At 43.9% G+C, this 72,089-nt stretch overlaps 1 pseudogene; it reads right to left on the bottom strand.

The window, feature by feature from the left end:
* Positions 1-35,554: 35,554 nt before the first annotated feature.
* LOC127310344 (uncharacterized) lies at positions 35,555-47,229 on the bottom strand (annotated as a pseudogene).
* Positions 47,230-72,089: the final 24,860 nt, after the last annotated feature.

Raw genomic sequence — 72,089 nt, forward strand, 5'->3', positions numbered from 1 at the left:
AAAAAATTGTGAATAAATTTGCTGGTGAATCTTATGAGTTTAATTTCTCTAAATTTGCCAAAACTCCTTATAAAGCTGAATTGCCTAATAATGATTTTAGAGTTGAACAATGTGCATCTATTGCTCTTGCTCCTAATAATCCTTTGCAGCAACATTTGGAGGATAGTGAGAGTGAAGTCTTTAGGGAAGAAAGGAATGAGCTTGATGAAATTTTCCTTCGTCAACCTATTCTTAAACATGACTTGCCGGTTGAAGATTTAGGTACAACACCACCACCAAAGGAAGATCCTGTTTTCGAATTGAAGCCACTGCCTGATAATCTTAAGTATGCTCATATTGATGATAAGAAAATATATCCTGTTATTATTAGTTCTAAGATTTCAGAATTTGAAGAAGAAAGGTTATTGGAATTATTGAAGAAACACCGAGGAGCAATTGGCTACACTCTTGATGACTTAAAGGGGATTTCTCCCTCTATTTGCCAACATGCTATCAATATGGAAGATGATGCGAAGCCTGTTGTTGAACATCAGCGCCGTCTAATTCTGAAAATGAAGGACGTGGTAAGGAATGAGGTATTAAAACTTCTTGAAGCTGGTATTATATATCCTATTGCTGATAGTAGATGGGTTAGTCCTGTGCATTGTGTTCCTAACAAAGGAGGAATGACTGTTGTGCCTAATGATAATGATGAGCTCATCCCTCAAAGAGTAGTTGTAGGGTATAGAATGTGCATTGATTATCAAAAAGTTAATAAGGTTACTAAGAAAGATCATTACCCTTTACCCTTTATTGATCAAATGTTAGAAAGGTTGTCTAAAAATATTCATTTTTGTTTTCTTGATGGTTATTCTGGGTTCTCACAAATTGCTGTTAAAACTAAAGATCAAGAGAAAACCACTTTCACTTGTCCCTATGGAACATATGCTTATAGACGTATGCCTTTTGGTTTATGTAATTCTCCTGCTACTTTTCAAAGATGCATGTCTGCTATTTTTCATGGCTTTTGTGAGAATATTGTAGAGGTATTCATGGATGATTTTTCTGTCTATGGGAATTCTTTTGATAATTGCTTGCGGAACCTTGATAAAGTTTTGCAGAGATGTGAAGAAACTAACCTTGTTCTTAATTGGGAGAAATGCCACTTTATGGTTAATGAAGGAATTGTATTGGGACATAAAATTTCCGAGAGAGGTATTGAAGTTGATAGAGCTAAAGTTGAAGCAATTGAGAAGATGCCCTATCCTAGGGATGTTAAAGGTATTCATAGTGTTCTTGGTCATGCTTGGTTTTATAGGAGATTTATTAAAGACTTTTCTAAGATTTCAAAGCCTCTTACTAATCTTCTTCAAAAAGATGTACCTTTTGTTTTTGATGATGATTGTCAGGAAGCTTTTGAAACTCTAAAGAAAGCCTTAACAACTGCTCCAGTAGTTGAACCTCCTGATTGGAATTTACCTTTTGAAATTATGTGTGATGCTAGTGATTTTGCTGTAGGCGCTGTTCTTGGACAGTGAGTAGATAAAAAATTAAATGTTATTCATTATGATAGCAAAACTCTTGATGCTGCTCAAAGAAATTATGCTACAACTGAAAAAGAATTATTAGCTGTAGTCTTTGCTTGTGACAAGTTTAGATCTTATATCGTTGATTCAAAAGTTACAATTCATACTGATCATGCTGCAATTAGATACCTTATGACGAAGAAAGATGCTAAGCCAAGGCTTATTAGATGGGTGCTTCTTTTGCAAGAATTTGATTTACAAATTATAGATAGGAAAGGTGTTGATAATCCTGTTGCTGATAATTTATCTAGATTGGAAAATATTGTTTATGATCCTATTCCTGTTAATGATAGTTTTCCAAATGAACAATTGGCTGTAATAAAGGTGAACTTGCGAGATAGTCCTTGGTATGCTGATTATGCTAACTTTATTGTATCCAAGTACTTGCCTCCAACCTTTTCAGCTCAGCAAAGGAGGAAATTCTTTTATGACTTGAGGCATTATTTTTGGGATGACCCACACTTATATAAAGAGGAGTGGATGGTATTATGCGAAGATGTGTTCCCGAATATGAACAACTAGAGATACTGAGTAAGTGTCATGGTAGTGCTTATGGAGGACATCACGTCGGAGATAGAACCGCGCAAAAGGTTCTACAATCAGGTTTTTATTGGCCAACTCTCTTCAAAGATGCAAGGAAGTTTATTTTATCTTGTGATGAATGTCAAAGGGTCGGTAATATCTCCAGACGCAATGAAATGCCTATGAATTATACTCTTGTTATTGAACCATTTGATTGTTGGGGATTTGACTTCATGGGTCCTTTCCCTTCTTCGGAAGGTAACACTCATATTCTTGTCGCTGTTGATTATGTTACTAAATGGGTGGAAGCTATACCCACAAAAAGTGCTGATGGTGAGACTTCTTTGAAAATGCTTTTAGATATTATTTTTCCTAGATTTGGAGTACCTAGATATATTATGACTGATGGAGGTTCTCATTTTATTCATGGTGGTTTTAGAAAAACTCTTGCTAAATATGGTATTAATCATAGGATTGCTTCCGCTTATCATCCTCAAACTAGTGGGCAAGTAGAATTATCAAATAGAGAGATTAAATCTATCTTGGGAAAGACTGTTAATAAATCTAGAAAGAACTGGGCTATTAAATTGAAGGAAGCACTATGGGCTTATAGAACTGCTTATAAAAATCCTATGGGTATGTCACCGTACAAAATGGTTTATGGGAAAGCTTGTCATTTACCTTTAGAACTAGAGCACAAAGCTTATTGGGCTGTAAGAGAACTAAATAAAGATCCTAAACTTGCCGGTAAGAAGAGATTGCTACAATTGAGTTCTTTAGATGAATGGAGAAGTGAAGCATATGAAAATGCTAAACTCTTTAAAGAGAAAGTTAAGAAATGGCATGATGAAAGAATTATCAAAAGAGAGTTTAATGTTGGAGATAAAGTCCTATTGTATCGGTCTCGTCTCAGAGTTTTTGCAGGGAAATTGCTCTCAAAATGGGAAGGACCATGTGTCATTGTGGAGGTGTATCATTCAGGGGCAATTAAAATTAGTTCTCTACAAGGTGGTGCCACACAAGTAGTGAATGGACAAAGGCTCAAGCATTATATCTCTGGAGATTCTTATAATGAAGTGTTGATGTTATCCAAGTGGTGACTCCGGAAGCTTTCATCAAAGGTCAAATTGACAGTTCTGCAGAGTTCGACTTTGAATAGGTAACAGTACTGGTAATAAAAAGTCCGCGTTTAACTTTCCGAACTATGTTTTTACTATTTTCGGAAAATATGAAAAATTACGAGATCAAAACGGAGTGGAGGAGATGCACGAGGGCGTGCCCCCATAGGCCGGCGCGGGCCCCAGCCTAGCTACGCCGCCCTATGAGGACATCGCCTCGTTGTCCCTCTCCGACTCTAGTTTGACCTGGTACTTTCCTTCTGTCGTGAAATTTTTTGCTATATAATCTCCCGGACCCATGAGAGGTCCGTATATCGTTTTCTCGTCGTGTTTTGTTTCGAGCTGTTTTCTGCCAGAATCTGCTTCAGATCTAGGGCCAGCATGTCTTCATCGGGAACTCCGAAGGACATCATATTTGAGGACGTCGTCAACCCGTACATGAATGAGCTGAAGATGCACCCCAAGGAGTTGCTGCTCGTAGATGGAGAGTTGCAGATTAAGGATGTCCAGGGTCCTAAAGGAGAAGGAAGCTTGGAAGACAGGGTGGAGAAACTAGAACAAGAGGTCTTCAACTACAAGAAGATGGCTGAGCATGAAGTGGACATCTTCCACAAGATTGTGTCTGAACTTATTGATGGACACAAGAATGAGACTGCAAAGTTGTGGGACGATATCTTCTCGCTTCACGACACTACCAACAAACTCCAAGATCAACTCTATGATGTTCAGAATCAAAACTGTGAGTATGAAAACATGTTTAAACACATAAGTTATGCTGCTAGTTTCAGGATTCCGGAGACCAAGATATCATTTGTTGATGGAGAGCCTCTTCCTTGGAAGTCTGATGATGGGAAGAATTCATCACCGAAGGAGTAATTCATCATCGGTATTGGCATCCCCTTGGTTTGTTCCAAGCTTGGGGGAGTGCCACGGTATCACATCATCACTACCTTTTTACCTTTTTATTATCAAGTAGTGTCATATCATGAGTAGGGAAGTTATCATATAAGATGTGTTGCGGTATGGAAGTATCTCTCTTTAGTTGGTTATCTATGTATCCCTTGGTGTGAGTTATCGTTATGGAATATTAATGAGAAGTTTTATCATTTACATATTGCACATCTTATTTTAGTTTGCAATCTCTATTATATGATTGATCTTGTTGTTGAGTATTGGTATCACTTTGGGAGCATTGATTAAATCTATTTGGTTTTGGCAAACTTAGCATTGGTCAATAGCAACAACACATTGAGTTTAAGTAGAGAAGAAGAAATACATGTAGATATGTTGTTTCATTATCTTTCTTTCCTGTTAGCTATGAGCTTAGTATTCTGAAGTTAAAATTATTCGTGCTTACAATAAAGATGCATGATTGTTTCTATCACATGTATATTTGTTTGTTTCCCTCAACTCTTATGCTTGCTAATCAACCTTGCTAGCCAAAGACCTGTACTGAGAGGGAATGCTTCTCGTGCATCCAAACCCTTAGACCAAACCTATGCCATCAGTGTTCACCATAACTGCCTATTATGTGGTATTTTACGCCATTCCAAGTAAATACTTCATGTGCTAGCTTTAAACAATTCAAAAGCTATTATCCCTTATTTGTGTCACTGTTTTATAGCTCATGAGGAAGTATGTGGTGTTTATCTTTCAATCTTGTTGGGCAGCTTTCACTAATGGACTAGTGGCTTCATCCACTTATCCTTTAATTTTGCAAAAAGAGCTGGCAACGGGGTTCCCAGCCCCAATTAATCAACTTTCATTAATAACTCTCTTCACATGTTTTGCTCTGATTCATCAGTAAGCAACTTAATTTTGCAATAGACACTCCTCCATGGTATGTGAAATGTTGGAAGGCACCCGAGGATTCGGTTAGCCATGGCTTGAGAAAGCAAAGGTTGGGAGGAGTGTCATCCTTAAATAAACTAAAGTACATGTGTAAACAAAAGAGAAGGGGGATGATCTACCTTGCTGGTAGAGATAACATCCTTCATGGGAGCCGCTCTTTGGAAGTCTGTTTGGCAAGGGGGTTAGAGTGCCCACTACCATTCGTTGACAACAACAAACACCTCTCAAAACTTTACTTTTATTCTCCCTATATGATTTCAAAACTTGAAAAGCTCTAGCACATGATTTAATCCGTGCTTCCCTCTGCGAAGGGCCTATCATTTATTTTCATGTTGAGTCAGTAAACCTATTTCCCTCTATCTTAAGCAAGCAATTGAGTTGTTGTGATCCAACCATCTATATTGTGATCTACTTAATCATGCCTTTTATTTCTTCCTTGTTTAGTACAAGTTTTATCTGAATGAATATAGCTTTGAAGATTATCAATGATTATGAGGAGATTATTATGATTGAATATGCAAGTTTTGCTATAAGCTTTAATATAAGAGCGCTGCTCGATAAATTAGTACAATCTGTTAAATGTTCTCTGACCAAGAACGAAGTTTGCCATCACCAATTATGATTTCCTATGCACCTTTACTTGTGATTTCCTTCTACTTGTTTCAAGTTGAATTATATGCGGAAGTTGTCTACTAGAATGTCTTGTGTAAATTAATATGATGCTTCTTGTCCGTATTTTATTTATCGACTCTTCACTCCATAAACATGTGGTCTTGTTTACTGAGTTCAGTTTCGCTTGGGGGCAAGCGAAGTCTAAGCTTGGGGGAGTTGATACGTCCATTTTGCATCACTATTTTATATCATAATTTACTATTATTCATTGATATATTTCATATTTAGAGATGATACTTATGTTATTTCATCTATTTTGCATGTTTCATGATTATTGGAGAATCGCGCACCGGAGTCAGGATTCTGCCGGAAAAAGCGCCGTCAGAATGCAATATTTCGGAAGATCAGCAATTGACGGGAATTATACTGAAAATCCTATTTCTCCAGAAGACGGAGGTAGCCAAAAGGAGGAGCCGAGGAGGGCCGCCATGAGCCCCCCTCATAGGCCGGCGCGGGCCCTGCCCTGGCCATGCCGCCTTGTGGGGAGGGGGCCCACGACCCCCTCTGGCCTCCTCTCCTTCGCGTACTTCTTCGTCCCGAAAACCTAAGCTCCAGAGGATAGTCGCGAAGAGTCACAGCCGCCTCTGCGGGGCGGAAAACACCAGAGAGAAAAGAGCTCTTCGGCAGGCTAAAATCCGCCGGGGAAATTCGATCCCGGAGGGGGAAATCGACGCCATCGTCATCGTCATCAAGCTGGACATCATCTCCATCATCATCACCATCATCTCCATCATCATCACCGCCGTCTCCACCGCTGCACCTCGTCACCGCTGTAACAATTAGGGTTGGATCTTGATTGTTTGGTAGGGGAAACTCTCCCGGTATTGATTTCTACTTGTTATTGATGCTATTGAGTGAAACCATTGAACCAAGGTTTATGTTCAGATTGTTATTCATCATCATATCACCTCTGATCATGTTCCATATGATGTCTCGTGAGTAGTTCGTTTAGTTCTTGAGGACATGGGTGAAGTCTAAATGTTAGTAGTGAATTATGTTGGTTAGTATTCAATGTTATGATATTTAAGTTGTGGTGTTATTCTTCTAGTGGTGTCATGTGAACGTCGACTACATGATACTTCACCATTTATGGGCCTAGGGGAATACATCTTGTATTCGTTTGCTAATTGCGGGGTTGCTGGAGTGACAGAAACCTAAACCCCCGTTGGTATATCGATGCAGGAGGGATAGCAGGATCTCAGAGTTTAAGGCTGTGGTTAGATTTATCTTAATTACTTTCTTGTATTTGCGGATGCTTGCAAGGGGTATAATCACAAGTATGTATTAGTCCTAGGAAGGGCGGTGCATTAGCATAGGTTCACCCACACAACACTTATCAAAACAATGAAGATTAATCAGCTATATGATGCGAAAGCACTAGACTAAATTCCCGTGTGTCCTCAAGAACGTTTGGTCATTATAACTAAACAAACCGGCTTGTCCTTTGTGCTAAAAAGGATTGGGCCACTCACTGCAATTATTTCTCTCGCATTTTACTTACTCGTACTTTATTTGCCTGCTATATCAAAACCCCCTGAATACTTGTCTGTGAGCATTTACAGAGAATCCTTCATCGAAACTGCTTGTCAACACCTTCTGCTCGTCGTTGGGTTTGACACTCTTATTTATCGAAAGTACTACGATACACCCCCTATACTTGTGGGTCATCATGGCTCTCGGTACAGAGGGTTTCGCGACGAAGGCTTTAAGTAGGCGGAAGGGCGGAGTCGCAGGAGTCACGGGGGCCCCACACGCTAGGGCCGCGCGCGCCCCGTGGCCCCACTTCATTTCTCCCTCGGTCTTCTGGAAGCTTCGTGGAAAAATAAACCTCTGGGCGTTGATTTCGTCCAATTCCGAGAATATTTCCTTACTAGGATTTCTGAAACCAAAAACAGCAGAAAACAACAACTGGCTCTTCGGCATCTCGTCAATAGGTTAGTGCCGAAAAATACATAATAATGACATATAATGTGTATAAAACATGTGGGTATCATCATAAAAGTAGCATGAAACATAAGAAATTATGGATACGTTTGAGACGTATCATTTACTTGGAGCGTCTGTTTGTTTTTATTTTTGTTTTGTTTGAATAAAATCGGATCCTAGCATTCTTTGTGTGGGAGAGAGACACGCTCCGCTATTGCATATGAACACATGTGTTCTTAGCTTTATTCTTAATATTCATTGCGAAGATTGAACTACTTCGTTCATTGATATATGGTTGGAAACGGAAAATGCTTCATGTGGTAAATGGTATAATGTCTTGAATAATTTGATACTTGGCAATTGTTGTGCTCATATAGATCATGTTTAAGCTCTTGCATCATATACTTTGTACCTATTAATGAAGAACTACATAGAGCTTGTTAAAATTTGGTTTGCATGATTGGTCTCTAGAGTCTAGATATTTTCTGGTTAAGGTGTTTGAACAACAAGGAGACGATGTAAAGTCTTATAATGCTTACAATATGTTCATATGTGAGTCTTGCTGCACCATTTTATACTTGAGTTTGCTTCAAACAACCTTGCTAGCCTAGCCTTGTATTGAGAGGGATTCTTCTCGTGCATCCAAATCCTTGAGCCAAAAACTATGCCATTTGTGTCCACCATACCTACCTACCACATGGTATTTCTCTGCCATTCCAAAGTACATTACTTGAGTGCTACCTTTAAACTTCTATTCTTTGCCTTTACAATACATAGCTCATGGAAAATAGCCTTAAAAACTATTGTGGTGAAGAATATGTTGCTATGTGTCTTATTTCTTAATAAGTTGCTTGTTTAGCGGTAACCATGTTTCTGGGGACGCCATCAACTTTTACCTTTGTTGAATATCATGTGAGTTGCTATGCATGTTCGTCTTGTCTGAAGTAAGGGTGATTTTCATGATCAAATGGTTTGAGTATGCATATTGTTAGAGAAGAACATTGGGCCGCTAACTAAAGCCACGAATCATGGTGGAAGTTTCAGTTTGGACACAAATCCTCAATCTCTTATGAGAATTTTATCTGTTGTTAAATGCTTATGCATTAAAGAGGAGTCCATTATCTGTTGTCTATGTTGTCCCGGTATGGATGTCTAAGTTGAGAATAATCAAAAGCGAGAAATCTAATGCGAACTTTCTCCTTAGACCTCTGTACAGGCGGCATAGAGGTACCCCTTTGTGACACTTGGTTGAAACATATGTTATGCAATGATAATCCATGTTAATCCAAGATAATTAGGACAAGGTGCGAGCACTATTGGTATACTATGCATGAGGCTTGCAACTTATAGGATGTCTTATACATAACACATATGATTTATTACTACCGTTGACAAAATTGTTTCTATGTTTTTAAAATGAAAAGCTCTAGCACAAAAATAGTAATCCATGCTTCCCTCTGCGAAGGGCCATTCTTCTACTTTATTGTTGAGTCAGTTTACCTATTCTTTCTATCCCAGAAGCAAACACTTGTGTCAACTATGTGCATTGGTTCTTACATGTTTACCTATTGCACTTGTTATATTACTTTGTGTTGACAATTATCCATGAGATATATATGTTGAAGTTGAAAGCAACCGCTGAAACTTATATCTTCCTTTGTGTTGTTTCAAAGCTTTCTACTAAGAATTTATTTCTTTATGAGTAACTCTTATGCAAGTCTTATTGATGCTTGTCTTGAAAGTATTATTCATGAAAAGTCTTTGCTATATGATTCAGTTGTTTACTTATTGTCTTCATCATTGCCTCGAATCGTTGCATTCATCTCATATGCTTTACAATAGTATTGATCAAGATTATGATAGCATGTCACTTCAGAAATTATCCTTGTTATCGTTTACCTACTCGAGGGCGAGTAGGAACTAAGCTTGGGGATGGTTGATACGTCTCAAACGTATCCATAATTTCTTATGTTCCATGCTACTTTTATGATGATACTCACATGTTTTATACACATTATATGTCATTATTATGCATTTTCTGGCACTAACCTATTGACGAGATGCCGAAGAGCCAGTTGCTGTTTTCTGCTGTTTTTGGTTTCAGAAATCCTACAAAGGAAATATTCTCAGAATTGGACGAAATCAACGCCGAGGGTCTTATTTTTCCACGAAGCTTCCAGAAAACTGAGGGAGAAACAAAGTGGGGCCACGGGGCGCTGCCACACTAGGGCGGCGCGGCCTAGGGGGGGCCCGCGCGGCCCTAGCGTGTGGGGCCCCCGTGACTCCTCTGACTCCGCCCTTCCGCCTACTTAAAGCCTTCGTCGCGAAACCCTCTGTACCGAGAGCCACGATACGGAAAACCTTCCAGAGACGCTGCCGCCGCCAATCCCATCTCGGGGGATTCAGGAGATCGCCTCCGGTACTCTGCCGGAGAGGGGAATCATCTCCCGGAGGGCTCTTCATCGCCATGATCGCCTCCAGATCGATGTGTGAGTAGTTCACCCCTGGACTATGGGTCCATAGCAGTAGCTAGATGGTTGTCTTCTCCTCATTGTGCTATCATGTTAGATCTTGTGAGCTGCCTATCATGATCAAGATCATCTATTTGTAATGCTACAGGTTGTGTTCGTTGGGATCCGATGAATATTGAATACTATGTCAAGTTGATTATCAATCTATCATATATGTTGTTTATGTTCTTGCATGCTCTCCGTTGCTAGTAGAGGCTCTGGCCAAGTTGATACTTGTAACTCCAAGAGGGAGTATTCATGCTCGATAGTGGGTTCATGCCTCCATTGAATCTGGGACAGTGACAGAAAGTTCTAAGGTTGTGGATGTGCTGTTGCCACTTGGGATAAAACATCGATGCTTTGTCTAAGGATATTTGTGTTGATTACATTACGCACCATACTTAATGCAATTTTCTGTTGTTTGCAACTTAATACCGGAAGGGGTTCGGATGATAACCTGAAAGTGGACTTTTTAGGCATAGATGCATGCTGGATAGCGGTCTATGTACTTTGTCGTAATGCCCTGATTAAATCTCATAGTACTCATCATGATATATGTATGTGCATTGTTATGCCTTCTTTATTTGTCAATTGCCCAACTGTAATTTGTTCACCCAACATGCTATTTATCTTATGGGAGAGACACCACTAGTGCACTGTGGACCCCGGTCCATTCTTTACATCTGAAATACAATCTACTGCAATTGTTCTTTACTGTTCTTTGCAACCAAACATCATCTTCCACACTATACGGTTACTCCTTTGTTTACAGCAAGCCGATGAGATTGACAACCTCACTGTTACGTTGGGGCAAAGTACTTTGATTGTGTTGTGCAGGTTAGACGTTGGCGCCGGAATCCCTGGTGTTGCGCCGCACTACACTCCGTCACCAACGACCTTCACGTGATCCTTGACCCCTACTGGTTCGATAAACCTTGGTTTCTTACTGAGGGAAACTTGCTGCTACACGCATCACACCTTCCACTTGGGGTTTCCAACGGGCGTGTGCTTTACGCGTATCAATATTATACCTCTATTTTATTCTAAATTCTATCCTCCAAGTGAAATTCACAAAGACCGAAACCACATATATAATTTCTGGCCTCATGATGGAGAGAGTATTGCCCAAGCATGGGGAGATTGAAGTCTTTAATGCTCAAATGCCCCATTCATGAGCTTCCTGGTAATATCATCATTGATAATTTCTATGCAAGACTTTCTTTTCAAGATAAAACCTTGCTGGATACTACTTGTTCTGGATCATTCACGCGCAACAAAGAAGAGTTTAAATGGGACCTTCTTGATCGGATTCAGGAGAATACTGAAGGATGGGAGAACGACAAAGGTAGAGAGTCAGGTATAAATTATGATTATGAATGGATTGAAACTTTTATGGATACTGATAAATTTTGAAAAATGAGTGCTCCTTATGGTCTTGACTCTCAAGTTGTTGCAAATTTTTATAAAGCTTTTGCCTCTCATTTTGAATTGCCTAGGAAGAATTTTAATAAGTATCATGAACCTTACAAAGATAAAACTGATTCACCTATAGGTAAATGTATTGAGGTTAAAACTGTTGATCACATTCTTCATGAAGCTTATATCAAAAAAATTCCTTTTCCTGCTAAAATGAAGGAGTATTCTGTTATAACTAGTGTGGTTAACAAAAGTGCGAAGAAACCTATAGAACCTGAGGAGCAAATAAATGTTGAACCTGATGTTGCAATAGTTAAAGACCTTATGACTGATAATATAGAAGATGGTCACATCATTTTCTGTGAAGATGCTTCTAATATTGTTTCACATCCTAGTAAGTCTAGGAAAGCCAGCGTTCCTATGCTCTCTGTTAAAATTGGTGATCATTGTTATTATGGTTTATGTGATATTGGTGCAAGTTCTAGTGCCATTCCTTATGAGCTTTACGTGGAAATCATGCATGAAATTGGTTCTTGTGAACTTGAAGATATTGATGTGGTTATTCGTCTAGCTAATAGAGAAACTATCTCTCCTATTGGCATTGTTCGAGATGTGGAAGTTCTATGTGGTAAGATTAAATATCCTGCTGACTTTTTGGTACTTGGTTCTGTTGCTAGTAAGACTTGTCCTATCATTTTTGGTAGACCTTTTCTAAATACTTGTGGAGCTATTATAGATTGCAAGAAAGAGAAAATTATGACTAAATTTGCTGGTGAAACTTATGAGTTTAATTTCTCTAAATTTGCCAAAGTTCCTTATGAAGCTGAATTGCCTAATGATGACTTTAGAGTTGAACAACTTGCATCTATTGCTCTTTCTCCTACTAATCCTTTGCAGCAACATTTGGAGGATCACGAGAGTGAAGTCTTTAGGGAAGAAAGGAATGAGCTTGATGAAATTTTCCTTCGTCAACCCATTCTTAAACATGACTTACCGGTCGAAGATCTAGGTACAACACCACCACCAAAGGAAGATCTTGTTTTTGATTTGAAACTGTTACCCGATAATCTTAAGTATGCTTATATTGATGATAAGAAGACATATCCTGTTATTATTAGTGCTAAGCTTTCAGATTTTGAGGAAGAAAGATTATTGGAAATATTGAAGAAACACCGAGGAGCTATTGGCTACACTCTTGATGACTTGAAAGGGATTTCTCCCTCTATTTGCTAACATGTGATCAACATGGAAGATGATGCAAAGCCTGTTGTTGAACATCAGCATCGTCTAATTCCTAAGATGAAGGATGTGGTAAGGAATGAGGTATTGAAACTTCTTGAAGCTGGTATTATATATCCTATTGCTGATAGTGGATGGGTTAGTCCTGTGCATTGTGTTCCTAAGAAAGGAGGAATAACTGTTGTACCTAATGATCATGATGAGCTCATCCCTCAAAGAGTAGTTGTAGGGTATAGAATGTGCATTGATTTTCGTAAGGTTAATAAAGTTACTAAGAAAGATCATTACCCTTTACCCTTTATTGATAAATGTTAGAAAGGTTATCTAAAAATACTCATTTCTGCTTTCTTGATGGTTATTCTGGGTTTTCACAAATTGCTGTTAGAGCTAAAGATCAAGAGAAAACCACTTTCACTTGTCCCTATGGAACTTATGCTTATAGGCGTATGCCTTTTGGTTTATGTAATGCTCCTGCTACTTTTCAAAGATGCATGTCTACTATTTTTCATGGCTTTTGTGAAAAGATTGTAGAGGTATTCATGGATGATTTTTTTGCCTATGGGAATTCTTTTGATAATTGTTTGCGAAACCTTGATAAAGTTTTGCAGAGATGTGAAGAAACTAACCTTGTTCTTAATTGGGAGAAATGCCACTTTATGGTTAATGAAGGAATTGTATTGGGACATAAAATTTCTGAGAGAGGTATTGAAGTAGATAGAGCTAAAGTTGAAGCAATTGAGAAGATGCCCTATCCTAGGGATGTTAAAGGTATTCGTAGTATTCTTGGTCATGCTGGTTTTTATAGGAGATTTATTAAAGATTTCTCTAAATTTCAAAACCTCTTACTAATCTTCTTCAAAAAGATGTACCTTTTGTTTTTGATGATGATTGTAAGGAAGCTTTTGAAACTCTAAAGAAAGCCTTAACAACTGCTCCTGTAGTTGAACCTCCTGATTGGAATTTACCTTATGAAATTATGTGTGATGCTAGTGATTTTGCTGTATGTGCTGTTCTTGGACAGCGAGTAGATAAAAAATTGAATGTTATTCATTATGCTAGTAAGACTCTTGATGCTGCTCAAAGAAATTATGCTACAACTGAAAAAAAGTTATTAGCCGTAGTTTTTGCTTGTGACAAATTGATACGTCTCAAACGTATCTATAATTCCTTATGTTCCATGCTAGTTTTATGACAATACCTACATGTTTTGTTCACACTTTATATCGTTTTGATGCGTTTTCCGGAACTAACCTATTAACGAGATGCCGAAGTGCCAGTTCCTGTTTTCTGCTGTTTTTGGTTTCAGAAATCCTAGTAAGGAAATATTCTCGGAATTGGACGAAATCAACGCCCAGCATCTTATAATTCCACGAAGCTTCCAGAACACCCGAGAGGGACCAGAGGAGAGCCACAGGGGGGCCACACAGGGTGGCGGCGCGGCCCAAGGGGGGGGGGGCCTGTCACTACTGCAAAAAGGCTTATAGCCGCCAGGTGATTAGTGACAGGCAAAATTATGCCTGTCACTAGTAACTATGCTACTGACAGGCACATATAAAAGGGTGTCACTGGTCATTTTTTCGGAAGCCATTCGGGATAAGAAAATTAGCTAGTGACTAGCTCGTAAAAGAGTCTGTCACTAGTCTTGCGCTGGTATTTCCCGTATCTTCCCTGGGCTGGCCATACCCGCATGCCATCTCTCCGTTCGGCAATCGATCGGAAGGCAGCTGCCACGAACAGCACCTTACGCGCGTTCGGCTGAAAACGTACTGCCGCGAAATCATCTCCTAGTAAAAAACCCATCGCTATAATGAGGGGCGACTCAGCCGGTCAAAAACCTCATCCCCTAACCTTGAACGCTGCCAGATCCTCCAACCGCCGCCCAGCTCCCTCAAACGCCGCCAGATCCTCCAACCGCCGCAGCCCAACGCCGCCAGCCCCTCCAACACCGCCGCCCAACGCCGCCGCCGGACGCTAGGACGCCCTCCCCAGACGGGAGCTTCACCAAAACCCACGCGTGGCCCTGCATCCGCAACACCGCCGCCCTAGGACGCCGCGCCACCAGCCCCTCCAAAGCCTCAGCCCTAGGACGCCGCGCTGCCGGCAATGACGCCGCTGCCCTAGGACGCCGCGCTGCCGCCCGATGCAAGGACGCCGCCCTGCATCCCAACGCCACGCCATTTCCCTTCGTCCTCAACACCACGCCATTTCCCTTCGTCCCCAACGACGCACCGCCCGTCAACCCGACGCAAGGACGCCGGTGCCGGAGGACGCCGCCCTGCACCTTCTATCCAGTGTCATCCACTGCTCCTCGAAGCCGAACTACAGCTAAAGGTACCTGAATATGCGCTTCCCAATTTGGCACAATATATTGCTTCCAAGTTTGCAGTCTGAAAGGCAAAGGTTATTTCTTTTAATCAGTTGTAATCTAGATATTGATGTTCTAATATGTCTCTAGCTCCACATACATCATTTATCGGATGATCCCCTACATGCAAATAATCTCCAGGTTTGACATGTACAAGCTTACAGGCCTTAAAACATATCTGAAGAAACCTTCTCTTTACACATCGTTCTCACAAAATTATCTTCGGTAAGCTTGTGGCTAGCTCTATTTAACATTCCGTATGAGCATGAAGTAAATATTTCCAGTAGTCATCTTTTGGTAAAAGTGTATCCAAATGTTTGGTTCATGCCTGCAATACAAAAATATGAAGGACCTAATACTGTCATTTTAAAGTTTAGAGAAAACTCATACAAGCAAGCTACAATTATGTGAGAAAGCCATGGTTACCTTTTTTTGGCCAGTCAGAACTTGTATGAATCGGTGCAATGAGATCCATGCGAGATTAAAAAAAAGTTAATCTCTACCTCCTACATTCCTCTCTAGGTGGCTGTAGTGTTCCCATATGCAGATGCGTTCTCTCTTTCTGTCCATGGCATCTCATTTTTGTTTCAAATTTGTGAGCATCAGTTTCAATCTCCTAAAATTACTGGGAAATAAATAGAAGTTAGGCACAATTATCTCTGATATGAAACTTGCTAGGCTATACTCTGTTTTTTGTTACAAGGTAAGTAAAATCATTGAAAACATATTCAAAAGAATGAATTGACCTACCACAGGAATCAGAGATGATTATATAAGGATGAGATTATATAAGTCTGAATTTGATAGATTATTTGACATCTGCCCCTTGGTATAGATTATTTGACATGTAGTTATGTCTTAGCGAGACTTGCTCTGATTAATGCTTTCTGTGATACATTCTTGTGAATTTTATTGCTCACACATAGAACTGTTTGTAGGAGTGGAAGAATCTTCGGATAGCTACGACTCATCTGTTGATGGTTCCGATTCACCTCTTGCTTCTGAAACTTAAGAAGCTACCGCAGAACAAACTAAGTCACAAGAACAACTATTGAAGGAGAAAAGGTCCTGCAAGCCTAGGAAACAAAGGCGGCTGCAACCCAATTGATCAAGCATGCATGATCACCGGAGAGGTATGGGACATTACTATTTGCACTATAGAACAATTCTAGACTAGCAATTGTATTAATTCTCTGTAAAAGTACACATAGAAGAGATAAATAGGTCTTGTTGCTCAATGACATGCCAATGACACGCCCTATTGGCAGATTATATGTAGCTAGTTCTCTGTCTAGCTTGGTCTAAGTTTTCTCTTATTCGAGTCTAAATGGCTAATGGTCATTATCGCAATTTAGTGCAAAATTGACAGTTTGACATCGTATACTAGCTACGGTCCTTTATGTTCCCTATGCTTCAGGTGTGTCCGATATTTCCCTTTTATTTGAGTCCAAGTCACTAGTGTTTATTACTGTTCTGGAATGCTTCTTCTTGTTCCCGCGGGTTAATTTAGAGAGCTCTAGTAAATACTTATGATGTAAATTTATAGAGTAATATGTTGAGGCCTGCACAGATGTTAATATATGATAACCCTTGTCGCAGATCTAGGCAAAATGTTGCCTAAATTATATCTAGGTTCATTGAGTCTGTGACAAGTAATTTCGATCGGAGCTACTAGTAACATTGTGGCAAAAAGTTGTTGGCTACTACTGTACTACTCTTCTCGTATTGATTAAATAAAATTCTTGGTTTAAATTTGCATATATGGGTGAAGCAGAAATCATAGGTTGCTCTTGAATCTTAATTAGCATATCATACTCTTTGTCATGGCGTGGAACTCTTAGTAGTCGAAGTCACTACACCCTCCAATTTGTGGGAATGACGGAGTGAGAGTTGGAGTAAATGTTGTTATAACTTTTTTTTAGCAAAGCAACCTTGGGCTATCCTTCACAGCATAAGAGAGCGTAAAAATTTGGCATACCTTTTTTCCTCGTAGTTGCTTTGATATGGTTACCATCCAAACTTAGATTAGCATCTGTATTGAAGCATAAAACAACCTACAAAAGAAGAACTAATGAGACGATTATGTGAAACGTGCTCATAGTATAGTAAATAAAATGAATTCACACTTTGGTGAGAAGAAGAAAGTTGGTGAACAACAATGTTGTATTAGAAAATCAGCTGACGTGTTTAACCTTCACACGATCAGTGTGCACTAGTAAATAATGAGATGGGTGATGCCATGTTTAACCATTGGTAATTTTGTTTTGCCTTCTCTTTGGTATAGTGTGCTTTGGTTCAACCTCTGCAATCTACAGAAATCTATTGCACTCTAATTTCAAAAATGGGGTGAGCATAAGCTGCTTTGATTTTGAATACTACAACACTACTGCTACAGCTAATGTTTTGTTTGTTGTGGGTTTTCTAGTTTTGGGTTTTCTAGTTTTACTGTTGGTGATATGTTTGCAAGTCTAATACACTGCTATATTGATTTATATCTTTATCTTGCGTTTGAGAAATATTTAAATTCAAATATGATTGCGCTGCTATTTTTCCAGGAAATGGGCTGCTTCATTCATTCATACATTCTACCATATTCAGTACATACGGTGGCCCTTATAACATCAGGTATTTCAAATATGACTGCTCTGTTTTTTGTTTCGCTGATTTACAAAAACTAAGGTGATGAAACTTGCAGAGCTATGCGGCAAAGCTTTAAGAATTCTTCGGTAGAAGGCAAGGCTAGGACCGATGGTGCTCAAGCTGGATACAATGAGTAGAGGATGTGGAAGTGCTGGGATGTTGGTATCTTTTGGTTTGCCGAGTAGAAGATGTGGAAGTGTCGGGTATTTGGTTTCTTTGGGTTGCTTGTAGTTGCAGTATAGTTCTTCCGGTTAGTTTCAAATTTTGTGTAACTTATCTTCAATCTTAGCTTTGGAGCGACATGTTTCCTGTGATACGATCACATTGTACAATGATTTTCTTGAATTTAATATGAGATTTTGCCTACGAAATGCTCTGTTGTACCTTGTACATGCTTGTTAGTGCATATTTCTAAAAATATATTTTTTAATATAAAAATTCATTACCGGTGACAGGCGGAATAATGGACTAGTCACTGGAGAACCCAACATGGTCGTGGACTTTACTCATGTCAATGACATGCATTTTTTTCTGCCTGTCACTAGTTCACCTACCAGTGACAGGCATTCTTCCCATCACTAGTGACAGGCAATACCAGTGACTACACACTAGTGACAGGCACATTGCCTGTCACTGATGAGCAAAATGTGCATGTCACTAGTGAGGGTTTCTGTAGTAGTGTGTTGTGTGGCTGCTCCTTAACCCCTCTGACTCCGCCTCTTCGCCTATTTAAAGCTCCCTGACCTAAATCTTCGATACGGAAAAGCCACGGTACGAGAAACCTTCCAGAGTCGCCGCCATCGCGAAGCCAAGATCTGGGGGACAGGAGTCTCTGTTCCGGCACGCCGCCGGGACGGGGAAGTGCCCCCGGAAGGCATCTCCATCGACACCACCGCCATCTTCATCAACGCTGATGTCTCCCATGAGGAGGGAGTAGTTCTCCCTCGAGGCTAAGGGCTGTACCGGTAGCTATGTGGTTAATCTCTCTCCTATGTACTTCAATACAATGATCTCATGAGCTGCCTTACATGATTGAGATTCATATGAGCTTTGTATCACTATTCATCTATGTGTTACTCTGGTGATGTTATTAAAGTACTCTATTCCTCCTTCATGATGTAATGGTGACAGTGTGTGCATCATGTAGTTCTTGGCGTAGGTTATGATTGTAATCTCTTGTAGATTATGGAGTTAACTATTACTATGATAGTATTGATGCGATCTATTCCTCCTTTCATAGTGTGATGGTGACAGTGTGCATGCTATGTTAGTACTTGGTATAATTGCAATGATCTATTATGCACTCTAAGGTTATTTAAATATGAACATCGAATGTTGTGGAGCTTGTTAACTCCGGCATTGAGGTGCTCTTGTAGCCCTACACAATTAATGGTGTTTGATAACCCACAAGTATATGGGATCGCAACAGTCTTCGAGGGAAGTAAAACCTAAATTTATTGATTCGACACAAGGGGAGGTAAAGAATACGTATAAGCCTTAACAACTGAGTTGTGAATTCAGCTGCACCTGGAAAAGCACTGGTAACAGGGGTGATGTGAAAGCAGCAGTAATATGAGAGCAGTACTAACAGTAACACAGCAGCAGTAGCAGTAATATGAGAGCAATGGCACCAGAAAATAGTTGATACTACTTCCAATGACATGTAGAAACGAGTATATGATGATGAGAGATGGACCGGGGTTCCCAGCTATCTACACTAGTGGTAACTCTCCAATAACAAGTGTTGGGTGAACAAATTACAGTTGGGCAATTGATAGGATTGAAATAGCATTAAGACAGAACATCAAGATTATTAGTCATGTAGGCATGTTTTCCATACATAATCATACGTGCTCGCAATGAGAAACTTGTACAACATCTTTTGTCCTACCAGCCGGTGGCAGCCAGGCCTCTAGGGAATCTACTGGAAATTAAGGTACTCCTTTTAATAGAGCACCGGAGCAAAGCATTAACACTCCGTGAAAACATGTGATCCTCAGATCTAAGCCTTCCCCTCCAGTTGTCCCAATTTCTGTCACTTTGGGGCCTTTGGTTCCGGACATAGACATGTGCATACAACTTGTAGATATAATCTAAGCAATAAGTATAGAGCTTAAATCTAAGATCATGCCACTCGGGCCCTAGTGACAAGCATTAAGCATAACAAGATTGCAGCAACAATAACTTCACAAACTTTATAGATAGACTAATCATAATGTATCATCCATCGGATCCCAACAAACACAACACCGATTACATCAAATGAATCTCAATCATGTAAGGCAGCTCATGAGATCATTGTATTGAAGTACATAGGGGAGAGAGTACCAACTAGCTACAGCTAGAACCTGTAGTCTATGGGGGAACTACTCACGGAGCATGATGGAGGCGGTGGCGTCGATGAAGATGGCTTCCGGGGGCACTTCCCCGTCCCGACAGGGTGCCGGAACAGAGACTTCTGTCCCCCGAATTGGAGTTTCGCGATGGTGGCGGCGCCCCTGGAGTCTTTCTGGAGTTTCGTCAATCGGTATCAATGTTTTAGGTCAGGACGGCTTAAATAGGCGAAGAGTCAGAGTCGGAGGGGCCACAGGGCCTCCTCACACTAGGCCGGCGCGGCCAGGGTGGAGCCCGCGCGGCCCTGTTGTGTGGGGCCCCCAGGGCTCCCCTCTGGTCCCCTCTGACTTTCTGGAAGGTTCCGGGAAAAATAAGGTTCTGGGCGTTGATTTCGTCCAATTTCGAGAATATTGCCCGAACAGCCTTTCTGGAACCAAAAACAACAGAAAACAGCAACTGGCCCTTCGGCATCTCGTTAATAGGTTAGTTCCGGAAAATGCATAAAAACATTATAAAGTGCAAGCAAAACATGTAAGTATTGTCATAAAACAAGCATGGAACATCAGAAATTATAGGTACGTTGGAGACGTATCAGTGTTCATCATCCAACAAGAGAGTGTAGAGTGGTTTTATTATGTGATCAGTGTTGAGAGTGTCCACTAGTGAAAGTATGATCCCTAGGCCTTGTTTCCAAGCACTGAAACTCCGTTTATTTACTGTTCTGTTGCATGTTTACTCGCTGCCATATTTTATTCAGATTTCTATTACCACTCATATACATACATACTACTTGTATTTCACTATCTCTTCGCCGAACTAGTGAACCTATACATCTGACAAGTGTATTAGGTGTGTTGGGGACACAAGAGACATCTTGTATCATGATTGCAGGGTTGCTTGAGAGGGATATCTTTGACCTCTTCCTCCCTGAGTTCGATAAACCTTGGGTGATCCACTTAAGGGAAACTTGCTGCTGTTCTACAAACCTCTGCTCTTGGAGGCCCAACACTGTCTACAAGAATAGAAGCACCCGTAGACATCAAGCACTTTTCTGGCGCCGTTGCCGGGGACGAATCAAGACACTCCATCAAGCCCGTCAACTGCCATCAAACCTCCCACGTCAACCACGCGCCAGTTGTGGACAGCACAAGTTTAGATCTTATATTGTTGATTCAAAAGTCACAGTTCATACTGATCATGCTGCAATTAGGTACCTTATGGAAAAGAAAGATGCTAAGCCAAGGCTTATTAGATGGGTGCTTCTTTTGCAAGAATTTGATTTACATATTGTAGATAGGAAAGGTGTTGATAATCCTGTTGCTGATAATTTTTCTAGATTGGAAAATATTGCTTATGACCCTGTTCCTGTTAATGATAGTTTTCCAACTGAACAATTGGCTGCAATAAAGGTAAGCTCACGAGATAGTCCTTGGTATGCTGATTTTGCTAACTTTATCGTTTCGAAGTACTTGCCTCCAACCTTTTTAGCTCATCAAAGGAGGAAATTCTTTTATGATTTGAGGCATTATTTTTGGGATGACCCACACTTATATAAAGAAGGAGTGGATGGTATTATGCGAAGATATGTCTCCGAATATGAACAACAAGAGATATTGAGTAAGTGTCATGGTAGTGTTTATGGAGGACATCACGCCGGAGATAGAACCGCACAAAAGGTTCTACAGTCAGGTTTTTATTGGCCAACTCTCTTTAAAGATGCAAGAAAGTTTATTTTATCTTGTGATGAATGTCAAAGAGTTGGTAATATCTCTAGACGCAATGAAATTCCTATGAATTATACTCTTGTTATTGAACCATTTGATTGTTGGGGATTTGACTTCGTGGGTCCTTTCCCTTCTTCAGAAGGTAACACTCATATACTTGTTGTTGTTGATTATGTTACTAAATGGATGGAAGCCATACCCACAAAAAGTGCTGATGGTGAGACCTCATTAAAAATGCTTTTAGATGTTATTTTTCCTAGGTTTGGAGTACCTAGATATCTTATGACTGATGGAGGTTCTCATTTTATTCGTGGTGGTTTTAGAAAAACTCTTGCTAAATATGGTATTAATCATAAAATTTCTTCAGCTTATCATCCTCAAACTAGTGGGCAAGTAGAGTTATCAAATAGAGAAATTAAATCTATCTTGCAAAAGACTGTTCATAAATCTAGGAAAAATTTGGTTAGTAAGTTGAAGGAAGCGTTGTGGGCTTATAGAACTGCTTATAAAAATCCTATGGGTATGTCTCCTTATAAAATGGTTTATGGAAAAGCCTGTCATTTACCTTTAGAACTAGAGCACAAAGCTTATTGGGCTGTAAGAGAACTTAATAAAGATCTTAAACTTGCTGGTAAGAAAAGGTTGCTACAATTGAGTACTTTAGATGAGTGGCATGATAGAAGAATTATTAAAAGAGAATTTAATGTTGGAGATAAAGTCCTATTGTATTGGTCTCGTCTCAGATTTTTTGCAGGAAAATTACTCTCAAAATGGGAAGGACCATATGTCATCGTGGAGGTGTATCGTTCAGGGGCAATAAAAATTGCTTCACTGAAAGATGATGCCACACAAGTGGTGAATGGACAAAGACTCAAACATTATATTTCTGGAGATTCTTATAATGAAGATGTTGATGTTATTCGAGTGGTGACTACGGAAACTTTTATCAAAGATCAAATTGATAGTTCTGCAGAGTTCGACTTCGAATAGGTAAAAGTTTGGGTAGTAAAAAGTCCGCGTTTAACTTTCCGAACAATATTTTTGCTATTTTTAGAAAATATGAAAAATTACGAGATCGAATCGGAGTGGAGGATACGCACGAGGGCGCGTCCCCACGTGGTGGCCGGGCCCCACTCTGGCCGCGCCACCATATGGGGACAGCTCCTCGGAGTCCCTCTCCCACTCAGGTTCGACCTGGTGCTTTCCTTCTGTCGTGAAATTTTTTGCTTTATAATCCCCCGGATCCCCCGAGGTCCGTATATCGTCTTCTCGTCGTGTTTTGTTTCGAGCTGTTTTCTGCCAGGATCTGTTTTTGATCTAGAAGCACCATGGTCTCCAACAACAAGGGCAAGGGGCCTTCGGAGGAAGATATTCAAGATCCCGAGTTGAAAGAAGAAGTCGAGAGTGAAGATGAAGGAGAAGTGGAGGAAGACCCGCGTGTATACCCGCGCGCCACCGTCGCAAGCATCGGGGTGGTGGCGAATTCGTTCAACCTCAAGAGAAGCGCACGGATTAGCAACGGAGGAAAAGTTCCACGTCACTTCCTAGCTCCAAGGACATCTTCTCCAGGCATCAATAACCCCTTCCATACTCTAATTCATACGAGTCGAATTGAAAGGATTCCTGTGGCAGAATTGCCTAGTAGTTGGGATATGGATCATTCTAACAACGCAGGAAGGATGAAACCTGAAGCTGAGGAGCGGGGAAACAACTCTAAGAGTTGGGACTCGCGGTCTGACATGCTTATTAACCACGTCGAGCACAACTCGGAGCTGATCCGCAACCTCACCTACGAGATTGATGAGCTAAAGGAGCTTGTTAAGAAGCTTATCAAGAATTCACCACCATCACCACCGAAGGAGTAATTCATCATTGGTATTGGCACCCCCTTGGCTTGTTCCAAGCTTGGGGGGAGTGCCGCGGTTTCACATCATCACTATCTTTTACCTTTTTACTATCAAAGTGTCATATCATGAGTAGGGAAGTTATCATATAAGATGGTTTGCAGTGTGGAAGTATCTCTCTTTTAATTGGTTATCTATGTATCCCTTGGTGTGAGTTATCGTTATGGAATATTAATGAGAAGTTTTATCATTTACTTTTTGCACACCTTATTTTAGTTTGCAATTTTTGTTATATGATTGATCTTGTTATTAGTATTGGTATCACTTTGGGAGCATCAAGTAAATCTATTTGGTTTTGGCAAACTTAGCATTGGTCAATAGCAACAATACTTTGAGGCTTAAGTAGAAAAGAGGGAAGTACATGTAGATACATTATTTCATTATCTTTCTTTCTTGTTAGCTAATGAGCTTAGTATTCTGAAGTTAAAATTGTTTGTGCTTACAAGGAAGATGCATGATTGTTTCTATCACATGTATATCTATTTGTTTCCCTCAACTCTTATGCTTGCTAATCAACCTTGCTAGCCAAAGACCTGTACTGAGAGGGAATGCTTCTCGTGCATCCAAAACCTTAAACCAAACCCATGCCATTTGTGTCCACCATAACTACCTATTATGTGGTATTTTGCGCCACTCCAAGTAAATATTTCATGAGCTACCTTTAAACAATTCAAAAGTTATTATCTCTTATTTGTGTCAATGTTTTATAGCTCATGAGGAAGTATGTGGTGTTTTATCTTTGAATCTTGTTGGACGGACTTTTACCAATGGACTAGTGGCATATACATTCGCTTATCCAATAATTTTGCAAAAAGAGCTAGCAACGGGGTGCCCAGACCCAATTAATAACTTTCATTAGTAATTCTCTTCACATGTTTTGCCCTGATTTATCAGTAAGCAACTTAATTTTGCAATAGACACTCCTCCATCGTATGTGAAATGTTGGAAGGCACCCGAGGATTCGGTTAGCCATGGCTTGTGAAAGCAAAGGTTGGGAGGAGTGTCATCTATAAATAAAACTAAAGTACATGTGTAAACAAAAGAGAAGAGGGATGATCTACCTTGCTGGTAGAGATAACGTCCTTCATGGGAGCCGCTCTTTGAAAGTCTGTTTGACAAGGGGGTTAGAGTGCCCACTACCATTCGTTGACAACAACAAACACCTCTCAAAACTTTATTTTTATGCTCTCTTTATGATTTCAAAACTTAAAAAGCTCTAGCACATGATTTAATCCCTGCTTCCCTCTACGAAGGGCCTATCTTTTACTTTTATGTTGAGTCAGTAAACCTATTTCCCTCTATCTCAAGCAAGCAATTGAGTTGTTGTGATCCAACCATTTATATTGTGATCTATTTAATCATGACTTTTATTCTTCCTTGTTTAGTACAAATTTTATCTGAATGAATATGACTTTTAAGGTTATCAATGATTATGAGAAGATTGTTATGATTGAGCATGTAAGTTCTGCCATATAAGCTCTAATATAAAGACTCTGCTCGAAAGATAAGTACAATCTATTAATTGTTCTTTGACCAAGGACGAAGTTTGCCATCACCAATTATGATTTCCTATGCACCTTTATTTGTGATTTCCCTTTACTTGTTTCAAGTTGATTTGTATGAGGAAGTTGTTTACTAGAATGACTTGTGTGAATTAATAAATGTGATGCTTCTTGTCCATATTTTATTTATCGACTCTTCACTCCATAAACATGTGGTCTTGTTTACTGAGTTCAGTTTCGCTTGGGGACAAGCGAGGTCTAAGCTTGGGGGGAGTTGATACGTCCATTTTGCATCACAATTTTATATCATAATTTACTGTTATTCATTGATATATTTCATATTTAGAGATGATACTTATGTTATTTCACCTATTTTGCATGTTTCATGATTATTGGAGAATTACTCACCGGAGTCAGGATTCTGCTGGAAAAAGCGCCGTCAGGATACAATATTTCTGAAGATCAACAATTGACGGAAAATATTCCAAAGCTCCTATTTTTCCAAATGACGGAGCCATCCAAAAGGGGAGGCCGAGGAGGGCCGCCATGGGCCCTCCCCATAGGCCAGCGTGCCGCCACGTGGGGAGGGGGCCCACGACCCCCCTCGGCCATCGCCCTTTCGCGTACGATATCTCCCAGAAACCCTAAGGTGCGGGGGGACATCGAGGATAGACACCGCCGCCTCCTCGAGGCAGAAAACACCAGAGAGAAAAGAGCTCTCCGGCAGGAAGAAATCTGCCGGGGAAATTCCCTCCCGGAGGGGGAAAATCGTCGCCATCGTCACCGTCATCGAGCTGGACTTCATTGGGATCATTGATGTCTACGGGTGCTTCTATTCTTGTAGACAGTGTTGGGCCTCCAAGAGCAGAGGTTTGTAGAACAGCAGCAAGTTTCCCTTAAGTGGATCACCCAAGGTTTATCGAACTCAGGGAGGAAGAGGTCAAAGATATCCCTCTCAAGCAACCCTGCAATCATGATACAAGAAGTCTCTTGTGTCCCCAACACACCTAATACACTTGTCAGATGTATAGGTGCACTAGTTCGGCGAAGAGATAGTGCAATACAAGTGGTATGCATGAACATGAGCAGTAGTAACGGCGCCAGAAAAGTGCTTGCTGGCGTGCAGTTGATGGTAGTAATATTGCAGCAAGTAAAGATGCAGTAAAACAGTAAACAAGCGATGATTGCAGTATTTGGAAACAAGGCCTAGCGATCATACTTTCACTAGTGGACACTCTCAACATTGATCACATAAACAAATAAGTTCTCTTCCTTTGTGCTACATATACTCTTGTTTGATAATGAACACCATTCGTTGTGTAGGGCTACAAGAGCACCTCAATGCCGGAGTTAACAAGCTCCACAACATTCGGCATTCATATTTAAGTAACCTTTAGAGCATAATAGATCTTTGCAACTTAAACCGAGTACTAACATAGCATACACACTGTCACCTTTACACTATGAAGGGGGAATAAATCACATCAATACTATCATAGTAATAATTAACTACATAACCTACAAGAGATTATGATCATAACCTATGCCAAGTACTACACGATGCACACACTGTCACCATTACACCGTTAAGGAGGAATAGACTACTTTAATAACATCACAAGAGTAGCACATAGACTAATAGTGATACAAAACTCATATGAATCTCAATCATGTAAGGCAGCTCATGAGATCATTGTATTGAAGTACATAGGAGAGAGATTAACCACATAGCTACCGGTACAGCCCTTAGCCTCGATGGAGAACTACTCCCTCCTCATGGGAGACAGCAGCGGTGATGAAGATGGCGGTGGTGTCGATGGAGATGCCTTCCGGGGGCACTTCCCCATCCCGGCGGCGTGCCGGAACAGAGACTCCTGTCCCCCAGATCTTGGCTTCACGATGGCGGCGGCTCTGGAAGGTTTCTCGTACCGTGGTTTTACCGTCTCGAAGATTTAGGTCAGGGACCTTTATATAGGCGAAGAGGCAGAGTAGGAGGGGGTACGGAGCCACCACACAATAGGGCGGCGCGGCCAGGGCCTGGGCCACGCCGACCACATGTGTGGGCCCCCCAGGGCTCCCCTCTGGCGGCTCTCGGGTGTTCTGGAAGCTTCGTGGAATTCTAAGATGCTGGGCGTTGATTTCGTCCAATTCCGAGAATATTTCCTTACTAGGATTTCTGAAACCAAAAACAGCAGAAAACAGGAACTGGCACTTCGGCATCTCGTCAATAGGTTAGTTCCGGAAAATGCATCAAAACGATATAAAGTGTGAACAAAACATGTAGGTATTGTCATAAAACAAGCATGGAACATAAGAAATTATAGATACGTTTGAGACGTATCAAGCATCCCCAAGCTTAGTTCCTACTCGCCCTCGAGTAGGTAAACGATAACAATGATAATTTCTTAAGTGACATGCTACCAACATAATCTTGATCAACATTATTGTAAAGCATATGAAGTGAATGAAGTGATAGTAAAGATAATGACTAAACAACTGAATCATATAGCAAAGACTTTTCATGAATAGTACTTTCAAGACAAGCATCAATAAGTCTTGCATAAGAGTTAACTCATAAAGCAATAGATTCAAAGTAAAAGGCATTGAAGCAACACAAAGGATGATTAAGTTTCAGCAATTTCTTTCAACTTGTAACATTTATATCTCATGGATAGTTGTCAACATAAAGCAATATAACAAGTGCAATAGGTAAACATGTAAGAATCAATGCATAGTTGACACAAGTGTTTGCTTCTAAGATAGAAAGAAGTAGGTAAACTGACTCAACATAAAGTAAAAGAAAGGCCCTTCGCAGAGGGAAGCAGGGATTAAATCATGTGCTAGAGCTTTTTAAGTTTTGAAATCATATAGAGAGTATAAAAGTGAAGTTTTGAGAGGTGTTTGTTGTTGTCAACGAATGGTAGCGGGTACTCTAACTACCTCATCAACCATACTTTCAAGAGCGGCTCCCATGAAGGACGTTATCAATACCAGCAAGGTAGATCATCCCTCTTCTCTTTGTTTACACATGTACTTTAGTTCAGTTTTTTTTTAGATGACACTCCTCCCAACCTTTGCTTTCTCAAGCTATGGCTAACCGAATCCTCGGGTGCCTTCCAACAATCACATACCCTGAAGGAGTGTCTATTTGCAAAATTAAGTTGCTTACTGATAGATCAGGGCAAAACACGTGAAGAGAATTATTAATGCAAGTTAATTAATTGGGGCTGGGAACCCCATTGCCAGCTTTTTTTGCAAAATTATTGGATAAGCGGATGAAGCCACTAGTCCATTGTGAAAGTCTGTCAAAAGTAAATGACAAGATCGAAAGATAAAACACCACATACTTCCTCATGAGCTATAAAACATTGACACAAATAAGAGATAATAGCTTTTGAATTGTTTAAAGGTAGCACATGAAGTATTTGCTTGGAATGGCAGAGAAATACCATGTAGTAGGTAGGTATGGTGGACACAAATGGCATAGTTTTTGGCTCAAGGATTTGGATGCACGAGAAGAATTCCTCTCAATACAAGGCTAGGCTAGCAAGGTTGTTTGAAGCAAACTCAAGTATAAACCGGTGCAGCAAGACTCACATATGAACATATTGTAAGCATTATAAGACTTTACATCGTCTTCCTTGTTGTTCAAACACCTTAACCAGAAAATATCTAGACTCTAGAGAACAATCATGCAAACCAAATTTTAACATGCTCTATGTAGTTCTTCATTAATAGGTGCAAAGTACATGATGCAAGAGCTTAAACATGATCTATATGAGCACAACAATTGCCAAGTATCAAATTATTCAAGACATTATACCAATTACCAAATGCAGCATTTTCTATTTCCAACCATATAACAATGAAGGAAGCAGTTTCAACCTTCGCCATGAACATTAAGAGTAAAGCTAAGAACACATGTGTTCATACGCAACAGCGGAGCGTGTCTCTCTCCCACACAAGCATGAATTTATTCAAACAAAAAAAACAAACAGACGCTCCAAGTAAAGTACATAAGATGTGACCGAATAAAAATATAGTTTCAATAGAAGAAACCTGATAAGTTGATGAAGAAGGGGATGCCTTGGGCATCCCCAAGCTTAGATGCTTGGGTCTTCTTGAAATATGCAGGGATGAACCACGGGGGCATCCCCAAGCTTAGACTTTTCACTCTTCTTGATCATATTGTATCATCCTCCTCTCTTGACCCTTGAAAACATCGTCCACACCAAACTCGAAACAAACTCATTAGAGGGTTAGTGCATAATCAAAAATTCACATGTTCAGAGGTAACACAATCATTCTTAACACTTCTGGACATTGCCCAAAGCTACTGGAAGTCAATGGAACAAAGAAATCCATCCAACACAGCAAAAGAGGCAATGCGAAATAAAAGGCAAAATCTGTCAAAACAGAACAGTCCGTAAAGACGAATTTTTTAGAGGCACTGGACTTGCTCTGATGAAAAAGCTCAAATTGAATGAAAGTTGCGTACATATCTGAGGATCACGCACGTAAATTGGCAGATTTTTCTGAGTTACCTACAGAGAACCCTGCCCAAATTCGTGACAGCAAGAAATCTGTTTCTGCGCAGTAATCCAAATCTAGTATCAACCCTACTATCAAAGACTTTACTTGGCACAACAATGCAATAAAATAAGATAAGGATAGGTTGCTATAGTAGTAACAACTTCCAAGAATCAAATATAAAACAAAAGTACTGTAGCAAAATAAAAACATGGGTTATCTCCCAAGAAGTGCTTTCTTTATAGCCATTAAGATGGGCTCAGCAGTTTTAATGATGCACTCCCAAGAAATAAGAGTTCAAGCAAAAGAGAGCATCAAGAAGCAAATTCAAAACAAATTTAAGCCTAACCCACTTCCTATGAAAAGGAATCTTGTAAATAAACAAGTCATGTAGGCATAATGCAACAAGCATAGGAAAACTAGACAAGCGCAACTTCGAGATTTTCAGCATATAGAGAGGTGTTTTAGTGACATGAAAATTTCTACAACCATATTCTCCTCTCTCATAATAATTTTCAGTAGCATCATGAACAAACTCAACAATATAACTATCAAATGAGACATTCTTATCATGAGTCTCATGCATAAAATTATTACTACTCCCAACATAAGCATAATCAATTTTATTAGTTGTAGTGGGAGCAAATTCAACAAAGTAGCTATCATTATTATTCTCATCATCAAATATAGGAGGTATAGTATCATCATAATAAACTTTATCCTCCATAGTAGGCGGCACCAGAAGACCACTATCATTATAATCATCATATATGGGAGGCATATCATAATCAACATAAACTTTCTCCTCAATACCCGGAGGGCTAAAGAGATCATTTTCATCAAAACCGACCTCCCCAAGCTTAGAATTTTCTATATCATTATCAACAATGGTGTTCAAAGCGTTCATACTAATATCATTGCTAATAGCATGCAAATAAGATTCCATAGGTTTTTTAATTTTCGCATTAAACCATTCATGTCTTGACTCAGGAAATAGTATAAAAAGCTCACAGATGTTTTCCATTATGCCTTACCAGTGTTTTAACAAGAAACAAAAAGAAGCAATTGTAGGATCTAAAGGAAATAGCTTCGAGCACACACACAATGGCAATAGAAAAGTACTCAGTTACCTGGGACCGGAGTATGAGTGCCTTTTACCTTTCCTCCCCGGCAACGGCGCCGGAAAAGTGCTTGATGTCTATGGGTGCTTCTATTCTTGTAGACAGTGTTGGGCCTCCAAGAGCAGAGGTTTGTAGAACAGCAGCAAGTTTCCCTTAAGTGGATCACCCAAGGTTTATCGAACTCAGGGTGGAAGAGGTCAAAGATATCCCTCTCAAGCAACCCTGCAATCACGATACAAGAAGTCTCTTGTGTCCCCAACACACCTAATACACTTGTCAGATGTATAGGTGAACTAGTTCGGCAAAGAGATAGTGAAATACAAGTGGTATGAATGAATATGAGCAGTAGTAACGGCGCCAGAAAAGTGCTTGCTGGTGTGCAGTTGATGGTAGTAATATTGCAGGAAGTAAAGATGCAGTAAAACAGTAAACAAGCGATGATTGCAGTATTTGGAAACAAGGCCTAGGGATCATACTTTCACTAGTGGACACTCTCAACATTGATCACATAAACAAATAAGTTCTCTTCCTTTGTGCTACATATACTCTTGTTTGATAATGAACACCATTCGTTGTGTAGGGCTACAAGAGCACCTCAATGCCGGAGTTAACAAGCTCCACAACATTCGGCATTCATATTTAAGTAACCTTTAGAGCATAATAGATCTTTGCAACTTAAACCGAGTACTAACATAGCATACACACTGTCACCTTTACACTATGAAGGGGGAATAAATCACATCAATACTATCATAGTAATAATTAACTCCATAACCTACAAGAGATTATGATCATAACCTACGCCAAGTACTACACGATGCACACACTGTCACCATTACACCGTGAAGGAGGAATAGACTATTTTAATAACATCACAAGAGTAGCACATAGACTAATAGTGATACAAAACTCATATGAATCTCAATCATGTAAGGCAGCTCATGAGATCATTGTATTGAAGTACATAGGAGAGAGATTAACCACATAGCTACCGGTACAGCCCTTAGCCTCGATGGAGAACTACTCCCTCCTCATGGGAGACAGCAGCGGTGATGAAGATGGCGGTGGTGTCGATGGAGATGCCTTCCGGGGGCACTTCCCGTCCCGGCGGCATGGCGGAACAGAGACTCCTGTCCCCCAGATCTTGGCTTCGCGATGGCGGCGGCTCTGGAAGGTTTCTCGTACCGTGGTTTTTCCGTCTCGAAGATTTAGGTCAGGGACCTTTATATAGGCGAAGAGGCGGAGTAGGAGGGGGTACGGAGCCACCACCCAATAGGGCGGCGCGGCCAGGGCCTGGGCCGCGCCAGCCACATGTGTGGGCCCCCCAGGGCTCCCCTTTGGCGGCTCTCGGGTGTTCTGGAAGCTTCGTGGAATTCTAAGATGCTGGGCGTTGATTTCGTCCAATTCCGAGAATATTTCCTTACTAGGATTTCTGAAACCAAAAACAGCAGAAAACATGAACTGGCACTTCGGCATCTCGTCAATAGGTTAGTTCCGGAAAATGCATCAAAACGATATAAAGTGTGAACAAAACATGTAGGTATTGTCATAAAACAAGCATGGAACATAAGAAATTATAGATACGTTTGAGACGTATCAATCATCATCATCATCTCCAACACCGACACCGTCAGCTCCACCACTGCACCTCGTCTCCGCTGTAACATCTAGGGTTGAATCTTGAGTATTTCATAGGGGAAACTCTCCCGGTGTTAATTACTCCTTGTTATTGATGCTATTGAGTGAAACCGTTGAATCAAGGTTTATGTTGAGATTATTATCCATCAACATATCACCTCTGATCATGTTCCATATGATTTCTTGTGAGTAGTTCGTTTAGTTCTTGAGGACATGGGTGAAGTCTAAATGTTAGTAGTGAACTATGTTGAGTAATATTTAATGGTTTGATATTTAACTTGTGGTGTTATTCTTCTAGTGGTGTCATGTGAACGTCGACTACATGATACTTCACCTTTATGGGCCTAGGGGAATGGATATTGTATTCGTTTGCTAATTGTGGGGTTGCCGGAGTGACAGCAACCTGAACCCCCGTTGGTATATCGATGCATGAGGGATAGCAGGATCTCAGAGTTTAAGGCTGTGGTTAGATTTATCTTAATTACTTTCTTGTATTTGCGGATGCTTGCAAGGGGTTTAATCACAAGTATGTATTAGTCCTAGGAAGGGCGGTGCATTAGCATAGGTTCACCCACACAACACTTATCAAAACAATGAAGATTAATCAACTATATGAAGCGAAAGCACTAGACTAAATTCCCGTGTGTCCTCGAGAACGTTTGGTCATCATAAGTAAACAAACCGGCTTGTCCTTTGTTATAAAAATGATTGGGCCACTCGCTGCAATTATTACTCTCGCATTTTACTTACTTGTATTTTATTTATCTGCTATATCAAAACCTCCTGAAAACTTGTCTGTGAGCATTTACCGTGAATCCTTCATTGAAACTGCTTGTCAACACCTTCTGCTCCTCGTTGGGTTCGACACTCTTATTTATCGAAAGTACTACGATACACCCCCTATACTTGTGGGTCATCATTCGCTAGGATTTTTCTTCGCGTCTGTTGACACGGAAAAAGTAGTAGAGCGCATTCGGGTGCGTACCACGCCTCACAGGACGGATCCTGGGGACTTACCTTCGTAAAATATTACGGCATCCAGAATTTTCATCGCGACGGACGCGCCCTGGGAATATATTGCCGAGTGCCTTTTTCGACTGTTGGAATTGCCAATTTCTTTGACATGCTAATGGTAATATCTTGATCTCCCGATGGGAGTACATGGAAAGTTATATGTAACTCGAAGATGTATGACAATGATTTCTCGCTTTATCTTTTGTCTTGCCATCTGATTTTTCCTTCTTCTTCTCATGTTTTATCGGGAGCGCTCCCGATGGGAGTAGCCCCCGAGGCTACATTCGAGTGCTTGCACTTGGGTGTAGGCTCAACTTGTAGGAGCCCGAGCCCACACATATCTTCTTCGTCTACTTCTGGTGAATACCGACGTTCTCTTCTCTCTTGACGTGCTCTATCGACTCGTGCTTGTGTTGTTGTGTCTCTCGCATCACCTTCTCATGGAGGATCTCGCGCTATCGTGACAGGTCGAGGACTGTTTCGCCGTGGTACACTTTCAGGTGGTGTGCTTGAGCTTGCGAACGCTGTTCCCATGGCTCCGACTCTTGCCATGGCCATTTGATACAATGCTTCTCTTGGATCTCCAGGAGGTGGCCTAGATGCCAATATGAAGGCTTGAGTCGCCATGTATCCAGCTTCCGGTTTTTTTGGGGATGATGTTCTATCGACATAAAGGACATGTCGAGGTTCTGGATCAGATGCTCTCGCTCATTCTCGGGTACATGCGCCAGTCGAGATCTTCCTATAGCGCGTGCTGCTCTATGGTTATCTCTCGAAGTTCCTGATTGTCGACTTAACTCAGCTCTTCGTCTACTCGGCGCAAAGGCTGCAGCTTTTCTTTGTTCAATATCACTCTTTGTTTTCAAGCTCTCGTCCAGCACGTGCGAGTCTATATTGATATGCTTGCAGCTCTTCCGCCGCGGCTGTGGTGGTCATCGGCTCTGTGCCATTCATGGCTCTTGATGATCTGTCTCAATCTGCTTGCAGAAGTTGTAATTTCTCACGAGGTGTAGGCCCAACATATTTATTTCCTAATCCTCGCGTAAGATCAGTGGGATCGATGTATGGATTTCCCAAATCATCGAAAGCCTCCGATGTTTCATCTTCTTGACGGCTTGACTCGATAATTGCACAGACCTGATGATATATTTTAGCTTTGTTTTCCTCTTCAGGATCGTTGACACCATCATATAGATCGGCGAAGACCTCCCGAATAGAAGTAGATCTGTCGACGAAGTCAAAGCTGTCGACACTTTCTGAGTCGCTGCTCAGATCTGAGTCTGCATATGACCCGAAGGACATGCCGCCGAACATGTTGGCGAGTTTTCCGCTTGAAGCGGGCTTGGTGAAGCTTGACGGTGAGATCTCTTCGTCTCCTGACTCGAAAGATGATGATGATCCCGAGAAATCAGAATCAGCCGCTAACAGTCCCGAGGAAATCGGTACCGCGAGACTATAAGATCCTTCTTTCCAGACACGGAAGTGGAAGCTCCCGAACGTCATCTCCATTGGCTCCTCCAGATGGGCATATGCATCCACACGGGCGAGAGGGTGAGGAACAAAATCAACGAGACCAGTTTTGATATGTTTACCTCCGTCCATCGCGTTGCTTGCTACCGATGATATTGAAGATGTTGTTGATGTCATCGAGATCAGCTCCTTCTCGCCTCCAATCCCCACAGACGGCGCCAATTGACAATGTATTAACTTGTCAATGCCTACAAGTTGTAGATTAGGGTTTTGCGGAAAGTAGAGGGCAAGTAGATCTCGAAGGTTTGAGCCGAAAAGGTGCTCGACTGCTTAAAACCAGGGTTTGTGTTGACAATAAATCGATCCTTTCTTTCTCCCTCGGCTCCCCTTTATATAGGAGGTTGAACCGAGGCTTTCGTATCGTACAAGTTACAAAATAGCGAGAGACTCTTTGAGTTCGTCCCGTACAATTACAAATCTCTTTATTCCTAATCTATCTCCATATTCCATATCGACGCTTTATTGGGCTTCTGGGCTTTGTAATCTTCAGGTCATAGGCCTTCAGTAATCCTCGGGTACCTTCTTCAGCAGGCCCATTCGGGATGCCTACGTCACCGAGGAGGAGGCCATCCATCACGCCATCCTCATCTCCAAGGCGGAGGAGCGAGCCAAGTGGATTGAGCTCGAGAAGGCCATCCAGTTGTGCAGCAGGCGGCCGCACCAACGCCAGTGCCGCCACCTCCTCCTCCTCCTCATTGGGATGGCCTAAGCTTCCAAATCCGTTTCCCACATGAGATGACCATTCAGCCTTCCCTGATCTCCAGTATTCTAAATGTGTGGTTTAATTCCACAATAATTTCACAACACCAAAATAATCCGTGTCTTTAAAAAAAATGTCCAAAACATCTCATCTCTTCTACTACATCTATCAATTTTTTGATGTCGAAAGTTCTGTCTGAATTCAAATGTACCTGGACACTCTTTAGTGCATATATACATTTAAATTTAGATGAACCTTTGCGACATCATTTAATGGACGGAGAGAGTATTTTATTTTTTGATAAAAAATAGTGTCAACACCCGGATTTTTAAGTCCAGATGCATGTTATGCCATACATCGCAATCCCAGGAATATTGTTGTTGCGAGACATAATAGTTGAATATCATAAGTCATCATTTATTACATACCGTAATCGTCTTACAAATAGAAATCACATGATCCAAATTACACAAATAGTTGATCTATTGATCAACGAACACAATTCATAGCGGAAGCGTAAAGATAAAGGGACTCTCTAGTCCACAGGCCAACGCTTGACGTCAGGAGTAGTCCTAGTTGTCGTAGACGTCCTGCTGTCCATCCTCTTCCTACTGCTGTTCCTCTTCATAGTCTGGCCATTTGAATAGCCAGGGACAAAGCCGTGAGTACTTTAAAGTACTCGCAAACTAATACTAATGTAAGTACTAAAAATTCTAGTAAGGGGATGCTAAGCTCTAGTTTCTTTTGCATAAAGCCAATTATAGTTCACAAGTATTTGAAATAAAAACTCTTCATGTGCTAACTAACTCAAGTGGGAACATTAGTGTCATTCCCACAACTCAGTTGTGTTTCAAGTCAAAGTCATCATCTCAGGTTCAAATCACAAGTCACCCTTCACATGTCACATTTTTGAAAATGGTCTGATGATGGAACAGTATGGCCTTTCCAACCGTCCATAACCGTGGACACGGCTATTCGAATAGTTCTACACTCTGCAGAGGTCGTACACTTGTGCCACACCATTTGCAATAATCCGTCAGGGTTAACTGGCCTTGATTTATCACACTCCGTGTGCGGACTACCAACCATAACCTTTCACTTACATATCCTAGTATAAGCATCTCTCCCCGTGAGCTTGGCCTCCCAGTGAAGACAAACTGTCAGCCTGGGAACTGCACAGGGCTTGGGCCGGACATTCACCTCATAATCACGTCATATCACATCATTCATATTTCTTTGGAGGCAGCCCTTGGCATAACCCCGATGACGCTTGTGTAGGGGGAACCCATACTAAGATACATAAACTTCTAGTTAAGCCCTACCCATATCAGGTATTGTGGGGGTACTTGTAAAATTGGAATGGTATCGCATCCGAACCCAACCATCAGTTTTTGTAAATTTCACCATGTCATTCACCAGTCACAATCACCTTCAAAATCTTTCAATAGAATGACTCATCATTCCAAGGTTTTCAAAGTCTTTTCATTTCACAAGTTCCCATCTAGAGTAGTCAATTTTAATTTAGCACTAGCATCTAAGTATGAGGGGTGCTAAGTAATTTGCTTTGCTTCTAGGCTAACATTGATACTCTTGTACTAATCCAATACTCACCAAGTGAATCATGAATCAAAAAGTACTTTGATAAAACAAAGGTAAGTAAAGCTTGTAAAGTAAAACTGGGAAATAGGATCATGAACATAAAGTAAATGGGTAATGCCTTGCTCATAGTGAGCTTTGCACTTTGCAAGAGTATTATCTTGCCTTGGGTTGTAAATTGGTCAAAGTGATCTTCTTCTCCTTGGAAGTAGACCTCCTCCTCCTCTGGATACTCCTCGGTACTAGCGTCTAAAATACGAATACGGGGTACACAATCATCATACCAAACTTATTTACTAAACTAGGCACACTTATGATTTACATAACTAGCATCACACATTACTATTAAGTGGGTATATGTGTTTTTCTTATTTAAGAAAAATAATTTCCTCTCATACTAATTAGGGTTTTACTTTTAATTACTTAAAGAAATAATTTCCTCTCATTATCTTTTTAAGATTTAATTTCTCTCATGAATAATATATGACCTAGTTTGACTAAGTCAACCTTTTCATACTCATCATTTAAGAAGATGATTTAAATGAGGTGAAACACCCCATACAATTTAATCTTAATATGGTAAAGATTTAATATCATCAAACAAATCATATGAGACCTAAATGACCAGAGTCTCTACCTCATTTTGAAATGTTTGTGACAAGATTTAAATTCCTCAAACAATCTTACATGAATTCATGTTGACCTAAGTCAACCGTTCATCATCATCATTTGAGAAAATGATTTAAATGAGGTAAAGTTCCTCATACAATTTAACAATTCTATTTGTGATTTAAAATCACCAAGCATTTCATGTGAGAGTATTTGACCAGGGGTCATTACTTCATATGAAAGTATTTGGGAAAAGATTTAAATGAAGTGAAACACTTCATATAATTTACATAATAGTTTTGGACAATATCCACTAACGAAAATAGCCATATAGTCTTTTATTTAATTTGGGCCATGATCACTCAAAGTAAGCATGGCATACTATTGCAGAAACAATTAGTACAAGTGAAATGTGATTTATAGGAGTTGGAATCAACTCAAAAGCATTTTGGTTGATTTTTAATAATTATTCTAAGTCAGAAAAGTCCCTGTCTTGTTTATTTTTATACTTTAATTCTATAACAGATCTAGGGTTCAAACCAGTGGCATGTTGTAGAACTTTTCACTAGCTTTCCAACAATATGAAATTTGTTAAATTTGGCCAAGCCAAACAGATTCTATGAATTTTCAAAGTTGGAGCCAGTATTGAATTTGAATTGAATTGATTAAACCGAATTTGAATTTAACGGGCTGGCGGGAAACAGAGTGGGCCGAAACTATTTGAAATGCAGCAATTCAGCCCAGTAACACGTCCAGCGCGCGTGGGCTTGCTGACAGCATGGGGGCCACCAGTCAGCGACTGCTACTTACCGAAACGGTACGGGAGGCTGAGAGGCGTTGGATCAAGATCTAATCGCACGGCTGGGCATCGTCGTCGTTGTTGACGCGAGAGGGTTGCTGCCGCGGCGGAGGTAGGGGGTCGGCGGCGTGCTGGAGCTCCGGCGAGGGGCGGCGCTGGTGCTAGGCGAGGTTGTCGTGGAAGGGGAAGAAGATCGCGCAGACGGCGTCTCCAATGGTGGTCGCAATCGGCGGCGGTGATCTCAGCTCCTCCGCGGACTCCGGCGACAAATTGAGCAGTTCTCGTGGCTAATTGAGTGAGAGGAGTGGACAAGGAGGATCAGAAGAGAGAGGGGAGCGATGTTGGTGTGAGGAGTTGGGCGCGGGAGCTTCTCCTTTTATAGGGGCCAGGGGTGCTGTGAGGCGCGGGCGAGGTTGACGGAGGGGCCAGGGGTGAATGGGCGCAGGAGGTAGGCGAAGTCACGGCGGTACTTTGAGCATTAATTGCGCGGTACGGCGAGGCGTACGACTGTCGGGCGATGGCGCGTACTGGCGCGGCCGAGGCGGGATTTCGTCCTTGTCTCCGGCGGCGGCGGGCACGGGTCGGCTACGTCAGCGTGTCCTTCGTGTTCCCCGTGCTGCGGTGAGACTCGTGGCGAGAGAGGGGGTCCGGGGAAGGCGTAGAGCGTCGAGGCGACGCGTGCACCGTGGGGCGCGCGGACGTGCACACGGCGACGTGGCCATGCCGCCCGTGTCGCACGGGACGTCGTGGGCGCGCGGTGGTGGGGTGCTTGTCGTCCACCATTCGACGAACGGTGACCACCGGCGTGCTCAGGGGACCAAGGGGAGCATATGGGGCAAGGTTGCTGGTGCTAGGGTTGAGAGAATAGAGAGGGAGTGAGGTGGCATGTCCATGGCCGGCATGGTTAGGTCTTGCCATGTGTGGCTCTTCTCCTAGGTTGCTATTGGGTTTAATATAGATACAAGGGACCAGGGGACAAGGTAGAGTGGAGTGTGCACTTAGGGTTAGGCCAACACTATGCCAAATAGTGTTTTGGATTTGTTCCATATTTGAAAATTGCAAACTTTGCCAAAATTGGTTGAGCTCATGTGGTTCCAAAATTTGAAAATGGTTCATTTGGATAGGTTGCAAATGACCAGAGACAAATACAAGTGGTGGTGGAATTTTCAAAATCAAAGAATTGCAAATTTGGATAAAGTGGGATTGTTGCATTTGATAAAAAGTTCCAACTTTGGATGAGCATAGAATTTGATCCAAGATGAATTTGGCATGGTGGTCTTTACAAAAGTTGTTCATCTTGATGTACTCTTGGATGACATGCAAAGAATTGAGAAAGTTTAGTTTGAAAATCTTGAGATACAAGGGCTCAAAGTGGTGACCAGAATATAAATGGCAGATTTGACTATTATTGTATGTGAGCCCATTTTGAGTTTGAATTTGATTTGATTTGTGTTTATTTGATTCCAAAAGTTGTAATAAATGTTTGGTAACATAAAACAACTAATGGTGAAGGCCAAAATGGTCTAGGTCAAAGATTTGTAAAAATGGCATAAACCGTATGTGAGGGTTTTGTGAATTTCTAACTTTTATTCTTTTATTTCTCTTTGCTTCATTTTGACAAGAGTGAGGTTTATTTGGTGTTAGATTGAGTTGGATAAAAGGTTCAAATCATTTTAGGACAATGGAGGTGCCTAATTCAAGATTGGATATTTTGGCTAAGTGCCACATATACCTTTATGCATATGTTTGATTTTATTTTATTTCTCACTTGAATTGGTTGGTAAGTACCTTGTTGAGTGTGTTGATGTATTTCAAAACATCTACCAAGGTCAACCCTCAAAGTTGGAGCATTTGCAAAAAGTAGCCATAGGCTTGCATGTGCCTTTTTCTTATTTAAGATTACCTCTTTTTATTTTGCTTTTCAAAGATTTGTGACAAGAGGGATGAGGTTTAGGGTTTAGTGGGGTTCACCATGGTTCACCACTATTTAGCAAAAATATTAAAGGTAGGGTTCAAGATTTACCTATTAGGGCTACATGCCCACATATGTCTTTTCCTTTTATTTTGGTTTCTCAAAATAGATCCAAATGATTTTTGAGAAGGTTAGGGTTTAAGGTTTTTCTTATTTGATTTCTTTCTCTTTTATTTTATTTGGTTGGTGATCGTCACTTGATCACTTTAGCATTTTAGGGTTTAGCACATAAGCATAATAAGACTCATCATGGCAAAACACAAGTATTAGGTATGAGCACTCTATGTAAGAAAAAGTTTTTGTTGGTTCTCATTTTTGGAAAAAGGAAATTCATTTTCTCTTTGTTTTAAAATTTGGGGTGTTACAAATAGAAAAAAAACACAGTTTTAAGGAAAAATAACGTATAGCACGCTAGCCTAGTCAGCCTACACAGCCAACCACGCACGGGAGCCTACACAGCCAACCACGCACGGGACCCCCAAGGCCCCAACCCTAGAACTAGACACAAGTCACACAACCATTTTTACCCTCGATGGATTCCAGACCACCTCCCCGCGCCGCCACTATCGATCCCCTTCCTCTCGCTAGAAGCACTACCCCCACCACGGCTTCCTCCAACCCAGGCTTCGCCGGCAGCCGCTCTACCACGACCCCGCGGCCACCTTCCGCCGCCACGGACCATAGCCACTCCTTCCCCCACGAGCCGCGCCACCACTCCTGGTCCTCCCCTAGCGACACGGGGCTCCCCGGAGACGCTATTTTTTCGGAGCTTGTTGCATCTGCCTTATTTTTGGTTTATCTACATTTTTGTGTTGCTATATAAAATTCGAATCTATTCTGGGTTATCTAACTCCTTCAAGTTGATCAAAATACTTTGTTCTCTAATTCTGCAGCAGGGATTTAGTTTCCCATTCTTTTCCTTTTCCCCGTTTTTCTTGCTGTGAGCTTGTTTTTACACACAAATCTCTGTACATGTATATCTCTTGAGAATTTTGCACACAGAATTTACAAATAAGGTTGAATTTATTTGGTTTCGGAAGCGAATCTTGTGCAGATTGTGTAAACACAGTTTGACTTGTTGCCCCAGTCCTTGAAAACCCACATGGCTTTATAAATGTGTAATCAGGACTCTATAAGACTATACACAGTACTTTTCGCTTACCTTATGGACTCGACCAGAACCTTGAAGAAAGTACTAAGCAGAACTTAGTACAGAATCTTATAAGGACTTTATAAGTTGGATTCAAATGCAGTACATATTGTACTCTATGTGGAGCACTTACGGAGACAAATATCATGATCACAAAATTTCGAAATTTGAAAAATACAAATAAATAAATTGAGGTGTTACCTTGTTATTATAGATAAAACTGATGAAACTACACAGGAACTCCAACACGAGTAAATTCTAATAAGAGGCGCCGCATATAAACGCTCCCGTGCGGCGTGCGTCGTGATTAGTAAAACGCATCGTGCCCTTTAAGAACGGATCACAACCTATCGCCTCGCTACCTTATCTTCCCGAGCGTTCTTCTCAGCCACACACACTCTTTCCTTTCTCTAGAGCAGCAGCGCCGTGCGGAAGAGGCATCGGAGAAGCGGAGGCTGCCGCCGACTGGATGCAGCGAGACACCGCCGGCAGGGCTGTGGCCGGACGCCGCCGCTGAGCGCGGGAGGAAACGTTCGTCGGTGGCGCTGGGATGCCGCCGGAGAGCAGGCAGTCTGGACTCCGGAGGCTGCCGCCAGCGAGGATGCAAGGAGACGCCGCCACGGAGCGCGGGGAGGAGGACTCCGTCGCGCTGACGAGCAGGTAATGTGGAGCCCGCCGCCGATGAGCGCTGTTCGTAGAGCCGGGCCGCCGCCGCCGAGTACACGGCGAGGGAGTTGACTGGTTCGACCGGAAGATGGAGGTGAAGCTGGGCGATAATGGATTCCGGTGGGTAGACGGATGTGCAGCTCGACAGTTAGTACAATATTTGGCAACACAGCTTGGCTCTCGCATGGCACTGTTGACGAAATTGTGAGATTGGGGAAGACGATACATGGAGAGATCGAAACGTCATGTAATTAGTCTGGCAATTAGGCTTAACTAATTTGGTGAGTAGTCTAATTTAATCCGGAAATTATGTTTAATTAATCTAGCAGCTGTGCTACTTAAGCATCTGATTAATTTGGCCATAATTAATTTGAATCTTGAAATTAGGGATAATTAACCTGGCAGGTACTGCCCAATTAATCTGGCAAGTAACAATTGAGGCTATCAACTAGACCTACTCGAGCTAATCTGGCAATTAGTGAGTACTACAAATTAACATGCCAGCTACTACTAATCTGGCAAATAGTGACCATTAAACCTGATAGCTTGGGCTAATTAATCTGGAAATTAGTCTTGCTTACGTCACCAGCCGCACGCGGAGGCTTTTATGCGGCGCCGCCGCCTAGTCTTGTCCAAGACAGAGAGAGAAAAAGATCCCACCTATCCCCTCCTACTGCCAAAAAGTCTGTCATGCACTCATGCGAGACGTATGTGTAGACAAAAGGGGGTCCACATGAAGGAATCTCGCTTTAATACATGAGTACAGAAAAGTCGGTATACAGGCAATACCATGCTATACAGAGAGGGGAGGCCCAGGCTGGTCACCGGTGGCTCGTATCCCTAGGAGACTGTAGCGGCTGGGATATAACCTGCGCCCCATTTCGCCTGCACCATCCGCAGGTCGCCGAAGCCCTCGTCCAAAACTGGTATCCTTTGCTCTCCGTCGCCCAGGAGCCGGGTATCCCGGGCGCGGCGAGGCCCATGTAGGCAAGTCGGGCGGGCATGTCCACGCCACTCACGTACTTGTCTCTGACCAGTAATCTGCCGGTGACGGAGCCTCTCTGGGCCGCCTTGTGGAAGTCCGGCGACTCCAGGAAGGTGTACAGCCACTTGCTCGCCTCGGTTTCCGCCTGCGCCTTGGCGTCCTCCCAAAGCGCCTGGAAGCTTCCGCTGCTCGGGTTGGAGTTGAGGTAGATGAACACCGGGCCCATGACCTTCTTCCAGTGCTCACCATCGTCGATCTTGGTCACGATATCGTTCCCGACGTAATGCGGTCCAAGAAATATCTGCCGAGGCGCAAGAACGTTCACTTAAAACACAATAATGCGCGCAGGAGTTTCAATCTTTGTATATGCAGGATTGCATGCTCACCGTGAGGGAGGTTGGGCCGACGTGCGAGGTGAGCTCGAGCTTAAGCGACCCACCGCTCTTGAATTCGTTACTCGGGGTGATGACCCACAAAACCACGGGGACGGGCCCGCCGCCGACCAGCCATGAACCTTGTTATATCCTTGTTGTCGAGCGAGTACTGGTACTTGTCGTCCACCTCCCCCCTGAACTGCGGCTCCAGGGGGTTGAGCAGCAGCACGGCCTCCTTGTACGCCAGCGGCTTGCCCCGGGGTGGGTCCCGGTCCGCCGCCCTGGGCATGTACCTCTGGATCCCGTCCGACACGGCCATGTAGTTGAACCTCGCCGTGTTGAGCTTGAAGGCGAGCCGGGCCACCGTGATGTTCAGCGCCGGCCAGTTGTCAGCGTGCTCCATGATGGCGTAGCAGTAGAACCCTGAGCTAACTCTCAGCATCACCAGCCTGCATCATGAGCATGATCAAGATAAGTTAATTGATCCCCTGCAGATCTTCTGTAAAGGAGTGATCACTCGGCGGGCGTACCGCTTGTCGACGGTGAGACGGACGCTGTTGAAGCTTGATGGGTCGTAGGTGCTTCTGAAGGACAGCTCCACTCTTCGCTTGAAGATACCACCCTGAACTCTGTACTGTCCAGGTCCAGCCTGCCCAAATTCTCCATCACATGTATGATTAAGACTCAATTCATCAAACTTATTCTTTGCCAACCGAACTGAAGAAATGAATTTTGTTAGGAGATTATCAGAACTGCTGCACTTGCTCTGTTTATTCAGCAATAACCTTCTTTTTTTTGTGTTTTTTTCAGAATGTACGGCAACATCATTTTACAGTTCACATTCATGTTCTTAATTAGTAGGATTACGAGGAGTGCTTCGGTGTCCCCCTTAGTTCCATGGTTTTGAAAAGTTAGAGCTGCTTCAGTTTTTTTTTTTATTTGTAGAGCTGCTCCAGCTTTTGGTACAAATACGTGAAGTTGCTTCCGCGAAACAAGAAAACACGGAGCAGGTGTTTATTTACGTCCCACTGCCGGTAAGTTACCAAAACGTCACGCAGGTCTTATCTTTCTCTCCTTCTCTCCGGAGCATATTTCCCAACGCCCAACTCTTTCCCGATTTACCAATGCTCCAGACGTAATGGATAACACCTCCCTTTTGTTTTCCCACGCTGCCTCACCCATGATGAAGTTGGTTGAGGCAGCAACAACAAGTTCTGGCGGCAGAATCGGACAAGTTTTACTCTGGTAGAAGGTACGTCGATCATTTGTCGGCAGCCTCAATTCGGTGACGGCAGGCGTGAATCGCGTTGTGGTGAAGTCAAATCAAGGAAAAGTCTGGGCATTAAAAAAACATGTCCGGGAGAGGAGAGGGGAGAAAGATAAGTCATGCGTATGTTTTGGTCACTTATCGATGTAGTGAGACGTAAATAAACATCGGTTTCGTATTTTCTTGTTCTGCTGAACTAACTTCACATATTTGTACCAAAAGGTAAAGTAGCTCTATAGATCATAAAAAAAAAGCGGAAGCAGCTCCAACTTTTTAGAACCATATGGAGCTGACGGAGGACACGGAAGCACTCCTCTAGGATTACGCATCCTTTCGATGCACATCATCAAATGGTGGTTCCAGCTAATTAACTGACCACACAGCAAGTCGATCCGGTGAAGAAATTTTCTGACATTAATATTGCACTCTGTAACTGCAAGTGCTCTGAAATCGGTAAGTTAAACTAAGAGTAACAGAAAGACCAAGTTAAATAACAGCACCCGTACGTGCATTGAGAGCACTCAGCAAAGATTAACCGACAGTTAGAACAGAAAGCAGCATGCACATTGCAACTACAGATTGTCCAGGAGCCTAAACAGTGGGAGAGATTTACACCATGCCATGAAGAGAGGCGACATAATGTACTACTTCTAGCTAGTTAAGGTAAGTAAATTATATCACTAGTAGCAGTGACTAGTACTGACTAGCTAGTGTGAGACAGTATTACTTACATGTCGATGCTGGCTCTTGGCTGACCGGACCCTGGAAAGTTCCAAAACACATTCCTAGAGCATGTTATTAGTGAGATCATCTCACTGTACTGAACATTTTAGATCCACTTGCAGAAGCTGAAGCTTCAAACTGTTTAAATGAGCTTAAAACTTTTTAAAAGAGATGAAACATCTGTCATTTGGTAAGCTGCTTGCTTTATGTGTATGCTGAAACAAGAACTGAATCATGCGTGCTGTTTATAACCTGATGCTGGACTGCTAGTCTTGCATATCATGTTGAACCAGGCAGGGCTAGGGTTAGTCGTGGGGGCTCAAGCAGGTGCAGGGCAGCGTCGAGAAGGAGGGGAATCGGAGAAGGAGGTTGAGGCGGAGCCTCACCGGAGAGCGGCGGTGCCGAGGACAGCCGGCATCGGCCTGGGCGGCAGCAGTCGGTGGCCCGGGCGCATCGCGAAGAGGGAATCGCTAGAGAGAGCTAGGGAGATGATAGTTTTGCAAAAACACCCTCCTCTAGCAAAGTGTTATTATCTCTCTGTTAAGTTACCTGGTAGTAGGACCCACTTAGCACCACTTCAGCAAATACGCCGCTACGCCGCGAGGTGTGACCACGTGTAAATCTCCAACGCGTATTCAGTGACCGTAAATTCATATTATGGTTGTACAGTGACCAAATTGATTTTGTGCGACAAGTTCCATGACTACCGGTGAATTTAACTCTATGTATGTTTGTAGTATATAAATGTTTTACCCGCCGGAGTTATTGTGGCCCTCGCCGAACTGGAGGAGGTTGGGCTCGCCGGCGTAGCGGACGCCGGTGATCTGTCCCTGCGGCTTCGACACTGAAACCTGCACGACGCCGTTGTCCACCAGCACCTGCGCCGCCGTGCATGCACGCCTACATTTCAAACATGCATCAGAAAGGAAGTATACTATTTTGGAGAAAAAAACGTACGGTGATCAAGATACGGCGACAAACTGATGTCTAACGAAAAAAGTAACATCGAGATCGACGCGATTATGTATGCATGGAGGAGGAGGAGGAGGAGGAGAAGGAGAAGGAGGAGAAGAAAGGGAAGGAGAAGGAGAAGGAGAAGCGTCGAAGGACCAAACTCACCTGGTGTCGCTGTACGCGTAACGCCGGCGCTGCCACGTGCCCTCGGCGCCGATGCCAGCGGCACCATTGTCGCCGCCACCGGTTGCAGCAGAAGCAGCACCAGCGACGACGTGACGGCGGCGAGCTGGACTATCTGAACCGCCGCCATCGTCATCGAGATCGAGCACGACGCCGGTACGGTGGATTCAACCAGTTTCCTAACAACTGCATGGCTTCTATAGACGTGTGGTAGCTTCCGCCATGCTGCCATTGCTAGCTGTTTGTTACGGAAACGATTGAAGGGAAGCGGCCGGGTTCGTTGCGCGCGGCGATGGACTTTCTACTTGGTTTTATAAAGGCGCCGCCCCGGGCTTGACGCCGGTGTACGTATCGAGTTGGTTGCGCCGGCAGCCACGCAAAGAAGCTCTCACCCAAATGAAAACAAACATCGACAATATACACTAGACTATGTGCTGTGTTTTAACCTGTTTATAACCTGATGCTGGACTGCTAGTCTTGCATATCATGTTGAACCAGGCAGGGCTAGCACTACTAGGAAAAAGGCTATAGTTGGAGGCAGAGGGTACCGGCGCACCACCATGGATATGCGCCGGTGACAAGTGTTGCCGGCGCACCTCTTTTCAGCCGCGCCGGGGATGCGGGCCTTCTGCCGGCGCACCAGAGGAGCAGGCTCGCCGGCGCTATTTCCTGGCATGGCCCCGGCCGATTCGGGCCAGGCCCAAGAATCATTGCCGGCGCACCGGCCCAGTGGTGCGCCGGTGGAAAATTTGCTATTGCCGGCGCACCCCTGGGCCGGTGCGCCGGCAATGATTTTTGGGCCTGGCCCGGGGGTGATATAGCCGAAAGGGCTATGTGCTGCCGGCGCACCCATGCCCTGGTGCGCCGGCAGTAACCTGGGCAGTTATTTCTGCTCAACAACCACTCCCCCACTACTACCACTCCACTTCTCCACACAAACCTGAGCCTTCTCCCAACCCACCTCATTTTTGCCCATTTCTATCCCCAATTTCACCAATTTCACCAAACAAAATCATATTTTTTGAGCAAATCTTCCCTTCCTACATGCATCTCCCACATCCCCCTATGTAGATCTAGATCTACTATCCCGCATTGACCGCTCAATCTAGATCTAGATCTAGAAAGTCGGCTTCCATACGCCGTGGTAGCGGCGCGACGTCTCGATCTTGTTCACGAGTATATCAAACCAATAGGTGATTAATGAACAAATTGAGGAATGAAATCAACGTATATTGGACATTAATTTGAAGCAAAGCTCGTGTGTGGCATATATATATATGTTGTGTTTGTGCTTCTGCTTGTGTGTGTTGGCGTTGAAAATGAGTTGCCAACGTTGCGCCGAAATGTTGATTCTTTAAGTTTCCGTTTCGGCACATTTCTGGCGCTCCTATGTCCTACCGTGTAGGAAGGTCATGCCGAAATTTTCCGTGAAAACTACCGACGGATGCATGGTTCTAATGAATTATGTAATCTTACCATACAGGCGATAATGGTTATCGAGATGAGTGAAAGCATCGTGATGAGATATCTGAAACACGCGATCATCGACATGTATGAAAATAACCGCACGGAGGTATTGTGTCCGTGCCGGAGATGCAAACGAGGGAAATGGTTTGACCCGTATTCAGGCAAATTGCAGGGGCACCTGCTCACTAATGGTTTCATGCATGGACACACTCAATGGATGAGTGATGATGGCGCGGAGGTCAATGGGGCGACGGCAGCAGGTGGTAAAAATGGCCGGCAAGAAGGAGGGCATCATGATATTGATGACGATGAAGAGTTTGTCGCACAGGACGATAACCTTGACGACGACAATAACCTTGACGACAACAATAACCTTGACGACGACGAAGAGGTGCCGCTAGCTTCAGTCGTGCGGGACCCTCATCTTCAAGATCTGCTTCTCGAAAAGACGAAAGGCGCCAAGCGGAAATCAAAGCTTGAGCAACTCGAGATAGACTCGAATACTCCGTTGTACGACTCAGGTCGCGGGTTGGGGAGTCTCGCTTGAGAGTAGCTCTCGATGTGTGCAGATGAAGGCGAAACACGGATGGACGGACACAAGCGTCGACGACATCCTGGAATACGTGAAAGATCTCCTTCCTGCCGGGAACACGTGTCCTGGTAGTCTAGCCGAGGCCAAGAGAATCACGTGCCCTCTCGACTTACCCCACGAAAAGTATCACGCCTGCATCAACGACTGTATCATGTATCGCAAGGAGCACATGGACAAGACCAAATGTCCTGTGTGTGAAGCTGAACGGTACAAGAAAGGGAAGAAGAAATCTCCTCAGAAAGTTGTGTGGTACTTCCCGCTCGCCCCCCGGCTTCAACGGTTCTACGCGGACCGCAAGGAAGCAAAGCTCATGCGCTGGCACGCAGAAAGAAAGGAGGCAGTGTTGAATGATAAAGAGCGGATTGAGCACCCAGGTCTTGACGCACCCTTCGGATGCAAGCCGGTGGAAAGCATTAGACAATGAATTCGGAAGTTTTGGGGCAGATCCCGAAACATCGGGTTGGGTGCGAGCACGGACGGATTCAATCCGTTCGAAAACCAGAGCAGCACACATAGCACATGGCCCGTGTTTGTATGGATCTACAACCTCCCGCCCTGGCTGTGCATGAAGAGGAAGTACATACAGATGAGTATGCTAATTCAAGGGCCGACACAGCCAGGAAACGATGTCAACATGTATCTCGAACTATTAAAGGAGGAGCTTGAAACGTTGTGGGCGGAGGAAGGGGTAGATACATGGGACGCCGTCGCGGAAGAATATTTCCCTTTGAGAGCCGCGTTGATCACGACGGTGCAGGACTACCTCGGATACGGTTACATTTCGTGCCAGGTGTGCCATGGACACAAGGCATGTGTCAGGTGCATGGAAGAGACGATGTTTTTGCAGCTTGGTAAGGATCCCGGCTCTTCGAAAACAGTTTACATGGGGCATCGAAGGTGGCTACAGAAAACTGACCCGTGGAGAAAGCGTGGAGATCTGTTCGATGGTACAAATGAACCCCAGGGACCTCCACGTAAGAAGAGCGGCGAAGAGATCGATACATTACGAAAGGTTGGAAGGAGTGCCCTGCGCCGGGAAAGATTCGTCAAAAGCACGGAGAGAAGAAGAAGAAAAAGGAAACGACGCCGCTCATTGGTGTATGGAAAAGGAGGTCCGTGTTTTGGGACTTGCCGTCTTTGGAAAATTCTCGATACACCTCACTGCCTTGATGTCATGCATATTACAAAGAACGTGTGCGAGAGCTTGCTTGGCACTCTTCTCAACATGCCGGACCGGACCAAAGATGGGCCGAAAGCAAGACACGACCTGAAAGTTTTGGGCATCAGGGAAGAGCTTCAGATCCCGCCGGCCCAAGAGGGACAGTCGGAGGAGGAGGCGGACGGCGGTCAAAAGCGCAAAAGGATTAAGCAGCCAGACTATTACTGTCCCCCTCCCCTTCACTTTTAGTCCGGCCGAGGTCGATCAATTTTTCAATTGCCTTCTAGGAGTCAGAGTGCCCTTCGGTTACTCCGGGCTAATAAGCAGATACATGGACCCCAAGAAACGAAACTTCAGCGGCATGAAGTCTCATGACTGTCACGTGATGATGACGCAGATTATTCCGGTTGCAATCCGAGGTATAATGGATGACCATGTCCGTGCAACGCTGACTGGGCTCTATAACTTCTTCGACGTCATAACTCGGAAGTCGATAAGCGTGAAGAAACTCGCAAGGCTCCGGGGAAGAGATCGTGGTGATCCTATGTGAGATGGAGATGTACTTCCCGCCGCATTCTTTGACGTGATCGTACATCTGTTGATCCATATCAACGATGATATCGTCGATCTAGGGCCGGCATTCTTACACAACATGATGCCGTTTGAAAGAATGAATGGGGTCATTAAAGGATACGTTCGTAACAGGTCACATCCGGATGGAAGCATCGTCAGGGCTGGCTCACTGAAGAGTGCATCTCTTTACGCACGAATTATCTAGACATCGAGGACCCGTTGGTTTGCCTCAAAACAAGCACGTCCGCGGGTTCGAGGGAGTAGGCCACAAAAATGGAAGGAAGGAACCGCACGTGCACATGTCCGGTCGGACTTCCGACTTTGACAGGCCAACTTAGTAGCGCTACAACACATAGACCTGATCGATCCTTGTTTGAAAGAGCACAAAACCATTATAGAGAACGAAGGCAAGCCGATGATGACGGAAGCAGAAATATACAGAGAGCACAACTCCTCTTTCGCGCGCTGGTTCAAAGACCACATTGATGCTAATCCCCCACCAATGGATTCTGACAAGGATAAACTAGTATTGGCCTTGTCACATGGCCCCGCGCCCAACATAATGACTTACCAAGCGTACGATATCAACGGGTACACATTCTACACGGAAGAAAAAAGACAAGAACAGTGTTTACCAGAACTCAGGGGTAACGATGGATTCCTGGACGGGTGACGTAAAGACTAGATACTACGGAAGAATCGAGGAAATCTGGGAGCTTAACTACGCTGGGGAGAAAGTGCCGATGTTCCGTATCAGATGGGCTAAGAGCGTCAGAAAAGAAGACCGGTATTTCACCACCATGTTTCTACCCGAAGCCAACAAATCAAAGTCCACGAACGCCACCGCGCAGAATGAGCCATGGGTACTGGCAGAACACGTGCACCAATGCTTCTTCATAACCGACCCATCCAGGCCTAGTCGTGTTATCGTGAGGAGAGGCAAGAGGACCATCGTCGGAATGGATGGAGTCGCCAACGAGGAAGACTTCGAAGGACAAGTCGGAGACCCAATGATGGAAGAATCCGAGGACGAAGAGACAACATACACCACAAGAAGAAGCAGGACCACGCTACCGAGGTCAGGTCGACCCTTCAAAAGAAGAAGTCACGACACGGGGCTAAATTATTCAACGACGAGCAAGAAAAGCAAGAAGAAAGCGAAACACTCTTCTCAATCGATGATGTAAAACTTTATTTGCAATCTATAACTCATATTTTGTGTAATTCATAACTACTCATATGGTCATGGCCAATATTTTATGTATGAATAATTAATATTGTGTTGGTCAATATTTTATGCATGCATGTATATAACTCATATTTTTTGTAATGCATAACTCATATTGCTTGGTTATTATCTTGAAAAGAGAAGGAAATAAAATAGTATAGGATTTGTGGGAAAAGAAAAGAAACATAAAAGAAAGTGAAAAGAAATAAAGAAAAGAATAAAAATAAAAGAATAAAAAGAAAGTGAAAAGAAATAAATAAAAGAATAAAAAGAAATGGCCAGCCAGGTTGGGGGACAAGTCCCAGGTATAGCTGGGCTCACCTTATTGCCGGCGCACCACCTGTTTGGTTCGCCGGGGGTATAGTTGTCCCCGGCGAACCAAACATCTGGTGCGCCGGCAATAAGGTGAGCCCAGCTATACCTGGGACTTAACCGCTGCGCGATCCTCTCTTCTCCCTCCCCATTCCCAGTCGATCGAGACGAACCGCGCCGCCACCGTCGATCTCGAGCGTCGCCGCCACCATCGATCTCGAGCGCCACCACGCGGAAGCCCTGGACCAAGATTCCTCGCTGCACGCCGGAGCCTCCGTGCAAGTAGGAGCAGGGCGTGGCCGCGGAGAGGAGGGGGATCTAGGGCATCACGCGCCGGCCGCCGTCGCCACCGTCGCCGAGAGGAGGAGGAGGGCGTTGCGCGCCGGCCACCATCACGGAGAGGAGCAGCACGCCACCATCACCGTTGGTAAGAACCCCCTTCCCCTCTCCATCCCCCTCTTCCTTCCCTCTCTGCCTCCGAATTCTTGCAGTAGTTCTTGATGTGCATTCGAATCCTTAGTGCTTGCAGTAGTTCTTGCAAGAATGCTTGATGTGCTCTGGTGGCAGTAAGAAAAAATTGAAGTTCTTGCCTCCAAAAATCCTTAGTTCTTGTAGTAGTTTATAGTTCTTGATGTGCTCTGGTCGATTTAGGGTCATTTAGGTTTATGCTCTCTGGTTGCAGTAAGAAAAAATTGAGATGTAGGATGCTACTGAAAATGCCTAATGCAAATGCTACTGAAATGCTACTGAAAATAAAAACTAGACGATGACAGTATGTTAGTTCTTCATTAAATGAAAATGAAAATGGTTTTGCTAGCTAAATGAAAATGAAAATGGTCATGTTCATGCTACTGTCAAATTATGTTAGCAATTCTCTGGTTCATTTAGCTAAATTAGTTTTGTTGCAGTAGCTAAAATGGTTTAGTTGCAGTAGCTAAAATGAAAATTGATTTAGCTGCAGTAGCTAAACTGGTTTTGCTATATAAACTTGCAGTAGCTAGTTTCATTTAGTTGATTTTTATTTTAGTGTTTGCTGCTGCATTATGCTTCTGGTTTGCTTCTGGTTGAGATGGAAATAAAAATAAAATGCTTTAATAAAATGCTTTATATACTAAGTGCTGTTGAAAAAAGAAATTGAGTTGGGGTTTTTTATTATAGTGTAAATGAAATGGAAATGCTACTGGTTCATTTAAAATAGTTCTCTGGTTTAGTTCACTATTGCAATGGAAATGCTTGATTTATATTTTGCAATTTGCTCTGAACATTTCTTGCACTTACAGTCAAACTGGCCCTTATGCAAATTTTGGGTCTTTTGATGTCCTCATTGACATAGACAGGAATTGCTTGGACAAGATTTGTAAGTAGAGGAATTAGTTAACAAGAAATTTCACAAAATTTGTTATCAACAAGGAGCTCAGGGAATTTTTATGCTTGCAGTACCTAGAGAATTTGATATATAAAATTCATTGGTTTGCTTCATGCTAAAGATGGGTTCATTCTTAATACAGAGAACATAGTCAGTATTTCTAATACACCTAGTTACTGTTATGTATTACCTAAACACTAGTTGGCAGTAGCAAATGCTACTACTGGTTTAGCTACTGGTTTACTTAATTTAAGAAGAACAAGTGCTATGTTCATTCTCTGGTTCATTTAAAATTGTGTTTTTGCAAATATATGATGTGCTGTTGCAAATGGACAGTAGCTAGCTAGGTTCATTTAGTTGATTTATAATTGGAGCTTTCTGATAATCCACAAATGAGAAATGACACATGTGAGCTTCTCTGGTTCATTTAAAAGAAAATGAAAATTGGTGCTATGTTCCTTATCTGGTTCATTTAAAACAAAATGAAAATGATAAGGTACCTAGTGTATTTTGTATAAGTGGGTACAAGCTCTGTTTGGCACTGTTTTAATTATGTAGCCAGAGAGTAGCATGGTGTTGATGTAAAATGGTTATGGTTTTTATTTTAGTGTTTGAATTCTGGTTTGAATCCAGGGCTAGAAAATGAAATGTTTGTTGGAGAAGAACTAGGCACTAGGCAGTATGTTAGTTTTTCATTATGTTTAATTTTCTAAACTCTGCAGTATTTAGATGTTTGGTATGATAGTAGCAACTACAGAAATAAATAAAGAAAAAGGCAGTAGTTGGAAATGTTGAGATGGATATGTTGTCTCTGGTTGTATTTGTTATACTAAATGCTTCTGGTTTGCTTCTGGTTGAGATGGAAATGTTGTCTCTGGTTGCAAATGTTGCTAGCATCTTGACTGGTGTGCTACATATTCCCCTGTAACAAGAATTTCCAACTGCTTATTAGTATTTGTTCAGTAGATGCTGTCAAGTGTTCACAAATGAGAAATGACACATGTTGTTGCTATGTTCACTCTCTGATGCTGGTTGGAAAAGAAATGAAAATAAAAAATGTATCATATATGTGAATTGCATTTCTGTTACAGGGATTGAGTTGCTATTGAGTGCCGGAATGTCGATTCATTTCCGTTCCGGCAATTCTAGCACTCGGCATGACCAATTTTTAGCAAAGGTCATGCCGAATTTTTCCGTGAATTCTAACTCTTTTTCATCTTCTATTAGTGCAAGCCACCATGTCGTCTCAAGAAGAGTTAGAGGAGCACTACAATAGGCACTTCTTTAGGACGGAGGAGGATGCCGAGGCCGCTGGTGTTGGCGGCGACGAGGACCATGAGATGGAGGATGCCACTGGGGGTAGTGCCGATGAGCCGAGCGGCAACGAGGCAAGCGCCGCCGCCGGGGGTAGTACCTACGAGCCTAGCGGCGATGAGGCAACCGGCGCCGCCGGGGGTGGCGGCGAGACAAGCGGCGACGATCCTAGCGGCGCCGCCGGGAGTAGTGGCACCGGGACAAGTGGAGCCAAGAGGCCGCGGAAGGCAAGGCGCCAAAACACGGTCGGCACCGGCAGAGACACAGTCAAAGAGGTGGACCCCGCCAGTGGTTTGCCGGTGGAGCCTAACGATGTTGCCAAGGGGTACGGCAACCAACTGGCATGTATCCTCCGAGAGGTCGTCAATCTCAACGAGACGGACCTCCGAGCTGAGAGCAAAGCGCCTTTGCGAGCCCAGCTCATTGCGAGGTTGCACGCACGATACAAGTTCCTAGGCGACTACGCCTCCAGTCATCAAACCAACAACATTGTGAACTCACAAGCCCTCCTGAAGTTCACCAAACACCTCAGCAGCTATAAGTACATGGTGCAGAAGCTGATTGCTGAGGGCAAAGGTTTCGAAGAGGTCCACTCTGCCTTTCCGCATGTCACCCAGGCGGACTTTGATGCTTTTGTGGCCAATGAAGAGCTACAAGCAACCAAGAATCGCAAGTTGTGGGGGAAGGAAATGCGGGAGCTTAACATCGGCAACCACAACCTTGGGAGCCGTGGGTACGAGGGAAAGGAGCCCTATTGGGCGAAGGAGGACGAGGCGTATGTAAATGCCGGCATTGAGAACCCCTGGCTCAAGTACAAGGACCCGCTTGAAAGAAGATTCATCAGGTCCCGGTACCATAAGAAGAAACTAACCGGGGAACTTGTCACGGACCCGAAGGTCGTAACCGACATAATTTGGTTCACGAACGACCAGAAGGTCCTGGCGTTGGAGAAAAAACTGGTAAGCAATTTACCGGTTTAATTAGATCAAGTATCGTTCATATAATAGTAGCAACATTTCTAAATGGTTCGCGTTTCTTCCGCAGGAAGAAGAAAGACAAAGACTTTCTCAAGGTGACGAAGGCTCCTTGACATAGGCATCCCAAATGGGCCTGCCGAAGATAGTACCCGGGGTTTACTGAAGGCCCACTACCCGAAGAATAAGAAGATTCGGGAGCCCAAGATATATTAAGGAAAGTTAAGAGTTGTAATAGGAAGTGTTATTTGTAATCTGGCGGGATGAGTTAGAAACCGTCCCGGACTCTATAACTTGTATAGCATGAATCCCTCGGCTCCACCTCCTATATAAAGGGGGAGTCGAGGGACGAAGAGAGAATCGAATCATTGTCTACAAACCCTAGTTTTCACAATCGTCGAGTACTTTTCGGCTGAAACCTTCGAGATCTACTTACCCTCTACTTCTAACTAAACCCTAGCCTACAATCCATAGGCATTGACAAGTCGATACCTTGTCAATTGGCGCCGTCTGTGGGAACTAGAGGCGTAAGGATCTGATCTCGATGGCACGTTCAAGATCTTCGACATCGTCAACCGCAAGCAACACAATGGATCGAGGTAAACAGATCGCTGCTGGTCTTGTCGATTTTGTTCCTCACCCACCCTCCCGTTTGGATGCATATGCGTATCTGGCGGAGCCCATGGAGATGATGTTCGGAAGGTTTCACTTTCGCGTCGAGAAGGAGGGATCGTATCGTGTCGAAATTCCGATTTCGTCGGGATCGTCGGCAGTCGATTCTGATTTTTCAAGCTATGCATCGTCAACCGAGTCAGGAGAAGAAGAAACTTCGGTGACACGCTACGTCAGCACCAGAGCAAGAGAGAAACTCGCCAGGATCTTCAGCGACATGTCGTTTGAGTCATCTGCGGACTCATATATAAGCGATGGCTCAAGCGATGTCGACAGTTATGACTTCATCGACAAATCTATCACAGTGGGCAAGGTCTTCATCAATCTCAATGATGATGTCACCAAACCCAACATAGATCTGAGTACAAAGTATCATCAGATTTATGCCATTGAAGATCAAGAGGAAACGTCTGAGGCTTTCGACGATCTGGGAAATCCATACGTCGATCCCTCCAATCTGCGACAAGGCCTGGGCAACAAATACGTCGGGCCAGAGCCGCGAGACAGAGTTTCGCTTTCGCAAGCGGCGTGGGACAGAGCCACGAGAGCTATGAACGGTACAGAACCAATGGCTACCACAGCCACACCAGAGGAATTGCAAGCATATCAATATAGGCTCGCACGAGCTGCCAGGGAATTGGAAAAACAGACAGCTGAGTTGAACAGGAGAAAGGAGGCAGCTTCTGCATCCAGCAGGAGAAGGGCAGATCTAAGTCGACAATCTAGAACTACGGGTGATAGCCACAGGGAGGCGCGGAACAGAGAAAGATCAAGGCTGCAGCATATACCCGAAGCAGAAAGAGAACACTTGGTCCAAAACCTCGACATGTCCTTCATGTCGATAGATACAAGAGGAAACATCATCCCTAAGACACCAGAGGCTGGGTATATGGCGACACATGCTTTTATCCTTGCATCTAAACCACCTCCAGGTGATCCAAGGGAAACACTGTACAATATGGCGGTAGCAGGAGTTGGAGCTATGGGGACAGTGTTTGTATCAACGCCTCCCGAAGGAGCGGCAAGGCAAAATAGTCCACGACCTGCAGCAGCAACAGCGGCACCACCTGAAGGACCAAGTGAAGCAAGAGACACAGCAGCACAAGCAAGGGTCGACAGAGCGCGGCAAAGCAGAAGGGATCATCGGCAATCTCCAGAACTTAACGACGAGGATATGTGCGGCTTACCATGCTTCACGAAGAGAATCCGAAAAACTCGAGTACCCTCAGGATTCAAGTTACCCGATAATTTCAAGAAGTTCGACGGCCTCCAAGATCCAGAGGATTGGCTAGTCGACTATCTGGAGACGGTGAAGCTAACGGGAGGAACCAGGGCAACATCTATGCAAAGCATCCAGGTGCATTTGAGTGGAGCCGCACGATCTTGGATAAAGAAACTCACTCCAGGATCCATCGACAGCTGGGAAAGTTTCGAGGACGTGTTCGTCAAGAACTTCAGATCCACGTGCAAAAAACCCGCGTCGTTAGAAGAGTTGAGAGCATGTCGACAAAAGCCAGATGAGCCAATGAGAAAGTACATCCAAAGGTGGAATATCATCAAAAACTCGGCAGAAAATATATCTGACGAGAGAGCAATAGATGCGTTTGTCGCAGGAGTCAGGCGTGGAGATTTTGTCGAGGACTTGGGAAGGACCAATCCAAAGACAGTATCCGCGTTAATGGAGATAGCAAATAAATGGGCAGATGGAGAAGACGCTGTCCACAACAAACGGCACAGGTCGCCAGAGGAGGACCGTGGTCGAAACTATCAACCGAGGCGAAGATTTCCTCGGCAGTACCAGAACTATGACGCTCCAGGACAAATTTCGGCAGGTTTTCGAACAAATACAGGAGGAAACAACAGAGATGATTATCAGAGAAGCAGTGAGCAGCGAGGCGATAACAGGGACGACTCTCGCAACAATAGGCAAAATAGCGGGCCTAGGTTCCCAAGGCCTTTCGTGTCCCCTGAAGAGATGATGAATGGACCGTGTCAGATGCACTTTTTCCTCGACAGCAACGGTAAAAGACAGTCAGGGCACTTGCAGAAAGACTGTCGAAATTTTCAGGCAATGTTGCGATACGCAGAAAACGCTAATGCGCGGGCAGCACAGAGAAATCCTCGAGAACCCAGAAGCGAGATTCACTTGCCGCCTCCTCCCGCGATTACAGACGACAATCGGCATCAGCTCAGAATAGCGGCAGCACCTGCACCACCACCTTATGTTGATCCTAACTCCAACGGAGCAGTGTCGATGATTCAGAAGGGAAGGCCGTCCAATAGAGCTCAGAAAGTAATCTCACGACAGGTGTTTATGGCAGAAAAAATGCCTCCACCAACAGTTGAGTATCTTAATTGGTCAGGACAAGATATTGGCTTCACCATAGCAGATCATCCGCAGCAAGTTCCTCGACCAGGGCAGTCAGCACTTATTCTGCCAGCAGTTATCGCGGGATTTGATGTCTCTCGAGTGTTCATAGACGGCGGCAGCAGCCTAAACCTTATGTATGCAGATACATTGAGGAAGATGAACATATCCTTAGCAAACTTGAAACCAACAGACACAAGGTTCCACGGCATCACACCAGAGAAACCAAGTTATCCATTGGGGAAGATCAATCTCGACGTTCAGTTTGGGACCCGAGAAAATTATAGAATCGAGAAGCTCGAATTTGAAGTCGTGGATTTTCCGTCGCAATACCACGCTCTGTTGGGACGACCAGCATATGCTAGATTTATGGCGGTGCCACACTATACATACCTGTTGTGGAGGTTGCCTGGACCAAAGGGACCAATCACAGTCAAAGGAAGCTTTGCCTTAGCCGATAAGTGTGACAAGGATTTTCACCGGCTGTCAGAAACTTTCGGGATGCAAGCTGAGTACTTGGCGTCAAAAAGCATGACTGATTACGACGTACTGCCAGACGTTGGAAGGCCAAACAAAGAATCAACTTTCAGTACCGAGAAAAATTCAAAAGAAGTGCAGATTCACCCAACAGACCCGAAAAAGACGACATCTATCGCAGACGACATGGATATCGCATAGGAAAGCGCGCTCGTCGAGTTCCTCCGTGAGAACTGGAAAATCTTCGCATGGTGTCCAGCTGACATGCCAGGAGTACCCAGGGAACTTGCCGAGCACCACCTAAACTTGGATCCAAATGGCGAGACCAATCAAACAACCTTTGCGGCGTTTCTCGGAACCAAACCGCAAAGCCATGCTGTCAGAAATTAATCGACTACGAGAAGCTGGTTTTATCAAAGAGATATTCATAGAAGCCACATGGGTAGCAAACCCAGTGCTGGTGCCGAAGAAAAACACTAATGTCCATCGCATGTGCGTCGACTTTACGTGTCTCAATAAACATTATCCAAAGGATCACTTTCCCCTCCCGAGGATCGATCAAATTATCGACTCCACGGCTGGATGTGAACGTCTTTCCTTCCTGGATGCATACTCTGGTTATAACCAGATCAGATTGAAAGAAGAAGATGAAGTAAAGACCGCGTTTATTACACCTTACGGCGTGTTTCGCTACAGAACAATGCCCTTCGGTCTAAAAAATGCGGGAGCAACATATCAGAGAATGATGCAGAAGTGTTTGGCGACACAGATCGGAAAAAACGTGCAAGTATACATCGACGATGTCGTCATAACGTCAAAAAAGGGGACAACACTGATCGAGGATCTCAAAGAAACTTTTGACAACCTCGACAAATTCTGCCTGAAGCTGAACCCGACGAAGTGTTCCTTTGGCGTCCCAGCAGGAGAACTTCTGGGGTTTCTAGTCTCAGCAAGAGGGATTGAAGCAAATCCCGATAAAATACAAGCTATCGTAACAATGAGGAAGCCAACAAAGTTAAAAGAAATACAACAGTTAACGGGGCGAGTCGCAGCTTTGAGCAGATTTGTCGCTAGGCTGGGAGAAAAAGCGTTACCATTCTACGCTCTGATAAAGCAAGGAGATAAATTCCAGTGGAACGAAGAAGCCGACAGAGCTTTCGAGGATTTGAAGCGCACAATCTCGACACCACCAATTTTGGTGGCGCCAAAAGAAAGGGAACCCCTCCTGCTGTATATCGCAGCCACGCCCCAAGTGGTGAGCACGGTGCTAGTTGTCGAAAGGGAAGAAGAAGGAAAACTCCACGGCGTGCAGAGGCCAGTATACTTCGTCAGCGAAGTTTTATCACCCTCAAAACAAAGGTACCCTCAGTACCAAAAGATAGCATATGGAGTGTTCACAACAGCACGAAAATTACGCCACTATTTTTCGGCACACCCGATCATAGTGGTCAATGAAGCTCCCTTGTCAAATATATTGAACAATCCAGAAGCTACGGGTCGTGTCTCCCTTTGGGGAATAGAACTTTCCCCTCGGGACATCACGTATGAAAAAAGAAAAGCAATCAAGTCGCAAATATTGCCGGACTTCATCGCAGAGTGGATGGAGTTGCAAAATACAGGACCTCCAGACTTGTCGAGAACCTGGACCATGAACTTTGACGGGTCCAAAAGACTAGAAGGAGCTGGCGCAGGAGTAGTACTCATATCACCTGAAGGCGACAAGTTGAAGTACATCCTTCGGATGACGTTCCCTAACGCATCTAACAATGAAGCAGCATATGAGGCTCTCATACACGGGATGAAGATGGCGAAAGCCTGCGGTGCAACTCGACTAAAAATCTTTGGCGACTCACAGTTGGTGGCTCAGCAAGTTATGAACCAATGTGACGCAGTCAATGATAGCATGTTGGCATACAAGGAGGTGTACAACGAGCTCGAGAAGCTGTTCGATGGATGCGAAGTAAATCATATTAGTAGATTGAGCAACGACGAAGCAGACGTTCTTGCAAACATCGGGTCGTAATGCCTTGCAGTCCCGCCAGGTGTATTCAGGGAAGAGATAACAGAGAGATCCACCAAGTCGACAAAATCAAAAAAGAAGGAGAAGAAACCCTCGGGGGCTACCAAGGAAAAGCAAGAGGAAGAAGAAGAAGATCAGGACCTGGTCATGGTGATACAGATACCGTGGATGCAGCCGTACATATCATACATCCTCAGGAAAGAAATACCCGACGATCCAGTTGAGGCAAGGCGAGTAATTCGACGCTCCAAAGCTTTCACGGTGGTCAAAGGAGAATTGTATAAGCGAAGTATTTCAGGCGTCTTGCAAAGGTGTGTCACACCCGAAGAAGGAAGAATAATTCTGAAGGATGTACACGAAGGAATATGTGGCCACCACGCAAGTAGTCGAGCTATTGCAGCCAAGGTTTTCCGGGCAGGATTCTACTGGCTGACAGCAATCGAGGACGCCAAGGACATAGTAAGAACTTGCGACGCATGTCAAAGGTTTGCCGCAAAACCTCATTCTCCGGCAGCAGAGCTAGCACCAATACCATTGTCATGGCCCTTTGCCCAATGGGGACTTGATATGGTGGGCAAGTTACACAAATCTTGGCCAGGAGGAAAGGAGTACATGCTAGTAGCTGTCGACAAATTTACAAAGTGGATAGAAGCGAAGCCGATAAATTCACCAGACGGAGCATCCGCAGTAAAATTCATAAAAGGCCTCGTCTTCAGATTTGGAGTGCCCCACAGCATCGTCACAGACAACGGCAGTAACTTCACATCACGTGAATTCAAAGATTATTGCGAAGAGGTGGGTATCAAGTTGCACTTTGCGTCAGTTGCACATCCTCAAACCAATGGGCAAGTCGAGAAAGCCAATGGCATCATCTGCAATGGCATCAAGAATCGCTTGTTAGGACCACTGGAAAAAGCTCGACATACCTGGCCAGAAGAACTACCAAGTGTGTTGTGGAGCATCCGAACAACACCAAACACAGCAACACAAGAAACTCCGTTTTTCTTGGTTCATGGAGCAGAAGCAGTATTACCAATCGAGATAGAGCACAACTCTCCACGCGTCGTCGAATACGACGAAGAAGTGTCAAGAAAAGCGCTAGAAGATGATGTCGACGCACTTGATGAAGCTCGAGATGAAGTACTGTCTCGGGTAACCAAATACCAACAGGACTTGAAGAATTACCACAGTCGACGTTTGCGGCCAAGATCTTTTCAGGTGGGAGACCTAGTTCTTCGGCTCACGCAAAAAAGTCATGAAAAACTCGAGTCACCATGGCTTGGCCCTTACATTGTCACGGAAGTAATCGGAGGAGGAGCATACAGGATAAAGGACAAGAAGACAGGGGTGGAGGAGCCAAACCCCTGGAACGTGGCGCAACTCAGGCGGTTCTACGCCTAGAAGTCGAAATATAGTCCTTGTAAAACTTCAATGTACTGAAACGCCCGCGAGTTTTCAGACGCACTCATTTCCTTTTTCGGGGCACCGAGTGGGGCCGGGAAAGGTTTTTAATGAGGCGGGCTCGCGGTGCTGCAATATAATAAAGATAGTGTCAATATAACTTTCTCTTTGTCGACATGCTCAAAGTCTCTGCTCCGACGAATTTCAATATAGTTCATCGAAAAAGAAAAGCCTTGCCTTGGTATTAAAATACCTCGTGAGTCAATAAAAATACAAAATAGTACTCAATAAAGAAGTTCGGGGGCTCATATTCACCATAAATATATAAATGCCTTGGTTCAAAACCTCGCAATATATAAATACAGTAAAGAGTCACCGAAATACCCGGGGGCTAGACAAACATACAAATATAATGATTGCTTCACAATATAATCACAGTCATGGGTTACAAAGAAGAATTATCTACAGGAGGAAAATAACTAGTCTTGATTCAGTATGTCATCAAGGGTAACTCTGTTTTCTTCAGGAGCAGCGCCAAGAAAATCAGCATAGTGACCATCGGCAAAAAAGTCGGCGTCCATCCGAAGAAGGTCTTCAATCATTTCTTCGGCTACAGGCGAAACCTTCGTGTTAATTCGGTCAATACCAACTCTTCGACGTTTTACCTTCTGATGAACTTTCGCGACAACTTGGGTAAGGTCAAGATTTGAGTGGCAGATCTGGAGCATGATAAGAGCAAATCTGGCGCCAGCTACCAATTGAGCTCTGACAAAATCATGGATACTGCGAGCATCCTTGAATTTTTCCATCAATTCAGGAAGAGTTTTTGGTTGGACGTTCCGAGGAAACATGGAGTTATAAACCATGGACAAGGTCTTGGTACAGAAGTCAAGGAAATCGCGAGTTTGAGAGGTGCGATCCTGAAATCTGACAATCTGGCGGGTCCTCTCTGGCGTAGCCCAAAATAAAGAACCATGATCAAGGGAAAGGTTAACAAGAAGGTTCGTCCTAGTATTCACCCTCTCTTCTTCGGCAACAGCATCAGTAAAAGAACCTATTAAAAGCAACGGAGAAGAAAACTTTAAGAGACGAAGCATGAAGACGAAAAATATCGGAGGATGGAACAAGCATACCCGACATATCCGCACTGGCTTCATTCATTAACTCGAGCATGAAATTTTCTCGAGTAGTCGCCTTTTCAGCCTCAGAAGTAGCGATCTCCTTAGCAGCCACGGCCTCGCGAGCTTGCTGAAGAGCAACTTTTTCGGCTTCAGATGACTTACGAGATTTCTCCATCATCACAAGTATCTCCTTCTTCGCATACTGAAGTTGCTGTCGAAGTTCATCCAATTCTCGCGACAAAGAATCTTCGACAGGTGTAGCATCAGCAAGAGTTCTCCTTGAGTGAGAAGAAGAAGGCGAAACATTGGAAGGAGCGGGAGATGGAGTATAGTTATCAAATATCAACTGAAATTTAAACAAGACAACATCAAACAACAAGCAAAGATAGAGTTTTTCATTAATTTCTCGGAATAATTACAAAGGCATTACAGTGGAGCTAAGGAAGTACGTGTCGCCAAATGACTACTTTGGCGACAAGAGCAAAAGAAACATAGAAAGAAAAACAGAGGCATGCAACTAGACCTCCGGCCTTGATGAGCTAGGAGTCGACGCTGGTTTAATCCCGAGATAGGCCAAGATCTTCTTCGTGTTGGGCTTGGCTGCCTTAATCAGCGATTTCCATCTTGATTGCTCTATCTGCTCGGTGTCGCCAACTTTCGTCCAGTCAATAGTCTGTTGACTGTCAGCAACCAAAGCGACAGTGTTTTCGACAGCAATTTTCATATTTTCTTGGCGCATCTTCAGTCCAAGGTCTTCTGGTGAACTGAACATCTTGGCAAGGTTAAGGAAAGTCGAGGGCTCCTCTTTCTTCGGGAAGAAGTAGGGGAACAACGCCGACAATCCTGCATTAGCATTCGACACGCCTTCACGAATTTCGGACCCATGCAGCTCCAGATAGGAAAGTGCGTCAAGGAGAGGGTCATCGACAGGATTCGTCAGATCAAAATCTTGGTTTGTTTGGGCTGTCAAGGAAACAAAGCGTTGGTCAAACAACAAGAAACAACGATTCTCATAAAAATAGAAGGGATCAGCAATATTACTGAAAGTGCGGCGACTTTGGGTTTTCAGGCGCTTGAGGATCCCTTGTTCACGAGAAGCTTGCGCAACTTTGTGCTCGTTTAAGGCAGATGTAGCATCCTCAAGTTTTTTCTGCAGTTCCTCGACACCAGCAGCTTTTGCCTTGGCTTCATCAGCTTCGGCCTTGGCTTCGCTAGCAACAAGTTCGGCTTTCTTGCGAGCCGCCCCACTTTGCTCAAGTTTTTGAGCAAGCGCGTCGGCACGTTCGTTGGCCTCTGCAAGTTTCTCTGTCGAGATATGAAAAAGAGAGAGAAGAAAAATCAAAAATCGCGACAAGCAACAGGAGCAAAAAGTCAAGGAAAAACGGCAAGTATAAAAGTCGTTACCTTCGGCTCTGTTAGCATATTCACGGTACCCAATAAATTGGGATCCGATGCGGAGAAGCTCTTTGATCATGGGCTGTTCAAGATGAACATAGCAAGAGAAACATCGGCATGAAAAAGAGAGTGAAGGCGTGAAAAAACAAAATAAAGAAAATATAGATATCGACAAACTTACATCATCTAAGAGCAGAGTCGACGAACTGCCCAACTGAGGGGCAGGTTCAACAATCTTTTCAACCCTTGACCTTTTTGGTGAAGGAGCAAGGGGGCTTGCTGGTGGAGTTGTGGTGACGACGTTTTGTTGAGGAGGCGAGGTTTCTTCTCCTTCAACTAGCGTGTCTGAGGCAAGTACAGTACGTGACGTGCTTGTCCGAGGAGCTACGTCAGTAGTTGGTACTTCTTCCTCGTCATCACTGTTGATAAAAAATCGGCAGCATAAAAAAGCAAGACAAGATAAACATCTCGAGTACAAAAATAGGGAGAAACAAAGATAACTTACGAGCTGACGAGGGACTCAATATAAGGATCATAAGCTGCCTTCGGATGAGAAGGAACAACTTTTTCAGCCTTAGAAGTGCCAGAATCTTCGGCATCATTCCTTTTCCTTTTGTTCCTTGGGGAAACAGCAGGAGGAAGGGATTGCGTCGACTCACTAGCTTCAGATTCAATTTCTTTTTCATGGGAAGCCGCAGATTTGTGAGAACCTGCGACTTCACTTTCAGGAATAGAAGAACCTTGGATATCTTCGGCAACGATAGCCTGTTCTTCGACTTCTCCATCCTCAGGAAGAGGAGGAAGGGAAGTCATAGTAGGATGGTTCTGCAAGAAAATAGCGACAAACGAAACATTAGAGCGATACCAATATAATGAGATGCAGGAAAAATTCGGAACAAGATAGAAACTCGAGAAGACAAAATACCTCGGGGAGAGGATTGGCGGCGCTGTACGGTTCCACGCGGCAAGAGGAGGGAATAGGATCCTTCTTGCCCAGGCGAGAAACTCTTCGAATCAACTTCTCCAAGTCTTTTGCAGAAAGATCACTGGAGATTCTGTTGGCGTCGTTTTCACCAGAATACGTCCAAAGGGGATTTTTGCGAGCCTGAAGAGGCTGCACTCTAGTCCTAAGAAAGTAGGCAGTGATTTGAACACCAGACAGCTCTTTGCCTCGAGTGTTTTGAAGCTGATGAATACAAGACATGAGTGCCTCTGTCGCCTTTTTCTCTTCTTCGGAAGCTTCGGCATCACAGGAGCGGCGGCGCTGAATTTTGGCACTTCCGTCGAAAGGAATTATGTTGTGTTCAACAGAGTTGGCGCTTTCTTCGTGAATATAGAGCCACCTTTTGCGCCATCCTTGGACAGAATCAGGAAGTCTGACGTCGAAGTAATTGACATCAGTTCGGACACAGATAACAACGCCGCCTATGTTATAGGTGACGTTGTGGGAGCCATTGCGGCGGAGGCAGAAAATGCGTTTCCACAGAGCCCAATTAGGAGGGATTCCGAGGAAGCATTCGCAAAGTGTGATGAAAATGGAAATGTGGAGGATGGAATTGGGGGTCAACTGGTGCAGTTGAATCCCGTAAACAAAAAGAAGGCCGCGGAGGAAATCATGAATTGGGGCCGAAAGGCCGCGGATGAGGTGATCAACGAAACTAACCCGGTACTCCATTGGAGGCTTGGGGTAGCTTTCTTCGCTGGGAAAGCGGATGGCGTCCTCCTTCTTCATGAGGCCAAGCCTCTTCAGCGTGTTGATGTCCTGGTTGGAGATTTTAGATCTCTCCCACTCAAGATCCTCGGCGGCCATCTTGGATTCTGGAGTGCTATGGCGAGTGAGTCGCATACGCGGTGGCATCAACAGTAATGGGCAAAGCAATGTTCGTGAGTGCGGAAGATCAGAGAGAGTTGGGCGCGGGGAAAGCTTTTGCGAAGAAGAACAGATGTGCGGCGCAAGCGAGGGAGTGAACGGAGGTTGAAGAAAGGTTTATATAAGAATCGGGTGAAGCAATGCACCGTTGGATGAAGGAATCGTGTGGTAAAAAAAGAGCTTCTAGATAAAAGGGTAAAAAAGTATTTTTACTGAGATAGGCGTTACCGTACGTGCGCCAGGAAAAGCGGAGGACGTGTGACCCCCACTTGCACGACCTGTCAACATGGTGGAAACAATGGACCCACAAGGCAGAAAAATCACGACTATCACCAGAGATGAAGCAATTTGATTAAGGGAAGCATGTCGACAAGAAAAACAAAAGAAGATTGGCGACAGGAGGAATTATTAAATACCTCAGGAGCCTTTGATCAAATACAAGTTTTTGCCCAAATGCTCGGGGGCTACTTGGATAAAAAGTGAAATTTCGAGTATGGCAATATAGAAATTGCGGGAGCCTACAACCAAGCACAAGTCCTTGGCTGTAGCCTCGGGGGCTACTCCCATCGGGAGCGCTGTTCGCGCACCCGAGAGATAAAAAAAGAAGAGAGAGATCATATTGGGAAATAATGACAATATAGCGACAAGGTGGACTAAAATGTCGAGCCTACAACCAAGCACAAGTTCTTGGTTGTAGCCTCGGGGGCTACTCCCATCGGGAACGCTGTTCGCGTGCCCGATGAAATTAACAAAGGAAATATAGAAAAGCAAGAGAGTATATTTCGAGTTATAATTAACTCTACATATACTCCCATCGGGAGAAAAATATAAGTCATATGAGACTCGATAAAATGTGCCATTCCAACAGCCGGAAAAGCACTCGACAATATATTCTCAGAACGCCAAAGTTGCGATCAATTTCTGAATGCCGCAAATTTGCAAAGGTAAGACCCCAGATCCGTTCTGCTGGGCGTGGCATCGCCGAAGACTGCGCTCTGCTACTTTTATCCGTATCAACAGATACGAAGAAAAATCCTAACGGACGCGTTAGGTACCCGATAAATTTGACTGGGACTCGACAGAATGGTTAGACCTTAAGCGGCACCTGTCGAAGTTTACACCAGTATCCCGAGATCATGTCCAGGGACGTGATTTTGAAGTAGGTTTTTGCGGATTGCCACTAGAGCAGTTAACTAGTACCTGATCCGTCAGATGAACTAGCCCCAACTACCATTATCCCTGTACAATATAGAATTTTATGTGAAGAAGTATAAAAAGGTTAAAGTCTTCGAATAAAGATAAACAGTGGAGATTTTCCCTGACTCTACGATTCAAGCAAAATCTCGGGGGCTACTGACATAGGCATCCCAAATGGGCCTGCCGAAGATAGTACCCGGGGTTTACTGAAGGCCCACTACCCGAAGAATAAGAAGATTCGGGAGCCCAAGATATATTAAGGAAAGTTAAGAGTTGTAATAGGAAGTGTTATTTGTAATCTGGCGGGATGAGTTAGAAACCGTCCCGGACTCTGTAACTTGTATAGCACGAATCCCTCGGCTCCACCTCCTATATAAAGGGGGAGTCGAGGGATGAAGAGAGAATCGAATCATTGTCTACAAACCCTAGTTTTCACAATCGTCGAGTACTTTTCGGCTGAAACCTTCGAGATCTACTTACCCTCTACTTCTAACTAAACCCTAGCCTACAATCCATAGGCATTGACAAGTCGATACCTTGTCACTCCTCGTCCCAGGCATCGACGGGCAGGGTAGCCTGGGACAAGCCTCTCGTACGGGCGCTAAACATCGTTAATGAGCATTCACCGACGAGAAGGCCGCATAGAGGCCGTGTGGCTGGCGCCGGTACAGGCTACAAGCATGGTCACTATGGCTTGTCGTCTGCGGCCGATAAAAATGCGCGTAATGAGAGGAAGTAGCGGGAGGCGGAGGAAATGAGGGAGTCAATCCTAGCCCAAGTCCAAGCTGGTTTGGTACCGCAACTGGTACCGCAACTCAAAGCTACACTCATACCTGAAGTCAAAGCTGAAGTCGCCGCTGGAGTCCAAGCAGATTTCAACGCTCTACAAGCGTGGTATGAGGGTGGCAAACAAGCCCCCCCCCCCCCCCCGAAAATGCAAGTGGTTAGCTTCAACGGCAGCAACTCGATGGTGCCGCCGTCCGCCGGCAATGACAATGTTATAATGGAGACTCCTCCGGCCGCCGGCAATGTCGCTGGTGCTAGGGATTCACCGTCGATGCCGGGTAGCAGCCCCTCCGTCACTTGCACGCCCGCCGCCGCATGTGCTGGCCCGTCGACATTAGCCGAGCTCAACGCCCTCACGGTAATTAACTAATGTGTACATCAAGTTAATATATTAGTTTCGTCATCCTTGCCCTCTCTCTAACGCCATACACATGTTCTCGCAGGCGCTCTCGACGCCATGCACCTTCTTGATGAGAGTAAACGACGAACTCAAAGACGTCGCGAGGGGGTCCATCATTCGGCCCCTGGATAAGAAGTGGCACACACGAGATATGGCGGATGACGTTTACCGGGTTGAAGTGGATCGGGCGTTACCGGGCTATGAGGATTTGTTTCCTCCTAATCAACCGCATGGTGCCGATGACGATAGCCCGTTGAATCTGGCCTCACTGAAGGGTTGGGTACTGCTATGGCCGAAGACCCTAATTCGGATCAACACCTACTCGGAGTCGACGGCAAGCAAAGACAAGCACCTTGCGGCGCCACATGTCAGCGTCCCTCCACGACAGCCAGCGGCGCCCGCGGTCATCGCCCCACCAGAACGGCCAGCTGCGCCAGAGGTCAGCGCCCCACCACAACAGCCAGCTGCGCCAAAGGCCGAGGAATATGAACGTGACAACTTCCAATGGGATATTCCTACGTCTTCACAAGTTGTCCATGAGGATGCGCCGGGCTTGAAATATGTGTGCTCCAAGAAGCTGTTCGATTCTCAAGAAACGGCTGATGAGGAGGAAAATCCTGAGGAGGTCGCCACCGCCGCCGTCAAAAATATGTTGAGCCCAAACACACTCCGTGCTACGGCCACTACGGCGATGGATGGTCCAGCACTACAACCCAAGAAGAGGAAGAGGGCAAATAAGAAGGACGCCCAAGACAAGGCGGCGGCCAAATCCAAGGACAAGGTCCCACTCCTTGACAAGTTGCCAAACAATTGGCGACCTCTGCATCACTTGGGTCAACCGATGCTGCCGGAGCATGTCGTGAAGAAACTCACCCCGGATATGAGGAGCTTGCATGAGACTGTCTTGCATGTGGAGAACCTTCTTCTCAAATCAAAAGATCCTGGTTACCCTCTCTTGGTGGTGAAGGTGCCAACTGGCATGAACTTCGTCGAGAAGTACCCCGCGGACTTGTGCTTCATCCGGTTCAACGACATCTTCAGCATCTATCGCATGCAAGCGCTCCACTTTAGTGTGGTTCGCCTAGTTGCTCTTAGCTTGTCTGCCCAGATTGTTAAGGAGGAGACGCCGACCATCGCGATAATGGACCCCTTCTATATGCGGGAGAGCATCATCTGCAACGCTGGGGATCGGGCGATTGCCACCCAGCAGGTCGAGGATTTCATGCTGGCGAACATTAAGAAGGGCGCCATTCTCATCCCTTACTTCCCCGAGTAAGTAATCACTCGCTAGTCCCCCATCACCATTCTATCCTATATCTCCATTTGCATTTCCAAAGGTTAATCCGTGTGTTTTCCGCAGAGACAAGTTCTGCACCCTCATCGTCGTGCACCCGCAACACTCGCATGCAGTCTATCTCGACTCGGGTAGGGACCGCAAGAAAGACTACTCCCACATCAGGGCCCTTCTCAATGGTGCTCTCACCGGCTTCGCCAACAAGGCAGCCCCCCTCAAAGTAGAGAGGAAATCCCGAGGAGGCTTGGTCTTAACCCACACAACCAACTTCCCCTGCCTCAGGCAGTCGACGCCCGACAATGGGATGGACGCGTGGTACGCCATCCTTCAGATGCAGGAGTACATAAAGTACGCAGATGACATGTTGCTGCCAGAGAATCTCAGAAACAGGTTTGCAAACATGGCGGATGTCCCTGATAGAGAGATTAGAAAGAACTGGGGTCGCATCCAGCAGTTCATTTGCACGATAATCCCGCAGGATGTCCACAATAGGTCTGGCGAGTTCTTCTACGGCTACGGTCTACCACCTAATGACGAGATAGAACTCCGCTTGGAGATGTCGCGTGATGAGAGGCCGTTCAACTCGCTTGAGGGCTGCCGTCCATTCCCCCCTAGGCGTACAACCTGATCCTACGACGGGAACACTTGCTAAAGCTTGAACGATATGTCCTTGAACTTCCGTACTGTAATAATTGCTATATATTCCCATAGAATCGACTAGTTGCTTTTATTTAGTTGTATGAATGTGCATGTGAACATGTGTCTGTAGTTTCATTTACTTTGCTATATATTTCAAGATTATGGCGTACATAGCTTAATAATTATTTGCATTTACTCGACCACTACTTGCCTCGTATTTGGAGTTCACCGATGATTAGAATGTTCGGTCAATCGTACACTCGGGGGTGGAGCCAGTGAACCTTGGTGCGACGGCCACAAGTATCAATCTATTGTGCATCCTACCTAGCCTCACTGACTCCATCCCTGGATGTTAATATTTGTTT

The sequence above is a fragment of the Lolium perenne genome, chromosome 6, assembly GCF_019359855.2.
Source record: "Lolium perenne isolate Kyuss_39 chromosome 6, Kyuss_2.0, whole genome shotgun sequence".
NCBI classification, from domain to species: Eukaryota; Viridiplantae; Streptophyta; class Magnoliopsida; order Poales; family Poaceae; genus Lolium; species Lolium perenne.